We start from the raw sequence: 66,714 nt of genomic DNA on the forward strand, positions 1-66,714 counted from the left end.
AGAAAACATCCTTTCTGTCATTGTATTAGGGTTTCAGAAGGAAGCAGTGAAGTCATGTTCAAGCCATCGATTTCATAAAAAGCCCAGCGTGTGGCCTCTGCATGTCATTTACCCATCATGAACACTCTGTAACTCTATCCTCATGTTTTAGATGACGAAATCGAGGCACGGAGAGTTGACTAATTTGCCCCAGTCCACACAGCTGGGAGGTGGAGGTGAACAAGACTCTGTTTCCAGATCCCTTCTCTTCATCACCCATGGGGTCACTTTGCCCCTCTCCTGTTCCCTGGACCCACAATTTCTTCCTTCTTGATTTACTCATTATCTTGCTGGAGCACTCTGTAGCTTCCTGAGAAAGAGTACTTGGGAAGTAACATTTCGGGGACTTTGAACATCTAAAAATATCTTTTGTCTACCCTCAAACTTGATTGTTTGGCTGAGGATGGAATTCTAAGTTTGAAATATGTTTTTCCTCAGGATTTTTATCCCATGGGTAAAGTTAACAGTTTTGCAAAAAGGAAAGAGAAATCAGTTTACTACATGGATCAGCTGTTACTAACATTGATATAATCATGTTAGTAAAAATATGGAAGACTGGTCTAACTAAATTTGTGGTGTAATTCTGTAGTTTAGTGAGGGGATTGACAGCATAGATGCTGAAGCCCTGGGGCATCCCCCTCCCCATTAACTGTGCGGTGGGGCCACGTGCTTGACTGCTCTGACTCAATTTCCTTATCTGTAAAATGGGAATTATAATAGGACCTAGGGCTTGGAAGAGTATTAAATGAATTAATACATGTGAAATGCTTAGAACAATGCCTGCTGTGTAGTAAGTTCTACATAAGAGCAACCTAGTACTGTTATTTTATAACCATTCCATTTAGGAGAATGGAATGAGAAGCGTGTGTGTGTGTGTGTGTGTGTGTGTGTGTGTGTGTGTGTCTTAATCTTCATATTCCATAGGGGAAAATCAATAGAAAATGCCTAAAATGGAAAAGTCAGAAAGCAGCACTAGAAGAGTGTTATTTAGAGATGTGTAGGAACATGCCCCTCAAAATAAAAGCTAAGATGAATGTAAAATGGTTGCTAATGGAGAACAAGAAATTGGAGGGGTGGGGGCAGGGCAAGGCAGAGGTGTGTTGTTTTCGTAATATTCCTTATGAAATGATGTGACTCTTGGTGCCTCAGAAGTAGACCCTGAGACATGGAGTTGTGTGCAGGATTTATCAAATGCTCCCAGAGGAAAAAAGGAGGGGTGCTGGCCAGGGCAGGGGACACAGAGCCCAATTCAGCCTGACCCCACCGTGGGCAAGATTGATGGGCCTGCCTGTCCTGCACCCACACCCATGGCTAAGGGCCAAGCACTCCCTGCCCACAGGTGGAGGAGGCTGCTGCAGCTCGCAGGTGCACCTCTGGGGATAGTTCTGGGTGCTGGCGCCCAGAAGGCTGGTGATAGGTCTCAGAAATGTGAAGGAATCTTGGCGGTGGTCTTTAAAGAGTTAAAGTCCTAAAAATATAGTTCAGAACTATCCAATTTGTATCCATAGCCAGATCCTCCCAGACTTGTATATCCAATGGGACAGCAATAAACCTAACTCGTCCTGCCACAGGGGACTGTGGCTGGAGGCTGTTGACATATTCTTCCCAAGCATGTTTGTTAGAGTTTTCCAGGTAATACTTCAGTGCAAACTTCGCAGCATAAAGTAGAGGAACCACCGTGGGGTGAGGTTCTTTCTTGGACTCTGAAATCGCTCACGTAGAAAGCCACTCCTTCTGCGTTGGTCTCACGCCATGAGTGGGCTGCAGCTCTAAATATTTATCCTCATTTATTGTCACCGCCACATCCCCACCATGTACTTGACATAAAAACAATAGTGTTGGAGGCCAGCGGAGTGGCTCAGTTGGTTAAGAGTCCAAGTTCTGAGCAACAGGGTCGCCAGTTCGATTCCCACATGGGCCAGTGAGCTCCGCCCAAGCTCAGCTGCCGCTGAGCTGATGAGAGCGTGTCCCTTTAGTAGCAAGGTTGCCGGTTCCACACCCATATGGGATGGTGGGCTGTGCACCCCTGCAACTAAGATTTAACACAGCACCTTGAGCTGAGCAGCTGCGAGCTGCCGACGGGCAGCTGGATGGCTCAGTGTCCAACAAGGTTGCCGGTTGGACTCCCGTATGGGACGGTGGACTATGCCTCCCCCGCGCCCCACAACTAGACTGAAAGCGGTGACCGGACTTGGAGCTGAGCTGCACCCTCCACAACTAAGATCGAAGGACAACAACTTGAGTTGGAGCTGATGGGTCCTGGAGAAACACAATGTTCCCCTTGCCCAATTCCCCAACATTGTTCCCCTCTCCAATTCCCCAATAAAAATTAAAAAAAAAAACCCCCAAAAACAAAAAACAATAGAGTTGAAGTAAATTTTAGTACTGTTATAATATTCAAATCAGCTTTTTTTTTTCAAATGCAACCAGCAACAAAAGATTCTTTATTGCTCAAAATAACTTGGGGAGAGGAAAACTGACCCCTCAATTTTCTCCAGAGGACACTGCCCTGCCTTTCTCCCACACGTACATACTTATATTTATTGATAAATAGAAGCTTAGTAAAAAGTTCGTATATGACGTCCTGATTAAAACTCATAATGTCTTTCTTCACCAACCCTGCTATCAGCAAGGGGCAGTTTCATGCTTAAGTTTTTAACACTTTTTACCACTAAAATGGCACTGGCCCAGGTGTCAGCTGGAAGGTTCTGTGGTACAACCCCCTGAGGGTCACGTGAGGCTGACACAGGATCTCACACAGGGAGCCCTGATAAATATCTGAAAGAGCCAACCTGAAGCCATTATACGCAGGTTCACTCCTGTTACCATGGCCACCATAAACACATCTGTCTCTCTGTGGCACTCGCTGATAGCACAGTACATGGTAGATCTCTGTGGGAGGTAAATAAGTAAGTCACTTGTTATGGAGAAGATTTATTGTCATGAACCATCCCACGGGAAGACATGCTTCTTTCTCGATGACAGACCTGCCTCTCCTGGGCAGCCCACCCTTTGGGAAGCTGGAGGAGCCGATTGAGCGGCAGTCAAGCCCCGTTGGAAATAGTCACTAACTCCAGGACTTAAAATTGTGACAACAAAAAGCAACTGAAGGATCTAAAATTTCAAACCAAGTTGCCCACTTTATTTAGTCTCAGCTGCTTAGGCATTACTTTTGAAAAATCTTTTTTTACTCACTTTCTGGAGCGGGAATTTTTACCCCAGAGTCCAAACTCCATGAAGCCGGGTGTAATATTTTGTGCTTAGATGTGTGTGGGTATTTTCTGAGGACAGGACTCCGGGTATGACTGCCCAGCTGTAGTGATGGTGTCAAGGTGACAAAGGGGGAGCTTTGAGATGCAGTGGAGTATTTATTTTTACTACATTTGGTAGAGGAAATACCCATATAAATCAGTTTGTTTAACCCTATCTCTACCGGGGAAAAGAATGACAAAAGACCTAGAAAAGAGGAAAAACCAAACAGAAGCATGTCATCCTGCTCCAGGTACAAACGGATGAAGGCACTGGCCCTTTCTACAGGGACCTAGACAGGGGATGCAGCAACTGTCCTACGTGTGATCAAATCTCCATTTTTAGAAGGTTAGCATTTGAGACCAGCTAGTTTTGCTTTTCCATAGATTACTGAATATTAATAGAGGTCCGTTTGAGATTCTGGGGCAAGTTTGTATCATCAAAGACATTAGAAATGCAGTTTTCCAGGATTCGCCCTGAAAGTACTCAAATATGGCCCCAGATGTCTCAAGGAGCACAGAGACCCCGCCTTCCCAGCCCCTCTCCACACAACCTTTCACCTGTAGAGAGATGGTTCCTATCTCAGAAGCTGGCCCTGGAGACCAGCAAGAAAGGACTGGACCAGGCGGACCCCATGCGTTCATCATCTTCTGGGTCTCGCGCTGCTGGTCAGATCAACATAGAGGCTGGGAATCCCCTAAGCATTGACTTTGGAATAAGACAAACCCAATAGTCTGAAAGCGCCAAGAGGGAGAGAACCTGCCTGGAGTTTAAAACCCTACCCGGGCTTCCCCATCCTCTCTAGGAGGGCTGATTTCTTGTCATGTCATCTTTCTGTTCCTGAGGGGCCGCTGGAGATGTCCTGTGTCTGCAGAATTGGGGGCTTTATGATTAGGGCTCCTCCAGGTGAAGCGCCTGCATCCAGCCATGGACTCCAGTTATCCATCTGTTCTCCATCCGTCTTCCCTCATGAATTCACCCAATCATTTAGCAGCTATTCAGCAAAGGCTATAGAAGAGGCCTTGCTCAATGTTTTTTTTAGCAACTGGATGACAGAATTTCCCTTTGCCAATTTCTGGAAGGAAGGAAGAAAACAGTGGTGTTGACAAGAAGAGAGTAAAGAGAGAAGAGAGGCCATCAGAGTTGTGTGTGACTCATGGGGCCGGGGATGAAGAGGTGGTAGGGGTTGTGAGAGGTCACATTGGCTGCTGGTGGTCACCGCTATCGTACCCTAGTGAGTCCAAGGTGACAGTCATGACCAGACAATGGAGGAAATAAAAGCACAAGGTCCCAATTTCAGAAACGAGAGAGAACCTGGAGTGCTGCCCCCAGACAGAGCAGAGCACTGTGCCCACAGGTGTGCCCACCTGTCTCACTGGTCACCATCTTGGTCACAGAGTCACTGTAGCCTCTGAAACCTCGCTTTCTAAGGATCCTTAATACATATTTTTTGTGTGAATGGATGTTGCAAAGAATATTTAAAAAGTTGCCATGCCCTGCTTTGTGCTGTGAGGTAAGCAGTACATGTGGTTTTCTAGCCTCAGAAAGGGTGCAGGTTTCACTCTAAAATGTAGCTGATAAATAAACACCTCCACTTTTTAGTAAAGGGACTCCTCCATAGGATTGTATGGAACCCATAGATATGGGGACAAGAAGGGGACATGGAAGGTGGGAGCCTTCTTAGGGATGAATGTGCAGGCATGTGACCTTTAGACAGTCAGCTGACACAGACGCCCTGCCCAAGGACACAGGGCTTCCTTACCTATGAGTGGGAATAAGAATGTCTGAAATGAAATGGTACATTTAAAGGACTTAGTACAGACATTGGCCAAAAATTGACCTAAAATAATTGAGAAGAAAAGGGTGGGGGGTGTTTCTAAAAGCCAATTTATAGAATACAGGAAACTTGTGAAGCATGAGAAGAAATTTTTTAAAAAATCATAGGCATACTAGAAAGCAATAATTAAGTTTCTTGTTCAAGCCAAAAATTAATGTTTCATATGAAATGTTATCTAGACTAGTAAATGTCTGATCAAGGGAAATGCCATAGAAGTTTCCACTGTTATTTCTGCTGCTTCATAGCAGTGGTGGGAAAGGTATTGATTCAGTTAAGAAATGTTTATCGGTACCCGCCATGTGCCAGGCCCTGTGCTCAGTGCTGGGGGTGCAAGGGTGACAAAGAGACATGAAGCCTGCCCCAGAGCTTACAAAGAGCTGCCCAGGGAGATCAGTTAGGCAATTGTGGTGAGGTGTGAGAAGAGCTGTAAGGACGGAAGGGCAAGGTACTGTGGGGCATGGTGTGGGCCACCTGACCCTCTGGGGTGGGTCTGGGAAGCTTTTTGGAAGAATTGACCCCTAGGCTGCCACCTGATGAGCTAACATTTGTTAGTTGTGAGGGACAGCAGGGAGCAAGAAGGAGAGAGTGATACAAAGCAGGTGAAGATGATGTGGGAGGTCTGAAGGGAAGCGAGAGGGAGAAGGTGAAGGTGTGAACAGTGAAGGGAGCTCAGAGGCTTGGACAGAGAGGAAGTAAGAAAGGAGGCTGGGACAAAATGCTGGCTTCTTTGGGGCATTGCAAGGGCACCTGTAAGGCGGTGGGGCTTTATTCTAAGGGGTATGGGACACCCCTGAAATCCCTGACTTTGGATAGGATTCCTTAGCCATAGTGTGCAGGATTGAAAAGGGTGAGCCTGGTTGCAGGATGCACCTGGAGATCAGGTGAGACGAAGGCAGACTGGACCAAGATGGTGGCAGTGAGACTGAAGAGGGATGGGTGAATTCTACCCCTAAAGTAAACCAAGAAGCCATCTATAAATGGGGCAAATATTCCCTAACGATGTTTGCTCAGCTCTGCCAGTGTGTCTGATGGCTAAGTGACAAAAGCTGGCAGAGGAAACTATCAAACACAAAAGTCTTGCATAGGACGTGACTAGAAAGGTAGCATTCCAGCCCCTGACCTTGTTGGTAATCAGAGAGCAATCAGGCCTGGCTACTAGATGGAATCTGGCTGCTCCAGACTAAATGGGTTTGAAGCAGGTGGGAGTGACTAAGCACAGGCCTGTGGCAGTCCCCTGGTGGGGCCATTATAACTCAGGAAAATGTGATAATCAGACGGAAGTGAGAGGAGGGCCAATTAGAGAAGCCAGGCCAAATTGCACGATGAGTGGACAACCAAGAACAGTGGTAGTGGGTCTAGGCACTGTCCACTGGGTGATTCCAAAGGTCCACATGGGGGACATTCAAAGAACAGATGCTGAGAGAAGGCGAGAAATCTTCCTACAGAGTACAGCTGGGAGCAAGGACAGAGATACAGGGGACAGCCTGGGGGACCTCTCCAACTGGGCAATTAGACAATCGGTAACTCCTGGAGGCTCCCCAAGGGGTGGGGTGGGGGTTCTGTGGAGAATGTAGCCGAGGGGTGGAATCTCTCTTGCTCAATCCTGAGGCGAAGTGCAGGGAACTTTTCTTAACTGTTGTTTTCCAGCCCCTTTTGGGCTGATCTTGACCAATGTAATAGTGCTCATCCATTCATTCACTTTGTGTTTGAGCCAATATTTGAGAACCTAGTGTCAGTCACAGTTTACAGACGTAAAACACTTGTGGTTGGCGAAGGTGTTCCCACAGGTCAGAGTAACCATGGTGACGAGAGCTGACATCTGCAGGCAATTCCTTGGAGCCACGCATTTGCAGCTATGTGCTTTACATGTGCTTTCTCATTTAATCCTCACAACCTGTACTCTTGTCCTCAGTTAAGTGATGAAGAAACTGAGGCACAGAGAGGTTAACATGCCGATCATACATGATCCCCATAGAAACTCTGTGAGGGAGGAAGAGTTGTCTCCTATTTTACAGATGAAACAAAGCCGGGCTGGGAAGAGTTGCCCAAAGTCATACTTAAGTAGTTAGTGGCAATTGGGGCCCAACCCAAAGATCTTTCTATTGCACATCTGTAAAATAAGAGCACGTGGTTCTCCGTTTCTTTAAGTTATAGGTGTGTTTCATGGATGATGTCCTGGTTTCTTGCTGACCCACAAGGACAACTGCCTTAGCTAACCACCTTGGCTGTGGTGGACCCATCTGGGAGAAGTAGACATTGGGAGATAAATTTGGGATTAAAGTGGCCACTTTGAAGATCTCCCAGGGCTGTCCACATTTGAGCTATTATGTCCTGTTATCACCATAACCACACTCATTCTAGTCACACTATGTACCTGATTTTTTGGTTAGAAAGAAGCTTGTATAATGGTCGGACGCTGTGTCAGAGTCCCCCATCCCATCAGTATCCTCTTTGTTCAGATGCTCTCTCCTTCGTGTGAGTTCAGGACCACGAGGTCTAGTTATTTTGTGTAGTGAAAGACTGACTTTATGTGTTGGTTATGTTGCATAACAAATTACCCCTAATCTTAGTGGCTTAAACCAACACACATTTGTTCTCTTACAGTTTTTGTGGGTCAGGTATCTGGGTATAGTTTAATGGGTTCTCGGCTTTAGGGTTGAACTAAAAAAGAAGACTCTGGAGGAGGGGAGGAGAAGAGGAGAGCAGTTTTTGTGTTGTTTGTTTTTTTTAAAAGATTTTATTGGAGAATTGAGGGAGGGAACAGCGTTGGGGAATCGGGGAAGGGGAACAGACAAGTTGCTGTCCTTTTGTTCTTCAGTCTAGTTGTGGAGGACATCGCTTCACTGGCCCATGTTGGTATTGTGATCACTGCGCTCTTCCTGGCTGAGGCAGATCGGTAGCCGGCTATTGGACAGCCTCTCAAGAAGGCTTTTTGGCAGTTAACACTGGCTGCCAGCCGCTCATGGTAGCTTATGGCAGCCCACTGCAGACCCACTGCAGCCTATGCCACCGCCTGCAACTCAAGGCAGCCCAGCTCCAGGTGAAGCTGTTGTTCACCGCCTTAGCTGTAGAGGGCGCAGTGTCACTGGCCCATGTGGGATCCGAACCGGTGGCCCTGCTGCTCAGAGCTCTCGGTCCCAAGCCAACTCTTAATCAATGAGCCACTCAGCCTGCTCAAGAGCAGTTTTGAATATGCTGAGTTTGAGGGTCTGTGGGTTTTAGATGATTTTAAGGAATAATTGTTCATTTTGCTGGGTATGATAATAAATTGAAGATTATATAGCATTCTCTGTGTGTGTGTGTGTGTGTGTGTGTGTGTATATATATATATATATAAAATCTGTTAGAGCTAATTATCAAAATGAGATAATCCAACAAAATAAGATCCTGCAGGAAACTGCTTTAAAATACTCCAGCAAAGAAAAAGGTGGGAAAAGTTGGGAATGGAGGCAGTCAGATGAAACAAAACAAAATTGATGGTTGTTGAAGCAGGGTGAGGGGGTCTCCACTATTTGCTCTGTTTTTGTGGATGCTTACCTAAGTGATGAAGATGAGAGTGATGATGAAAGCGTGAATAGGCAGAGAGGAAGAAGAACACTCACTATTCTCTTCAGTTACCTGGCTGTGAAGAGAAAAAGTGGAATCATGCCAAGGAGAGGAGAAGCACAGGGACATAAGGGAGTCTGTTTGGAAGATGAGATTCTTAAGCATGTTTGTTGGCTGAGGGGAAGTGCCAGCGAAGCTACTACTCGTTAGCTATTGCCACAAAATTGCTGCATAACAAACCATCCTACAACTCAATGGCTTCCAATCTTTGATTGTCACAGATGTGTGGACTAGCTGAGAGTCAGCTGATGGCAGGCTGACTGATCTGTGCTGGGCTTAGCCAGGATGAGTCAGCTTTGCTCCTCATGTCTCTCTCCTTCCTTGGACAAGCTATAGCAGAATTGTCCTCCTCATGGCAATGGCAGGGAGCAACATACAAGTTCTCTTGTGTAGGCTTGGAACTGGCATGCTGTCACTTCCAACTTAGAGGATCAAAGCAAGTCACATAGCTGAATTTAGAGTCCAGGAAAGAGAAAAGATCTTCAGCTCCCTTTATGGGAGGAATGAAGTCGCATGGCAAAGGGCAGATGCAAAGCTGAGGTGAATGGATGCAATTTGCTAGCTAGAACAAGCATACCAGAGTACTGTCTAGGTCAAACCACAGGACCCACAGTCCTATCCCTTCCAGGCTGAAGCTGCTTGAGCTTGGGGAGTAGCCTGAACCCCAAGTGAGCTGAAGACTCTCTTTCAGGAGTCATTAGCCATGGGGAGTTAAGGGGCCAGATTATGTAAGGTCAGGGCTGCTTGGGTTGATCCAAAACCCTTGGAAAAACAGTCATGGGGAGAAACTCTGAGACGTATAGAAGAAGCTGATCTGCAGAGACAAGAGGGGATGGAGAGACAAGCAAGGATGATCAGAGGCCTGGGACTGTGAGGGACTGGAACCTGGGAGAGAAAGGAGAAGCGGAGGAGAGTGAGGAGAGAGAGAGAGAGAGAGAGAGAGAGAGAGAGACAGAGAGAGAGAGAGAGAGAGAGAGAGAGAGAGAGAGAGAGGGAGAAGAGTGCTAGCAAGCAAGCATGCATGAGTTAGTAAGACACACAACCCCATGCAGGCACACGTGCACACATACATATATGCACACACACACACACACACAGGTGCACACTTACACAGGAAATGAATGGAATAGTCTAAGAGATGCCTGGAGAGCAAAGGACTGAGGCTAAGGAGGACAGCTGACCCAAATAGGGAGAAACAGACTGTGCAGACAACGCTGATCCTCTGAGCCCTTTGTGCAATAAGTACAATGAGATTCCCCTGAATCTTTACACTAAATCCTTTTGCACGTGGATTAGTTTGAGTGAGATTATGTTCCTTGCACAGAAAGATTCCTTGATGAAGACATTTGTGTAAAACCTTTAATATTTCACACAATGGCTCGTGGTTATGTTCATTTAACTAACAAATAATGTTAGCTCCTGATGTGTGCAAATCACCTTGCTACTAAGGATGCAAAAAGAATATGATCTAGTCTATGCCCTTAGGGAGATTAAACCAAGATCAGGGGAATTATATATTAAATTATATTCCTGACTAGTTAAAAACAACCCAACACATTTGAGGACTGTCTACTCAGTGCTACAGAAAGAAAGGGCCAGAAAAACTCAAAGGCAGAAAAGATGGGTGGGGACTGCAGTAGTCAGGTAAGGCTTATTATTTGGAGGAAGAACGGCTTGATCTGGGCTGGAATTGTGCCCAGGGTAGAAAGGAGCCTGGAGGGGGCCTGAGCCTAGGGACCCCATTTACTGTCTGAGTGCTATTACCTGAATTGTAGGAATCGTGGCTAAGAGGAATAAAAATGCTTTGCAAATACCAGTCTTACAAACTTGAATCTAGAAAGTCTCAGATGTTTTAGGGAAATGATGCTGGCAGCCATACGTGGGAGAGATGAGAGGCAGAAGAATGCAAAGATAGGAAACCTTGTTGAGAGGCTGTTGTTTTTTTTTTGTTGTTTTTTTAAACATTAAGCCTCTGTCAAAAATGTATTTCTTATTTTAGGATACAGGATTGAAGGACAAGATGATACTTACAAGTAAAGAAAATTTACAAGAAAAAACTTGACAAAAGTTTTTCAATTAAAGTATTGTAACATTCAAACTTGACTTAAGACATAATGAAAGAAACAAAATTGCAAACAAAAATGTGTATGGGTTTTCCAAACATAAATAAATGAAACAGTGTTTAGGCAGTAGCTTTCATGCTGATGGCTAGTGGGAAGTAACAGAGTGGGGTCTACTCGGAAAAATCGCTAATGTACAAACAACAAGGCCAAATTATGGACTGCAGCAGTTTAATCATCACTGCCATTTTTCTTACTTCCAAAATAAAGCCTTGATTAAACCATTCATACCCTATATTACTCATACCTTTGCTTCAGAGACTGAGGAACTATATACAACCGAAGAATGTATTTTCACCATAGGGATTGTACCTTTCTGCCAATGTTACTTGAAAATCTTCCATGTCAAACAATTTGACAGCAGATATATACAATTCGATAAATACGCAATGATCTTTCTTTACAGTCCTTTTAAAGATGCATGTTAATTCATGCTGTTACCCTCAGGATCACAGTGCATAGAATCCAAATATAAACAGTTGGGGTGACTTTGCAAAGTAATGCTGGATCCCTCACTTTATTATAATCCCACTATAACAGGTAAGTTCATTTCATAGGCCCTATCATGCATTAATCACGGGGTGGCAGGAGTTAATGAGAATTTTTCCTGTTACAACGTTCATTGCCGGCAATGAACATGCCTGAACCACCAAGGAAGTCATTGTTATTGCACAAAACATGAGGACCTGGAACTTTTCCAAAAACTTAAAAAAATAAAAATAAAAAATGGAATTATATTTGACACTTCCTGACACCTGTATTAATACTGTATGACTAATAAAAGCATGTCAGTTGCCTGGATTGAACCAGCGATCAACATGCGCCCAGAATGCACACGAGTAAAAATGCAGTAAAAGGAAGTAGTCTTCATTGCCTATACGTCACTTCCAGTCAAAGGTTAAAGTTCAAAGACTGAATGATCAAAGTGCTTGTTTCTCAGTAGGACTATCTTCTGCTAGGAGGAGAACAGTGGCATCAACAAGTATCATCATGATACCACCATTTTGTTTTCTTTGGATTCTTGTTACATGTTCGAACATAAAAAGAATTATCTGGTGGTTGTCTCTTTTCTTTGCAGCTGGAAAGCATGCTAATAATGCTAAGACAGACTGATTGGACTGAGAGCGCTGGGGACCAGTCTTCTGTTAGAATGGATAAACAGATATGATCATTGCTATAAACATGAGGATGAACAGGAATATTTTCACCAGTAAACATGACCTGAGGAGAGTCAAAAGGATATTGACTACTAAACTTAAATAGAACTTGAAAATGTTCCCCTTCATATAAGGTACCTGGTGCACCTTCCATGTCTACAATCCACTGTGTAATTGAATTTTGAACACTCTTTTCATTTAAAGTCGCCCTGGGAGGTGGGTCATTTTGCAAAGCCAACAGTTTTTTCTGCAGTCGTTTCTGCATTGACGCCATGATGGAACCATGCCCCCCCTCTCCCCCCTCAAGGCTTGCTGAGAGGCTGTTTGAGGTGTCTAGGCCCAGAGCAAAAAAAAGGTAGACAGAGGGTGGGAGGGGAATGGACGGGTCAGGTGTACAATTTAGCCAGGCCAGGCATGGGCAGAGCAAGGAAAAGGATGAAGGACTTTGATTTCACTGGTGTGGGTGGGGACCCAGGCATCATCATTTTCAAAAGCTCCTGGGTGATCTAATGTGTAGCCAGGGTTGAGAACCACTGTTCTACGTTTTCACAACTGGGAGCCAGAATTATGCAACTGTCGACAGGGAGGAAGGGGGAAAAAGATATAGCCAGATGGAAATGGTGACATTGCTACAAATAATGTTGAGTTTGAGGTCATTGCTTGATGTTCAAGTGAAAAAATATCTACTCATCATATAGAAATGTGAGCCATTGGAAAAACACATTGAGGAGTAAACTGCAGAGAGGAAAGGGGTGGGGCAATGGATCAGTACACAGGAAAAAACCAGAAAGAAGAAAAAAGGCCTGGCCTAGATCCTATTAGCAGCTTTACACGCAGAGTTGTTGGGAGAACTAAAAGTTGGTGGTAAATGGGCCTAGCACAGAGGGTGGAGATTAATACAATCTCATTCATTCCAAAAATGACTACAACAGGTGGGTATTGATAGTCATTGTTAAGGTGTGAAAAGATTCTGGAGCTGTAGGAGGGGATGTACGGGGACTTGTACCCTTGGAGAGGGGCTGGAACAGCAAAAGAGGAAAGCAACAGGTAGACACATGTCCCAGACACCCTCTCACAGTGCTCATGTCACCCTGCGAGATAGGTGTTGTTATCATCGTTTCCACTGTAAAGATGAGGAGACTGAGGCTCAGAAGTGAGTACGACGTGAGGATCCCGCTCAGGATTGTTAGGCCCTGTCTTGTTTTCAAAACTGCACTTCTCTGCCAAGACCTGTTCATCAGATTCAGACAAGGGTTTGCTTAATGAATTGTAATGATGCAGGAGGTGAAACATACAAACCTGTTGGAATATCAGACAATCCATCCTTTCATTGTTATCCTCTGTCCAGGGACATCCTTTAATCACGTGGTCCTTATAAATAAAATTATGCACCACTGTTTTTTCAAGCCTCTGAACAGTGCTTTTCAAATTTTAATGTCTGTCAAATCACCTGGCACTCTCTCTGATTCAAGTAGGTCTGAGGTTGTGCTTCAATGCTGCTGGTCCACAGAGCACACTTTAGGCAGCAAGGCCTAACCGGAGGGGTTTTTCCAAACTTTTCTGTACGTTGGAATCCTGGGGGGAGTTTCCAAACTACTGACACCTGTTTCATACCCCCCAAAATTGTGATTTAGTTGGCCCGGGGTATGCTCTGGGCTTGGGATTTTAAAAAGATCTCCATGTGATTCTAATGAGCAGCCAAGTTTAGGAAGCACTGCGCTGGGTCTTGCTGAGGAAGCATGCAGCGGCTCATGCAAGGAAATGAAGCCATAAAGAAGACAAACCAACAACACGGTAAGAACGAGATAGTTTAAATTTTGCAAGATTAGTACTTTGAATAGGGTGGTGGTGGTCGGGAAATATGTCACATTTAATTAGTACCTGGGGAATCTGTCGAGGAACCTTTTGCAGGGGTGCAGGAAGACCCGGTCTTTCATTCGTTACGTCCACTCCCCACCCGGGGTGGGAGGGGCGCAGGCCTGTCAGGGGCTTTCCGGAGCATGCGCAAACGCGGGCCTGGGCGGTGCTTCCGGGAGCTTGAACGAAGCGGCGCCCGCGCGGGGCGTGGCCTGCTACTGCGCGCCGGCGCCCCAGTCCCGCTCCTCCGTGGCCGCAATCCCGGAAGTGCGGCGACTGGACAGTAAGTTAAGTCCGGGCGTGTCACCGCCTGGCTGGGCGTGGGCCGCGCGCACCGGTTCCCCGCACGTGGCTCGGCACGTGGCTGAGCTCCTGGCCCCCGGCGCCCTGGAGCCGCCGGCCTCGGTCTCTGAGGCGGTGTCATCCCTGACCGTCGTCGATGCGTTTATCGCTGCCGGCGAGAGCCCTGCCCCGCCGCCCCTCACGCTCCCTACCAGGTTCATCTGCTCCTTTCCCGACTGCAACGCCAGTTACAACAAGGCCTGGAAGCTAGACGCGCACCTCTGCAAGCACACAGGGGAGGTAACGAGGCCCAAGGCATGGCAGCGGAGGGGCCTGACGTCCAGGCCCAGGGACTAGTGATTCGGCGGCCCGCCAGCTGGGCTCCGCCGGAGCGGCCTGGGGACGGCAGGGAGCGCAGGACCGCAGGCCTGGCTTTGCAAAACATGTTCGGTTTTGGCACCTTGGACCACAGAGGCGAACCAGCCATGCCCTAGGTTAGGGAAGGAGCCGAAAAGGTAGACAAATTTTAGGACCGAGATATCCCTGCCACGGACTCGGGGTTTACTGAGCAACTTTTCCCCCTTCTTTTATCTTGAGTCTTGGCCAGTCACCACCTCCCCAAAATCTGTAAATAGGCACGGTTGGACGTCCCCCTTCCAAAAGACAGCTGCCTCCTGGAACTGGTACGGAGGATAACTTCTAAGTACTGGTGTTTTTTGCAAGCGGCGTGCATTCATTCTTTCATAACTTAATGCCATTCTAGCCCTGAAGAGAGAGCAGTGAACAAATCAGGCAAGACTTCTGTTGTCACCGTCCTTATGCTTTAAGCAGGACAGACAAAGAAATAGGTAGGAATGAGATGCAGTAAACCGAGGGCTGCTGGAGGGTGTTCAGGAAAGGCCTGTCTCTTGACCTGAATGAAAAGGAAAGGATCCAGTCATGCAGACATTTGAGAGGAAAACAGTCCCGGCAGAGAGAACTGCAGGGAGAACCTGTGGTCCTGGGGGTGGGAGGCAGAGGGGTGTGATTGGGTGGGACCATACAGGAGGAGCTCTGGAGAAGCAGGCCTGGGGGATCATTTGTAGGCCAGAGTACAAATGGGTTTGGAGTTTGGGTTTTATTTTGAAGGCAATAGGTAGACTGGAGGATGACAGTTGAGGCCAAGGAATTGACCCAATTTCTCAGTTTTGGGCAGAGCCAGGCCTTGCACTGCCTCAGCTGGAGGCCCTTAATTTCTTAAGCCAGAGGCCTGCAGTCCCTGCCTTTGTTCCTAGCACCGACCTAACTGGGGCCACGCCTCCTCCATGTGGCCTCATAGCTCCCATTTTCTTACCCTCTCCAGCATTTGAAGGCTGACTGTCCTTGGGACCTTCTTCTCGAGCTCTTTTCCTCTTTTTCATGGACCTTTTTCACTTGCTTCTCTTCTGCCCTCTACTTTATTCACTGCGCAGCTCTCTCTCGGCAGTCCTACCGAGTTGTATCCGTTATGCTATGCCTCCCTGTCCTGCCTCTTGCCCATCCTATCGCCCAGATTCTAGGCTCTATAATCAGTATGTGCAAATTAGAGTTTTTAGATGTGTGCCATATTTTGCATGTCGGCACTACCAGTTTCCTTCATACAGGTTGAAAGACTTGGCATTATCTTTGTTGTCCCAAATCTCACACGTTGATTAATTTGACAAATATTGATTAAGCCCCATGACAGGAGTTGTGCAAAGTTCGGTGGATCTGCCTGTAGTAATACAGCTCATCTGTGTTCCTGTCCACTTGCTTTGTTACTAGCACTGCCATTTAGGGCCTTGGTACCTCCTTCTTGGACTGTCGTGGTGGTACATTTTCCATATTAAATACACAAAACTGGCTACTTGGGGGGCGTGTTTGGCTTTTCCTCTAGGTTCAGAATGAACCCAACCATTGGGTCCCAAGTGGTAGTTGCAGGTGGGGCTGTGAGCTTTTTCAGGAGTGACACATTTTCCTGTAGCTGTGCCAGGCATTCTCTTAGCAGGGCCTGTCCAGGATGAGGGAGAACCTGCATGTCCTCTTCCCTAGGCTTGGGATGGGGGGCTCCTCACATGCTGTGGGGATCTGTGCACATAGGCCATGCTGATAGCAGATGAGTCATCTTTAAGACAGGGTTGCAGTTGAAGTGGCGTGTCAGGTTGGGAGCAGCTTGGCAATGCTGTGCTGTCCGCTTCTTACAGATGCTATTCACAGAACCAAATGTGCTGCGGGGACTTTGTTGAGAAGCTGTGACCTTCATGTTATGTGGCTTCGTGCAGGACAACCTTGTCTGGCTTTGGTGTAGCAGGTGCCCAACACTTAGTGGAAGCCAGCTCTGGAGACAGAGCCCATGGCTCTGCCTGCTAGACATTTTAGGCCTTTAAATAATACTAGAGTTACTAATGTGGGCAGAATTGATGCGTTTTCTTCTTTTCTTCCTGCCAGAGACCTTTTGTTTGTGACCACGAGGGGTGTGGCAAAGCGTTTGTCAGAGACTACCACCTGAGCCGCCATGCCCTGATTCACACCGGAGAGAAGCCCTTTGTGTAAGTAGGGGACTGTTTGGAGGCCTCTGAAGTGGCTGTGTTTGGCACATGGACCTGGTAAGAAAATTGATTGATTGTTACCTCAAACTCAGGAATGGGAAGCGTCTTCATTTGCATCTCCTAATATAAAAGACTAGGTTTTGAACGTGTGGAAGAGAGTAGGGGTTTTGTGGGTCATTTTTTTCCTCTAATAACTTCAGGAATAAGTTAATCTGAAGTCCTCTTGCATCTGCGTCCTCTCATCTACTTTTAAAATATATACTAAATGGGAAATCAACCTTGAAACACACACACTTCAGACTAGATGGAAAATGATTCCCTGGCAGGTTCTTGGTATCACATTGTCACGGTCTTTCTGGACTGATAAGCTGCTGGGGTAAGAGATACAAGCGAGAAGAAGTAGAGCTTTTAATAGTTTATGTTCTATTTTTTTGGAATAAGGCCCTGCAACTCTACCATACCAGTTTTAAGTTTATTCTTCTTGGAGTTGCTGTTTAGTTCTGAAAAGGGTGGAGATACAGCCTTTTTTTTTTTTTTTTTAAATCAGCTACTTCTTTAAAGCAGTGGGCCTCAAATATAGGGTGCATCACAGTCACCCAGAGAGCTTGTTAAGAGCTTCCTGGACCCCTCCCCAGAGTGTCTGATGCAGGTCTAGGGTGGGGCCTGAGACTTTGCGTTTCTAGCAAGTTCACAGGTGATATTGATGCTACTGGACTGGCATCCACACTTAGAACCTCTAAACAGACAGTTCCAGGAAGACATTAAGTTTTCCTTGAAAAAGAACAAAATTAATAGATTCCAGAGCTATATGCCGGAGACCATATCACAAAATATGCATGGCAGGCCTGGCAGATGTTAAGGTTTACTATTGTAATGTTCTGTGAGACAGTTCTTTGTGTAGTAGGGTTTTCGGAAGACCTAAGTTGGTTTCTTTTAGTTTTAAGATGATGAATCTGAAGGGTCCCATGTCTCATTAAAGTCCACACAGTCTGAGGAAGGTTCACTGTCTTTTTCCATATGGACTAGTGTGCCTGCCAGTGGGAAAGGGGCAAAGTACCGAGGACAGCAGATGTCTATTTCAGTCCCTGTTCAAGCACACAGTGTGTCATTAAAATCAGTGACCCAAAGTAAAGCTTAATTTATTTCAAAATATATTTCAGCTAGACCAATAAAAAGTAACTAAGGTGGTCTAGAAAATATAGCTGGGGTAGAGTCTTTGACCTAGAAGTTTCATGTCGGGGAATTTATTCTACACATATACTTATTCCTGTATTAAAGGCATGTACAAAGTCAAGTAACAAAGCATTGGAATCAACACACTTGCTCATTAGGTGGGACTGGTTAAAGCATAGCAACATCATGGAATACTATACAGCTAGGAAAAATGAATGCAGATCATCCCTGAAATGATAGGAAAATCTCCAGGGCATATTAATTGAAAAACCAAGGTTCAGAAAAGTGTATATAGAGGGCTACCATTTTTGTGTGTAAAAGGGGAGGGTGGTAGACAGAAAGAACTTACACTTGCTTCTATTTGTATCAAGAAACCCTAAAAGTTACATGAAACTAGAAGTGTTATCCCCTGTCTTAGGAGCGGTCGGGAGTACTGGATGGATAGGGGCAGGGGTGGAAGGAAGCATTATGCATCTGTACCCCTTTTCATGCTTTTTGGTTCGTGAACTAAGTTTTTTTTAAGTATACTATTTAAAAATAACCCCTAAGAAAAAAATGGGACTGAGTACAGAGGCACAAGATGAATTCTTCCCGCTGGAACAAGACAACTGTGTGGGGATATCTTTGAACCCTTTCTTCAGCCCTCTCTATTTTTTTTTTTCTGTTAAGAGTTGCTTTATTAATGCATACACACAAGCTGTAAAGCACTAAGAAACTTAAACATCTAAGTCATAACAAATGGGTGGCAATTCAACATCCCGAGTCGACAGAATGCTTGAGGGAGACAGCAACGGATTGGACCCCCACAGTGGAAAGGGCATCTTCAGAGGCAAAGGGGGGCCCACATGTAACAGCTTTTCAAATTCCCTCTCCTCCTCGAGCAGCATGAGAGGCACTCCATTCAAGGGGAGCTGTGCAATCTGGTGCTCTTCCGGCAGGTTGAAACTCTCAAAATCGAGAGGATTGAAGGGAAAGAATTTTTCTATTTCTGGATAGGTGTCATCCGAGGCAGGAGCAGAGCTTTTTGCTTTAACGGTCTTTTCCGTCACCTTTTTGGCAGAGAAGATTGTCTGTTTCTGTTTGAGAGATCCATTCGTCTTTACTGACTTTTCTGTAGCTCTGTTGACAGTTCCCAAAGCCTTTCTGGCAGCTTTAGGTAAGGCTGGTGGAGTATCAAACATTTTGCCAACGCATGGTGTTGAATCCTGAGATCTCCCATCTTAAAGCTTTGACTGAAGTCCCAGACCCCAGCTTCAGCTGGTCCTTAGGAGCCACACGGGTGCTGGGTTCTCCATTTTCCTTATCCACAAAGATTGCAGTAGCCATTCTGGATTAACCCCGTTAGGACCAACAGCCAAAATCAACCACTATTCAGCCTCCAGACCTCTCTCTTTAGTGCCAGATCCCCGTGTCCAGGTGCTCGCTGGACAGTGTTACCCAGCTGTCTCTGTGTCTTCAAGTCCACATGGCTGAGATCTCCCAGTCCAGTCTGAGCTCGGCTTTCTCTTTGACCCTCTCGTCCCTTGTTCTTGTCGGGTGGCATCACTGTCTATTTGGTGACCCACAGCAAAGATGAGGCAGCTCCGGGACACCTCATTCTGCTCCCCATGCTCTCCAGCATGTGGGTCATCACGTCCTGAGCCTGACCCTGTATGTCCCTCTCCCTGGCTCCAGCTGCCACTGTCTCATTGCAGGCCCTACTCCTCACCTGAGTGACTGCTCTCTGTGTCCCCAGACTGGCCCCCCCACATTATCCTCCAGGTTGCTTCTCTTCTTACAGCAGTGCAGTAGTTTTAAAGCACTGCTTATGGAATGAAGTCCAGCTTCTCAGTGTGTCATATAAATGACGTACTTTGTGATTTGGCCTTTTTCTGCGTATCTTGCCCCATTTGCTTGACTCTTAGACATGAAATTGTGGTCCAGCTGTGTTTAACTGACCACAGCCTCCCTCCACCCCTTCTTCCCAAACTTTGTCAGGGTCTTCAGTGCACCTGTGGCTGTTATTCAGGTCCCGCCCCACACCTGTGTTAGGTTAGTTGCCAGTGTCAGGATTAAAGTCAAGAGTGACAGCAAACCCAGCACCTTAGAGGCTTAACCAAGATAGCCTCCTTTTTTCTTGCATAACTGAAATGCAGAGATACACAGTCAAGGGCTGTTCCACAGTCATCAGGACCTGGGCTCCTTCTAATGTCTCCACCACCCTCTAGCTGTCACATAAGCATTCCAGCCACCAGGACGGCGGAAGGGGCACAGAGGTGTGCCCCTCTTTTAGACACTTTGTGGGAGTTGAACAGATGGACCACTTAGCCATGTGGCCACCCCTAATTGCAAGGGAGGCTGGAAAGCGCTCATTTCCATTGGCCATTCTCCCAGCTAAGCCTTAGCATTCTGTTCCTGAGGTCAGGAACACCTGTTGGAACTTCCAAAGGTTCCTGCCCCAGTGCCCCTCCCATGTGCTTCCGGTGGGCCTCTCGGAATATCTCCCACTGTCACTGTGCAGTTAAGTCTGTGTCTTCCTCCGCCTGGCCCTGTGGATAGCACAGTCTTCGTATGAGTATTATTCAGTGTTTATCAGCGATGATAGCTAAGGTGAGGGCTTCTAAAGGTAGTCCTGCCTCATCCTCAGGCTGATGAAAACTCATCACAAACAGCATGTTTAAAAAAAAAAAACACAACTTCACAAAGAATTTAGATAATTCAAGGCCAAGATATAGAAACCCTCATTAAGGGGAACTAGAATGGCTTGGAGATATGCCAGAGGGCATAATGGTTTATGATTTTGTGTTTACCTCAAAAGGTAAGTTGAAACCAGTATTTTTTTTTTTTTTAAATTTTAGGTCTTTTTGGAAAGACATTTTATAGTGACATTGCAAGCAAAATTAAGTTTATCAGATTCTAAACTGAAAACAGTTAAACATGATGTAAGCCTAATCAGGGTTTGGGCTTTTGGAACTAGTGTTTTTTACCTTCCCTCTGCCCCAGGCACAAAGGATGTCTGATGCCGAATGCTTAATTTCAGAGGCCTGACATGAAATGCATCTTGTTCCATGATAATCACATCAAAGCTGAGAGGCTTGATAGTATGGCTTCACACTCTGGAATTGGTTAAAGACTGTTTTATATAATACTATATTTGGAATAATTAGCTTTCATAAAGCCTTAAAACTTCGATTCCCTTGGATAATATTTTGGTTTATATAATTTCTCATAGTTGTGCTGCTAGTGGCTGTGATCAAAAATTCAACACAAAATCAAACTTGAAGAAACATTTTGAACGCAAACATGAAAATCAGCAAAAACAATATGTAGTAAGTATGAATGATTTTATAGGCTTAAATTCTCTGAACATTTTTGTCTATGTTTTTAAATTTTCATCAATCAGCTTTTGTCTGTTGAAGATCTGAAGGTAGTCTGACACTAGCTTTCATAATAATGGTGTTATTTTGAAAGCAAACATTATTGTACTAACTATATTGGTAGATTACCCAGAATGAAATATTGTGCTCTTTCAACAGACATTTCTCTGTAAAGCTTCTTGACATAGAATTTTACAGTAAATGGGTGAAAGTAGCAAGTCCATAATCTCCACAATATTTTTATCTTGAGAGGATTCTGTTGTGAACTGTTCTTTGATTTTTCTCAAGACTAACAAACCTTTACTAAACAGTGCTGTTTTGAAGGTTGTAAGAAGACCTTTAAGAAACATCAGCAGCTGAAAATCCATCAGTGCCAGCATACCAATGAACCACTATTCAAGTAGGTACTTTATGTGGGTGAAATCAAATTGAAAATGCAAAGATTGGGTACAAATTGTTCTGAAACAGTTTCTTAAGCAACGCTTTTCTGTTAACGTGTATAGCGTACACCCATTTGTATATGGGGACATTTCAGAAGTTAAATTTGGCTTTTGTTTCTCTAAAAGAGATATTTAATGTGTTTCACGATAATTTGTGAGATTAGTACAGTTGCAGTTAAACTTGAAGGGAAGGCTTAGAAATGACTTAACTCTCCAAACACAGCCGACTCAATGACACAAAATGTCATTATGATGACACTGTTCTTTTCCTGTAGAACAGAATCCGTTGGGCGTATCCTGCTCTAGAGAGGGTTTCATGAGGAACACGAAAGGATGATAGGAGACAGTGGGATAGACTCCAAAGGGCATCGAGGCATGCTGACCGCCTGCTCGGGGGGTCAGCCTGGCACCGGCTGGCCTCTGCTCACACAGGCAGCCCTTCGCCTGGGAGCTGCTTCCGTGACAGTGCCAGTCCTTGCTCACAGGTCCACTTACTCTTGTGCTGCTGGTGGCATTAGCACAGAGGTGGCACGCACTTTTCATTGCTTACCAGAGGCTGGCTGGTGTGTCTGCTGCTGTGTTCTCTTCATGCTGTCCCAGCGTGGCATCATTAGAAAAACTAGACACGCACAATTCGGAATGGTTTAGGAGTTTACCGGAGCCATCTTTTTGTAGCCATGAAAACAATATATTTTCAGAAGTATAAAGATGAAAACAGTGATTTGATCACATAAGCAAAAAAATAATAATATAATGGACTTTTTCCTCTGTTTTAGCCCAAGGCTGGTCAAGTAACTTGAATTTCACCTGTGATTAGGTCCAAATTTTAAATCCCATTTTTATATGAGTGGTTTGGTTGTGGGAAGCAGAGGCTTTGGTAGAACTAGGACAAAGTCTTATTTACGCTGAGTGGCGTTCTCTTTGAAAGTGGACGGGCTGATAGTTCATGTCTCGTTAACCTAGGTGCACCCACGAAGGCTGTGGAAGACACTTTGCTTCACCCAGCAGGCTGAAACGGCATGCGAAGGTCCATGATGGTGCGTATGGGCGGTGTGTGTGCTCACTTTGGCCAACACGCCAACAGGGTGTGTGTTTAATTCTTGGACTGCTTGGTGCTTTCTACTCGATTGGTGGTCTTACTGAGAAACTCAGAATTTGGTAGGGGCACCATTCAGGTTTTGTACTCTTGACCAAAGAGGCACTGTGTGTTGCTCTGTTCTTCACTCCACTGTCGTTGTCAGTCAGAGTTAATGTTTTATTGTTCACGACAACTGTCCGGTTCCTCTGTGGCCTTGTGACAATGCCGGTGCTCCAGCCAAGGCCCTGCTTCTTCCTAATTGCTTTCAACTCCTGTACTTACTACCTCTGCCACCTTGTCCTTATGAGCATTCACAGAGCTTAGGTAATAGTTTGGAGTTTTTGGAGCAATCAGATTGTAAATTTATTTTTCCAAAGAGACTTGATTAAACTAACTGCTTGACTCTGTTATGTTTCTATGAAGGATTTTTAATATATATATTCCAATTACCTAAGCCCTAGAATTGATGGGATTTAAAAAAAAAAAAAGAGAGACTAAATTCCACCAAAAAACTATTAGAACTGATAAATAAATTTAGTAAAGTAGCAGGATACAAAATTACTAATATTCAGAAATTGGTTACATTTTTATACACCAATAATGAAATATCAGAAAGAGAAATTAAGAAAACAACCCATTTATAATTGCATCAAAAAAACATAACAAAACAAAAGAAAACTTAGGAACAAATTTAACCAAGAAAAAGAGCTGTACTCAGAAAATTGATAGACATTGAAGAGCGAAATTTAAAAAGATAGATATAAATGGAAGCATACACTATGTTCAAGTATAGGAAGAATTAATATAAAGTGTCCATGATACCTAAAGCAATCTTTAGATTCAATGCAATCTCTATCAAAATACCAATGGCAGTCTTCACAGATTGAGAACAAATAATCCTAAAATTTATATGGAACCCAAAATTTATAAAAGACCCCAAATAGCCATGGCAATCCTGAGAAAGAACAAAGCGGGAGGCATCATGCTACCTGACATCAAACTATACTACATAAACTATACTAGTAATAAAAAAAGCATGGGACTGGCTTAACAACACACATAGATCAAGGGAACAGAACAGAGAGCCCAGAAATAAATGCATGTCTATATGGTCAGTTAATCTACGGCAAAGGAAGCAAGAATATACAATGAGGTAAAGACAGTCTATTCAATATACGGTGCTGGGAAAACTGGACCACCTTCTTATGCCATATACAAGAATAAACTCATAATGGATTAAAGACTTAAATGTAAGACCTGAAACCATAAAACTCCTAGAAGAAAACATAGGCATTAAAGTCTCAGACATTACCCTTTGTAATATTTTTACTGATATATCTATTCGGACAAGGGAAACAAAAAATATAAACAAATAGGACTATATCAGACTAAAAAGTTTTTCACAGCAAAGGAAACCATGAACAAAATGAAAAGAAAACCTACTGAATGGGAGAAGATCATCGCCAATGGTACATCTGATAAGATGTTAATATCAAAAATTTATAAAGAACTCATAAAACACCAAAAAACCAAACAATCCAATTAACAAATGGACAGAGGACCTGAATAGACATCTCTCCAGAGGACATACAGATGGCCAATATACATGAAAGGATGCTCAGTGTGACTAATCATCAGAGAAATGCAAATAAAAACCACAATTATATATTACCTCATACCTGTCAGAATGACTATCATCAATAAATCAACAAGTGCTGGCGAGGATGTGGAGAAAAGGGAACCCTCATGCGCTGTTGGTGGGATTGCAGATTGGTGCAGCCATTATGGAAAACAGTATGGAGTTTCCTCAAAAAATTAAAAATAGAACTACTTATGACCCAGCAATTCCACTCCTGTGTATTTATCCAAAGAAATCCAAAATACTAATTCTAAAAGATATATGCATCCCTATGTTCATTGCACTATTTACAATTGCCAAGATATGGAAACAATGTGAGTGCCCACCAATAGATGACTGGAAACAAAAGAGGTGGTACATATATACAATGAAATATTATTCTGCCATAAAAAATGAAATCTTACCATTTGCAACAACATGGATGGATCTAGAGAGTATCATGTTAAGTGAAATAAGTCAGACAAATACCATATGATCTCCTGTGGACTCTAAAGAACAAAATAAATGAACAAACAGAACAGACTCATAGATACAGAGAACTGATGGTTACTAGATAAGAGGGAGGTTTGGAGGATGACTGGAAAAGGCGAAGGGATTAGGAAGTACAAATTGGTAGTTACAACATAGTCATGGGGGTGTAAAGTATAGTATGGGGAATAGTCAATGAAATAACTATGTACAGTGTCAGATGGGTAATAGACTTACTGGGGTTTTTACTTTGTGAGGTCTATAGATGTCTAATCACTACTTGTTTTGTACACGTGACACTAAACTGCCCCCTGCCACCCCCTTCCCCCCCCAAAAAAAAAAACCACAAGAGACTAGTAGCTGAGTGTGAGAGGTAGCCTCCTCCTTTTTAGTTTCTACCTGGTGTTTAATTAGGTGAAACTCAGGCCGGCTCATATACTGACTGATTAATCCAATTCTAGTGCTTTGCGCAATGCCCATTCTTATTCATAGTGCTTTTCTCTGGGCTCTTCTAGTTTATTTTCTCTCATAGCTGTACCCTACTTCTCTTTTGCCATATGAAATTTACATGATGGTAAGACTAGAAGAATCCAGGAGGTGGGCACACAGCTGCTGAGATTTAGTGTTGGTGGTTTGCCAAGGAGAAAGGACCACCTAAACTCTTGCTGAGGAAAACAAGAGGCAAGCATAAAGCAGAGAGGGGAAAGGGGCCATGAGCCATGGAGGCGGGGGGCCTTAAAGCGTGCAGTACCCAGCTCACCAAGGACAGCAGGGAAGGGAAAGGCAGTCTTGCGAAGTCCGCAAAGGTAAAATCTTTACAAAGTACCTTGCTAAATACACTCTCCTTACGTTTCACTCCTACCTCTTGGGACTAACAGAATAGAATACTATTGGAAAGTAGGAGAAAAATTATATAGATGTAAGTTTCTAATTATGATTGGTGTTTACACTGAATATTCACAAAAGGCAATGCACCAATCTTTTTTATTTTTTTAAAATAGGATATATATGTCAAAAAGGATGTTCCTTTGTGGCAAAAACATGGACAGAACTTCTGAAACATGTAAGAGAAGCCCATAAAGGTAAGGCAGACACGAATGGCTTGGTATAAATGTTTGCCCCTGTAGAACTGATTTAGTGCTTTTAAAGAGTAAAATATTAAATGTATGCTTTAAAGTCATGGTTGTTTTGTGAAGTGCTGGGCACTTCAGCTGTTAGACAAATGAATAGATACACCAGTGGTCCCACCTGTGGGAAGAGCTATGCCAGGTCTCTTAGAGCTAATGTGTGCACTTAGCATTTTTAAAGGCTCTGGCACGTAAAGGATGTCGGGAGGCACTGGTGTTCTGTGGGACAGTTGGGGAACCCCTGCTCCTTAGCAAGGGAGACTTATGTAACCTAAGAACTTGACAAGCAATAAAAACTGGAGTTAGTTGCCTCTGAAATTTCTGACTTACGTATAATCATAGGGTTTTAGGCACCGAATACGTTACTTACATATTGAATATTAATGTTTTCTATGTGGTAATACCTGGGGAAATTGGTTAAACATTTTTGTCTGCTTCACCAGAGGAAACAATATGTGAAGTGTGCCAGAAAACATTTAAGCGCAAAGATTACCTGAAGCAGCATATGAAAACTCACGCCCCAGAAAGGGATGTGTGTCGGTGTCCCAGAGAAGGCTGTGGCAGAACCTACACCACCCTGTTCAATCTCCAGAGCCACATTCTCTCTTTCCATGAGGAGAGGCGCCCGTTTGTGTGTGAGCATGCTGGCTGTGGCAAAACCTTTGCAATGAAAGTAAGTACCCGCCTCACACAGGGGCCTGTGGCCTCCCAGCTGGGTCCCTGGGAGCCCTCGAAGCAGGTGGGAAGGCTGGCTGAGCAGGGCTCCAAGGCCTCCACTCTTGCTTCAGCCAGATGGTTCTGAACCCAAGTCCCAAAACAGCCGTATGGGCCTATGTCAAGTGGTTCAAAGTATGGTCCCTGACCAGGAGCACTGACATCACCTGGGAACTTGCTAGAAACGCATATCCACATGTCCTACTCTAGACCTCCCAAATCAAGAACTCTGCGAATTGGTTGGGGCCCAGAGACGTAGCAAACCCTCCAGGTGATATGTACATGGGCCGTATTGAGAACCAGTGGCCTGTGGTACCGTATGCTTCTTACTCATAAGAGGTGTTTTGTGTGTCCTTTTAGACTGCCATTACCTGGGAGCCATCCTTTTAGACCGTCATGTAGGGATGGGGAAGGGAGGTGGGCAACAAGGACGTGAGGGACTGCAGAACTTTGGGAATCTAGTCTAGATCTTGAGGTGATTTGAATAGGGGAGGGACGTGACACTAAACGGAGGGGTCTGTGCAGTTGGATTCGCTGGTTGGTGCTTAAAGCACTTACCGTGAGTAATGAAGACTGGAGAGAGAGAGGAGGCTGGCTGAGCGTAGGTCTGAACCCTCAGCAAGCCACGTGGAGCTGGCGGTGGCCAGCACTGTCAGGGACGGCAGGACTGGGAAGATACTCCACTGGTTTGGGGATGCTGCCCATAGCTTCAGTTAAAAGAACCTCCTACGGCTGGGATTAGTTCATTCAGAATTCATTTCCCTGACCTCTTACTTAGGGAAGCTAAGAAGCCACAGGTGGGCGAGACTAAATTCCTAACCTGGGTCATGGGAAGAGGCAGTGATTTCAGTCCAGGATGTGAGGGAGAGTCCTGTCTGGTGGGAACCCTGGTAGGTAGAGGTCCCATCACTTCAGAATGTTACAGAAAAAAAGGCTGACCATTTAAATAACAGTATTCACTTTAATAGACACCAAATGGCAATGTTTTAAAAATCTGTTTCTGTTCCTTCATTGCAGCAGAGTCTCAGTAGGCATGCCATCGTGCATGACCCCGACAGGAAGAAAATGAAGCTCAAAGTAAGTTGAGACGACTTAGGCAAGCTGCTGTCTTTAAAACACAAGTTGCTTAATTAAGCTAGATGCGATCTACTTAGAATATGTCCAGCTCCTTCTTACTGTGTGAGTCCGCCCCACTATTGAAAGCGATTGCATGGACTTGTTTCTTATTCAGGAGTGTGGTGCACCTATCAGGGTGTACATACAGCTATTGTAAACTTAGTTCTGGTAGTTTTGATCTTGAATTCTAATCGTCTCTTTTCCTTATTTCCAAAGGTGAAACGAGCTCGTGAAAAGCGGAGTTTGGCCTCTCACCTCAGTGGCTATATCCCTCCTAAAAGGAAACAAGAACAGGGCATATCTCTGCGGACAACCTGCGAGTCGCTGAGCTGCGCTGAGGACAACGTGCTCTCCACAGTTGCAGCGCTTGCTCTCAGCTAAGCATCCAGTTGCTTTTTTTATAGGACTATAGACCAGCCAGCTCAGCTACAGGCTGACTTCAGAGACATTGGGGGTGGGTTCCAGACCACCGCAGTAAAGTGAATATGCAGTAAAGTGAGTTGTAATGCTTTTTCTGGTGGAGGGTCTTGCCTTTAATTTGTAGAAAACCCTGCAACCTCTGTGAAGCACAGTGACGCGCAATAAAAGGAGGTATGTCTGCCTTTTGTCTCAGAGGCACTTTTTTTTTTTTAATTAAAATCACTGATGCAGGACATCTGATTTGCTACTGTTTCCATTTTCTTTGTTTAAAGGATCTCCTTTCTGGGTCCCTTGAGTTTCTCTATATGCCATCTCTTCCTTTTTGCTCAAAGGACGAAGAACACACAACACAGCTTTTCCTCCTTTAACAGGTCTTGGACTGGATGAGAAGGTGGCTATTCCAGGCATAGCCTGGAGGATTTGATTAAATATCTCCTCCTAAGAATGGAGAACAGCCAAAGATTAATATAAAACCAGTGTCTTTCAGTCTTTCTAGTGTTAATACTCTACAAACCATAAACTCCAGCATTCTTGAATTGCTATTGTAAGTGATTAGCTAAATCAAATGCTACAAATCCAGCTGACTGAAAAACCTGTCCACTGACCAGGCAGTTCTACAAACTCCATGTAACTAACCTAAGGCACGAAAAGCCTGCTAGTTTTAAATCCCTACTCTGCCATTGCATGGAGGGGCCACGATGGGCCCCAGGCTGCCCTCTTGCAACAACAGGTATAAAGCAGTGGGTTCAGGCATTGGCAGAGTCCTGCTTATCCCCCAAACTGTTAGCCCAGTGCGCTTCCCAACACTCACACTGTCACTTGGGGGTGATTAGAAAAATACACCTGGTTCAAGAGGTTCTGGGTCAGCTGGGCAGGGACCTAGGCCTAAGTAATTCCAGTATGGAACTAGAGTTGAAAACCACTGGACTGGTGCTGCCTTTTATCTGCTGATCAGTTATGTAACTCTAAAAGCGACACAGATATTCCATGAACTTATCCTGGGATTGTAAACTCACACTTTCTTGAAGATACTTTGACTTTATATATGATGCCTTACAGGCATTTATAGAGGAAACAAACTTTAAAACAATGAATCTATAAAGTTTCTAGTTTTCCTATTTAAATGTTAGATAATCTACAATTTGTAAAACAGAATTGTATATAGCCTTTTAAATATGAAGTAGAATGTTTTCACATGGCAGAATATTTATTACAATGGAAAAAGTAACGTATATACAGTATGCTTGCATTTTGAAAAACAAATTGGAAAGCTGTGATCATCATTGGGTGGAACTATTGTCACTTTTCTTTGCCTTTACAGTTCCCAGATTTTCTACAATTGTATTTTAGTTAGATCAGAAAACAACACAATTACTCATACCTGCTTCTACTTACCACTTTATTTTCTGGCTCTTCTACATTCTTCCCTTTCTTTACAGTAATTTGAACTTTGTATTTTTTTTCAATCCACTGCCGAATCTGTTTATTCTTTGTGTCCAAATCATGTTGTCCAATATTTGAAGAAAAAGTTAGTTCCTTTGTCAGAGTCGGTCCTAGTTTGAAACAGGGAGACTTGGTGCTAGGACTATTTACTATCCTGTTTGTGAGCCCTGAACAGCGCGCTCATGGACTTCCTAAAATCTTGGGTTGCCACTGGGCCTAACGGTCCTCTCCCCTGACCTTGGTTTCACAGACCAGTAAATACTTGTTTAAACAGGGGAGACAAACACAAAGGTACCAATATTTTGCCTGCCAAGCAAGGGTATTTAAATATGAAATACCTCCATTTATTGTTACCATCATTTGATGAAAGAACACCAAAAGAATGGTCCTTTTAAAAGGAACACGTTTAGCTTTGATAAACTTGATTATCCTTATTTTTCTTTGTGATGTGATAAGTGTTGGGGAAGTACTCTTCTCTGCTCATCCTTTTATGATTCCCTCCGAGCTCCAGTGGGGTTATCCAGACCACAGACGAGGGGGAGCCCCCTACATCCTGCACTCATTCTGTCTGGAAATCCTGACGATTAGAAAATAATTTCACAGGGAAGGAACAGATTATGCATTAAAGGCACTAGGACAATTGAGAAGCTTCATATGGAGGGAAGTTAGATTTCAACCCACACAAAAATCTTCCCATTGATGTAGAGGCCTGACCACCGCATTGTATTTCTGAAACTGATGTTGAATAATACTGTATGTCAACTATAATTATATATACATATAACCTCGGGACATGGAGTAGAGTGCGGGAACGGATTCAATGGAATTGTAATAGATAAGCATGATATGGGGGTGGGAGGGCAGTGGATGGGGGGACGGGGGTTGTTACTTTGTGAGGGTGATAAGGGTAACTATTGCATTGTTCTGTACACCTGAAACTAACAATAAAAAAAAATTTAAAAAAAATCTTCCCAGATGGACTGTCTAAATGTGAAAAAATACAACTTTTAAACAAATAGAAGAAAGGAAAGGACATGTTTATGACCTCAGGATAAGGGAAAAACTAGAGTGAGAAATCTAAGATAAGGTTTTGCATCATACAGAATAAAGACCCCTATAAATCTGGAAGAAAAAGAAACCATTGATGTAAGAAAAAAAGGAATATGAATAGGAAATTTCCTAAGAAAAAATAATATGAAGAGGAAAGGCAAATGATGAAAGGAAATACAAATTAAAACACTAAGATATGGTTTCTCACCCATTAACATGACAAAAATTAGAGTCTGACAGCACCAAGTGTGGGTAAGGATGCAAAGAAATTTAGAAATTTCACACAGTGCTGCCGATTTGCCCCATGGAATCGAGCACACACAAAGAGACACTGATGCATATGCTCATTGTTCATAATAATGAAAACTGGAAATACGCCCAAGGGCCATGGAAATGCACTAACAAAGCTATGGTATATGCTTACGATGAAATGTCATCTGGTAATTATAAGTTAGCTACAGCTGTTATAGAAACATCTTGAAAACAAAATGTGCCATTTACAATTTGATACAAAATCATTCTATTATACTTTGTGGCTGTGCCTGTAATGAGTTTAACAGCATGGACAGGATCTACACACTGAATCTGCAAGAGTGAGCGAGGGCCTCTGGGGAGGGAAGGAGGCTGGAACAGAAGGGAGCACAGGGGACCTCAACTTTTCTGTATTTTCTTTAAAGAAACCTGAAGTATGATAATGGTTGTTCATTTTGGATGGTAACAGTTTATTATATTTTTTTGTATGCTTTTAATTTCCAAAATAAGTAATTTTTCTAAGAAGAGTTCTTTTATCAACACTTTCTTGCTTTCTACCAGTTGGTCCTAGTTTCCCTATGAGGACAAAGTAAATCGTCTTCTCCAGTGTGTTCAGCAATTTTGTTGTGTCATAGTTTGGGGCCCTTACCACCCTCGTTGGCCTCTTTGGAAAATATTGTGTTTTCCAGTCAACATCCTTGTTAAGTGTGGTGTTACAATCTAAGCCACACAAGGTGTGATTTTCTCAAGAAGCAGCCCCAGCCAGCACGTCTTCCACTGAACAATCTTAATCAACAGCACTTAGGAATCATGAAAAACAAACATCTTCACTTAATATCTAGTTCGGGGCTTCTATAAGGGTTAAATGGCAAGAGCCTTGTAAGGTGACTGACAAAATACGTAAATGAGTGTCACTACCAGTATTTTAACAAAATGGGAGATGCTCTGTGAATCACTTCAGTTTAGAAAGTGCTTCCATGTAATTAACCAAACACCTGCATTTTAGAGACGAGATAAAAAAAGAAAAAAAAGGAGGTTGGATGAGGGGCCCAGGACAGGGATAAGAACTCGACTGCATCTCTCCCAAGTCTCATCTCACAGCCCTCAGTCACTCTGCCTGCCTGGCGTTTGGAGACCACGCAAAGGACAAATGGGCTGCAAGAGCTCCTATTATTTCGGTGTTTATCTCTCATTTTACACAGGTTTAAAGCAAGAAATGATAGACACAGGAGACAAAGGAAAAGGAAAATAAAGGACTAGAAATAAGTGAGGGATGGAAAAAGGCACTAGAAACAGTGGTGAAACTGAATTTCCAGTTTTCCACTCCCCATGTCACAAGGCACCGGGACAACGCCCAATGTGAGCTGCTGAAGTGCGGTTCTAGGGGACTTGGGGCAGAGGGCGAACCACCTACCAGGTGCAGGCCTAGCCTTTTCCCTCTCTCTCAGTCTCAGGCGCTCTTCGTGAATCTGCGTCCCGGTCATGAGCTGGTACTCTGGGGGCTCCGCACTGCTGTTCCTTTTCACAAGTCGCAGGTCTCGCTCGTCCATGAGTCGAATCACGTCAGCTCGGTGCATGCTTCCCAAATCATTGCCCTTCTCATCAAATATATGAATGATCCGCTCACTAATTTTCCTTCCAATGTTACTAAAAGCAGTTTCGTTCTTTTTGCTCTTTTTTCTTTGCTCCTGGGTATCTTCAGTACTAAAAGCTTTTGCATGAATTAGGTTGGACAGTCTTGGGGCAGAAGCAATAAGGGACAACGGTGTCTTCTGCACGATGTATATGCCAATACATCTTCTAATACAATTATTTCCAGTCTTTATGATTTGTAATGTTAACGTCTTTAGAAAAAGAGCAGCCATCCTAAAAAATAGGGAGAAAAGTCCATGAAAATTCAGCCACTTGTTCTTGTGGTTTGATGTTGTGGTACATGGAGGGTGTTGTATGAGGCTGTGGGAACTCTGTCATCTGTGAACATTACAGATCTGTGCACAGGAAATTTATACCAATAACATGGACCATCAGGTGACCATGGTCACACTAATTCATGGTGGTACTGTACCCACTACAAGTTCTTGTTAGAATAAGCCACATTGGCACAGTGCTTCGGTCTTCGTTTTTTTCTTTCCCATATACCTCATTTGATTCTGTTTCCTATGGATCTTACAGTGCCAACTTCAAAAGCAAAGGTCATCCAAAGGTTTATTAAGGAGGATGTAGTCTATAAAATCCTTGGTGACTCATAAAACATCGATTCATAAACTTAACAACTTATCAGTATATCTGATGGCATACAAAAGATAAGAGCACTATTTGGGGAACTCTCTCTCCATAAGGAAAGCTGACCCACTGGAAGAACTAGGTGAGACTATTGGAAAGGACATACCTTGACGTTAATCAAAGTGCTGACCTCAAACATAAAGCTCACTTGCAGGGTAAGTAAGGCTACCAAATACTAATTCAGTACTAAACACAGATGACGATACTGGTTTTCCTTCAGTTGTAGGTGCTGCACTTATAAGCAGTTTTGCTTGTTAAGTTGCTTTTCTGCTATAATAAGTGTCTCTCTCCTTCCATTTACACATTAGGTAAAGCTTAGAAGTGCAGGCGAAGGAGGGATGACAGGACCCATTCATCCCCTAATCTAGGGTTTACTGACAAACACTAGAGCATCAAGAACTCAGAGGTGTGCCTTGTCAAGGATGAAAGAGGAAAGGATGAGGCGCCTTAAGCTGTGCTTCTCAAAGAACGTTTCCAGGGTCACCTGCATGAGCATCACCTGGGCTGTTTGTTAAAATTAGAAATTCCCTCTGGTCCCAAGCTTTGATCCCACCTGTCAACCCACTGATCCTGTCTGCCACCACCACCCATGACCCTTGTTAACAGTATTATGGGGGGGAAAAAAAGCACAGTAAATTGAAAAGGAAGTGATGGGATGTACATCACTTTCCTCCTTATATAGCTTGATAACACCCACATTTACTGCTCTGGCTTCAACCTCTCCCCTGAATTCCAAACATGTAGTTAATTGCCCACCCAACACCTCTACCTAGATACCCCACAGTCATGTCCCAAACTGAATTCACCATCTTCCACCCTACACTCGCTCCTCCCTCAGTCTCCCCTGGCTCATACAGTGACAACACATCCTTCTGGGGGGGCAGGGAGCAGGGGGCAGGCCAAAATGGCAGTTATCCTTGACTCTTCTCTTTCTCTCAGCAATTCATCAGCAAGTCCTGTTCAACCTCTAAAATACAAAGGGTGCCAAAAACATGTATACACATTTTAAGAAAGGAAAAAACTATTAAAATTGTAATAGTCAATACATATCGATAACAAAAGATGAGTACAAGCCATGTTTGACTTCTGCAATTACAAGAGGTTACCATCAGCGTCCAGACACTTCTGATTATGGCGAACTACTGCTTGAGCAACGCAGACCAGTCCACTTGTATACATTTTTTTGGCACCCCTGATATATCCAGGATCTAATCGCTTCCCACTTTTTCCATTGCTACCACCCTGCTCCAAAAGTGCCATCATCTCTCCCTGGGTTGCGGTACAGGCCTCCCGACTCGTCTCCCTGCCCTGCCCTCGCCCTCTGTAATTTATCACCCCCACAGCACTCAGAGTGATCCTTTTATTATAAAATGAGTAAGTCAGATCATATCCCTCCACTGGCTCCCATGCCAGGGCAAAAGCCAAGCCCACATAGGGCCTACAATGCCCTCTGTGACCTGGCCCCCACCTCCCTCTGCCCAAAGCACTGACCCCTTCCTCCGGGTTCTTGCGTCCAGGAGTTCTTTCCTTCACAGTGCAGCTCATTTACTTCAGGTCTCGCTCAAATGTTACCACTCCGCGAGGCCATCCCTGTCCACTCTTTCTACCATGGCACTCCATCACTTTCAAACCCATTACCTAGCCTTTTAACAGAATTCACTGCCTGACATATTACATATTTATTTACACGTAAGTTTATAATCTCTCCTCACTAGAATGTAAGCTTCGTGAAAAAATGTAACTTGTCCATTCTGTTCACTGCTGTGTTCCTAGCACTGGTACTTAGAACCTGGGTCAGTACGTCCATGCTGAATGAATATATGAGCCAAGGGGACCAGCCAGGAGGGATGGCAGTGTCTGCTGGCATCTAGCCTCTAGGTCTTCAGATGTGTCATGTCCCACCAACCACACCAATGTTGGCCGGCTGCACTCTTCACATTTCTAGCTGGTATGTCAGATGCCACCTCTCAGTGACATCGATGGCCAGATCACAGTGAGTGAGATGAATTGACTGGTCCTTAACTGAATTCTAGCTGTAGATGTTGTAAAGGCTCTAAGGTGGGGCAAACTGCATTTTAAATAGCTGAGATAGTGTTTAATAAAACAGTCAGATATTTGTTGGTGGAGGAAGTGAAGTCCTCCAAACCAAAAAAGCAGAAAAGTTGAAGCGATCAGAGAAGACTTTTTTTCCATTTAGCATCAGAAAAATAGCAGGAGTATCAAGTTGCAAATTTCACTATGAGTTAGGATGAAACTACCAGTAACAGATGAAAGCTAATGTGCCCTGTGAACTATCAACGTATTAAAACAGAAAATATTATTTTGAAATGTAGGACTTTTAAGAACAAGTAAGCAAATAAACTAGGCATAGGAAAAAGATGAAATTTATAAAAACCCTGGTTATTTGAGGTTGAAGATATACTGATTTTTTTTCCCTATTCTTCCTAAATAATTATTTCTCAAAAATTTGTATAAGAAGGAAGTATTTTTATACTTGTAAATAAATTACTACATTTACTTACCAAATATTTCAGAAAAATGATGTAAAATCTTTTTAAACTTTAAAAACACTTCCCAGGAAGAGAAAAAGGTAAAATGGAAAAATACTGTAACTACAGTATATGCTTTTTTAAAAAGTTCTTTACCATTATTCAAATTTTAAAAAGCTTTACATTTTCTTGACTTACACAGCAATTAAGCTTCAATACTAGTTAAATTTGGCTTTTAAGCAGCCAAGTTGAAGATGTGCACGCTTCTTCAAAATAAGCTTTTCAGAGATAAAATTATAAATACAAAGTTAAGAAAAAAATGTGTTATTAAATTTGAAGCGCAATATCCACATAAATTCAAATAATTACAATAGTTTTTATTAGAAAAATTTTCAAACCTATACAGAAAGAACAGTGTAATAAAGCCCTCAGCATCCTAATTAATTAGCAGCACGTGGCTACACTTGCTTCACCTCTATCCCTCAACTATTCCTACCCCCATCCATCCATGAACTATTTCAAAGGACATCTTATCTCATCAGAATACGTCAGTTATGTCACCTCCAAGAGTAAGGACTCTTCTATTTTTTTAATAACCACAATAACATTATCCCAACTAATAATCATTCCTTTGTGTCATCAGATATCAAGTTTTCAGATTTCCCGGACAGTGTTAAAATTTTGTGTGCATTTCATTTACAGTTTGGTAACATGAAGGACCACCCACTGGCCAGATGTGTGATAATTTAAACATTAATGACTAAAATTCATTTCAACACACTGAATATGCAAAAATCTATAAAAAAAAGAGATTATTTGCCACAACTATACATGACTGTTATCCTGACCCCTTACTTTGAAAATTAGTAATTAAATAAGAACTAAGCATTTATCCTACCTTTTTAGGAAGAACTGGAGTCATCCCCAGCTGATGAAGAAAAGCTCTTCTTCAGAGAATGCCAGCTAATAAATGGAGAATAAAAGTAAAAGTAATTTAAAAATTGCCACTTTGCCACCTCCAATCAAAACACTGATTCGGGCAAGGATGGATACAAAAAGCATTAGGTAAAAAGCTGATGAGGAAGAGGGCCGGCTGAGTGGCTCAGTTGGTTAAGAGCTCGCTCAAGAGTTTGAGCTCTGAGCAACAGCGGTTCGAGTCAGCCCGAGCTGAGCAGCCGTGAGCTGCCAACAGGTGGCGGGATGGCTCAGCTAAAAAAAAAAAAAAAGCTGATGAGGAAATAAGGTATTCAAGTGGTGCCAAAGGGTGACCCAAAGATGATTTCCAAACTGAAACAGGAAAAACACTCTGGCTGTCACTCTCCTAACCAAGGGTCAGTCTCAGCATCCCGATGGTGGACAACTTGACATCCCAGTGCATATGTCATTGTGTGACACGGCTTGTGGAGGCACCTTCTATGAAGCTATCCTGCCAGCAGGTTAACCTGACCTGGTCCAGCCTCCAGACGTACCTTCCAGATTCCAAGGAATACAAGATTTAGTAGATATCATCACCAGGGGTGGGTCCCATCCTGTAAGAAATGAAATTGCTTACATGTATTTTGAAACTATGCAGACTGAGGAGTGAAAATAACTTTTATTATTTGTTTAGTCACTGCTTTTCTTTCTTATATTTCTGATATTCACAAGCTCATATTGACATCTGTTCTTTCCAGGGAGGTTGGATCAAAGTGACATAGATTCTAGTGGTTTAAGTATTTGTGAAATTAATTTTGCCAATTCCTATGACTTTAAATCTGTTTCACACTTTCCAAAGGAGTTTCACAAAGTCCTTGCTTCTGTCTGCAGACCTGCAAACTGTCCCACCTGCCCCCTTCCAGCCCCCGTTGTGTAGCGTCAATGTGAGAGGACTGCACTTGTGGTCACCAAGACCTCACATCACTGTCCCTTGGTTCTGGTTTTGCTCTTCCATAAGGAGCACGAAGTACTCTCCACACCTATGTTAGCTGTTTAAGAGCTAATACACTGATTTACAACACTGGAAAAAGCCAATAATATCTTTGGCTAATTACTTAACCACCATTTTTTAGCTATAAAAATTTTAATTTATTTTTTTTTGGTTATTTTATTGAAATAACCTAACAACAACCCAGGAAATGTTTCTTAAAAAGCTTTTACATTCAGAACCAAAGGCTCAAAATTACAAGTTGGATTTATTCCTGTCAATCTTCTAAATGGTCATTTCTGTCTCCCATAACTCCCTCAGTGGCCAGCATTCTGGTCCATTCAGAACCATGTGTGGTCTTTTCCACTTCTACTCTCCCTCACTCTCATAGCTAACCCAACACCAAGTCTCATCAGATTTACTTCCTAATACCACTCAAATCCATCCACTTCTTTCCATATCTATTGCCACCACCCTAGTTTAACTTACCATCCATCTCCTTTGGATTCCCATCAGTCTGCTGACTAAGCTCTTAGACCACACTGGAATTCGGCAGTCAGCTCTCCCCTCTGCACTGCTGTCACCATACCCAATACCCTCCCCACCTTAAGATTGCCCCTCACTAGGCCAAAAGGCCCTTCCCACTTCTCCAGCCTCCTCCTATACAAACTCTTTTGCCTAAACCATACTGGCTGTTCAGATTCTTGAAATGCTCTTCCCTTGGTTTAGGAAACATCAGATCACTGCCTAGTGCCATCTTTCTCAGAGTATTCTGATTACCTCCCAGATCTCCCGCTACTCACTTCGCTCCCATTTGTTTGAGCTCAACATTAAATGCTTCCACAGTATAGTTTATCTTTCCCTTCTATCATTTACCACAATTATAATTTAGAAATTATCTTATTAGTTTCTCTCCTTCGGTAAACAGTAAGTTCTATGAAGCAGGGACAGAATCTGATTTATTCTTTGTTGTATTGTGCCTTGCACAATAAATAGTAGTTGATTTTCCTCCACTCTGCTTTCTTAGACTGAGGCCTTTTATAACATGTACTTGACACCGCAGCTTTTCAGTAAAAACACTTCTTTCAGAAGTCTTATGCTACTGAGCCTACTAAATGATAAATGGGGGAAAAGAAGAAATCCCAATCACTTCTCAACATTCCCCACTACGGATCCACCAGCAGCTTTTGCTTGGCCAGCCTTTCCTGCCCAGACGCAGAGCACCGGTACGCAGGCCGGGCACGCTTCCCAGCAGCGCGGACTCGGTCACCTGCAACAGCGGTGGCCACGCCCACCCCAAGATGGGGCGTAGGACGCTCGGTGTGCGTGCATGCGGGCGCGTACGTGGATCAGAATGACCGGGTGGGATGTCCAAGGGACTGAAGGGCAGGCACCGCGTGTGGGTCCTGCGACTCACGGATGCCCGGGCAGCAGCGTGGCCCCAAAGACGGATTTACAGCCCGGCCGATTCCCCGACCCCACGGCAGGGCCTGCGGGGCCTCTCCGCGCTGCGCCTGGCAGCATGGGTGGCACTGACCTTCCAGGGACGCGGCCGAATGCAATGCCGCTTCCTCTGCAGGCACGTTCCTAAGACCACGTTCTCCCACGGCAGGTCCCCTCACCCACGCAGCGTCCCTCGCCTTTAGCGTTCCCGTGCCGGGGCGGCAATTGGTAAGGTTAGGCGAGGGAGCAGCAAACGGGCTACGCGCCTAGACCCCTTCGCTCTCCGTAGTGGGCGGGCCGAAGGCCCGCCTCTTAAAGGAAAGGTGACCTGGGGAAGGGTGCTTTGCCGGCGCAACAGATAAATCCCTCCGACAAAAATAAAATAAAATTTTAAAAAATGCAGAGGGCGAGGGGCTGTTCCTGCGGAGAAATTGCACTGACCTGGCTCCTGTGTCTCCAGAGGTGAGAATAAGACCGGTGTGTCAAGTTTGTGTGGCAATCAGAGCTTCCCTTCCCCTAGTTACATTACGTCGACTCCCACCTCTCTGTGGCTACATTCCCACTATGGCTAGTAAAGAACTTTCAGAAACGTCATTTGTATTTAATAAAATATGTCATAAATGTCTTCCTAATTATCCTGAGTCGGGAGTACTGCCCCTGTGTTGCAGGCGAGCAAACAGACTCAGGAAGTAAAAGGCCCCCCTTGGTTCCCAGGTAACGCGCGGCATGCTGGCCCCACCTGAGCGCTGAATCACCGCAGACAGGACGCAGATGGGGCCGGGACGTGTGACATTCGAGAAATGTAATTGAAGAGCTTCAAATAGGTCGGCAGTTATACTAAGGGCAGAACTCAGTAGAGCAGCACTCAACCTTGGGTGCATCCCAGTGCTCTGGTTTCTCGCCTGCCTGTCTTTTGGAGGCCACCACTGGTTTCCGAGGCTGCTGACTGCTGTGTCCTCCGTTGGACTACTGATGTCAACCTCCTGCCCCGCTCACCTCTTTTTCAATAGGAAACTCCTCAGTGGCAGACTGAGAATTTCCAGTCCTGACTTAGTGGAGTCACCTAATTAGGGAATCCTTTCATTTATCATATGAGAGGAAATTACATTTATTGGGTACTTGTAGTCCAGTGGAACACATTGTTTTTATTTATTCTCTCTAAATAAGTTTAATCAGGTATTCTTTTATTACAGATGAGAAAACTATTTTAGCTTTAAATCGTTCCTTGAGGGAAAAAAAAAAAAAAGACCAAGTCTAAGTTTCCTCACCAGGTCCACTCTGTTTCCACATCAAGTCCCAGGCCTATCACATTAGACACAATATTTATTGAAATAGTGAAAACCCAGAAACAGTCATTTCTGTGACCCAAAGTCCAAAGTTAGTTATTTGCATTTTGGCCATTTCCAAGTTAAACAAGAAGAATTAGAGGTTCATTTTATTCTACCCAAGTTATTCCTTAATACCAAGATACAAGTTTGTTTAGTGGAGATACAGGGATAGAGTGACTACTAGCACAATACCTTGCAAATGTTAGGTTCTAAATAGGTGCTACACCTCTAGCATTTACCTGTGCATCTATCTGCCAGGCACTGTTCTCAGCGCTTTACTTCTATCAAGTCATTTCTTTTTCAGGACAAACTTATTACCCCATTTCACAGAGGAGGGAACTGAAGCATAAAGAAGAAAAATTTGTCCAAGATCACACAGCTAGCAGCAGAATCAAGAATAAAAAACCCAGGTGGCCCGGTGCCAGAGTTGGTGCTCTGACTGCTAAGTGTTCTTTATGCTGCTAAAGTGGTGAGTGAAGCAGTGGAGTGACAAATCTGTGAAGATTTTAAGTGGAGTGTGTCACATTAATTGAGTTTAATATCCAAACTAAGGACTTGAAATTTGGTAAGATTATTATTTGAATAAATCCACACTGAGTAATCCCTGGTAACTGGAGGTACCTGCCAGCATTCCTTTTGTAGCCCCTCTTTGAAAGCATATGTGTCCAGAGTAAATGACTTGGGAAATTTTCTAGACAGGCCATTGTCAGATGTCTCAACAAAAGGAGGTACTTTAGTGTTCCTGCAAGGAGATGAGCAGAAAAGGGTAGTGTTAACAGACATGTCCTCAGATAGAAGCCATTTTTTTTTTAATCTCTTGAACTCTGATCAGCTGCAATGAGACATGGCAGCTTTTAAAGAGTCACTGAGAGCCTTACTTTGAAGACCCTTGAATAAAGAGTAAAGCAGGCCACTGGCTCTTCCAGGACTCCTTCCTGTATTTATGACCTCTACTTGCTAAGGCACACATCTGGGTTTGGGAGAGTAATGTTAACTATACCACAAATCCTCTGTAAACTGTCTGCTTTCATATATGTATAAAAGGGGACTCTCAGAAGTGTATAGAGCTTTACCAATTGTTACTGTTTCTACCCATAATTTACGAAAAACACAAAAACAAACCCAAACTCCCAAATCCTCAAATCCTGGTGACTCTAAAACTTCAAAATTTCCCACCACAGAGTAATTTCCATGTTAACATCCATGGTTGGTCCCTGAACACATTTTTCCCCACAATGCATATATTGGTGTTTTGCTCTGATGAAGGATTAAAGGCTATATTCTGTCCCTCTCCTTGACTGTTAGCTTTCGAAGCCGCCCCTCTCTCCACTGTCATGAAGGGAACCTTTGAAATAGGGAGGCGTGGGAGACAGTTGCTTAGCCTGAGGTCATTGAGGTTCAATATATGTGTTCCATAAAGTACCCAATGGGTGATTTCTTTGAAAAGTTTTTAACACGCTAAGCTGTGTCTTCGTGATGCCACAATAACCGTAAGAGGCTAATCTTAAAATAGTCAAAATCTTGTGTTTATTTTGAAGTTAAGTAGATGTGACAAAGTGTGTATGGGTTCAAATATTAAACACACTCTTACACAGTTGTTAATGGATTATAGTTAGTTTATATACCCCGTCCTTCATTCGATTGTAAGCTGGTATCAGGGTAGTTTAGCTGAAGCGGGAATTGAAGCCTATTATGTGTAAGATCTTATGTAGTACCAACTAAATCTAGCTAAGAGAACTTGTCTTAAATGGCAGTACTTTCTCTTTAGTGCCAGTTTAATATTTGGTTGGTGCAAAAGTAATTGCGATTTTGGATCATGAATTTTAAATCATTACAGCTAGGCTCAAACACATCTTTTTTTTTAATTTGTAATTTTTTTTTAATTTTTAATTTTTTTTAAAGATTTTATTGGGGAATCAGGGAAGGGGAACAGATAAGTTGCTGTCCTTTTGTTCTTCAGTCTAGTTAAGGACGCCGCTTCACTGGCCCATGTTGGTATTATGATCATTAAGCTCTTCTCGGCTGGGACAATCGGTCGCTGGCCATTGGACAGCTGCTCATGGTAGCTCATGGCAGCCCACTGTAGCCCCACTGTAGCCTACGCTGTTGCCGGCCACTCTCGGCAGCCCAGCTCCAGGTTGAGCTGTTGTTCACCATCTTAGCTGTAGAGGGCGCAGTGTCACTGGCCCATGTGGGAACCTAACCCGCGGCCCTGCTGGTCAGAGCTCTCACTCCCAAGCCAATTCTTAAAAACGAGCTGCTTGGCCAGCCCCTGGAACACATTTTTATTAATCAAAATAGGAACCATTGCAATCAACACATTTTTGCCAATGAAAAATAAGTTTGTTTATTCCTGTAGCATAAAAATTCATGCTTTGGGATTTGATGAACTCTTGGAAAGCATTTTCTGCATCCTGCTGGTTGTAGAAGCATTTTCTCTGCAAAAAGTTGTCGAGATGCTTCAAGAAGTGGTGGTCAGTTGGTGAGAGGTCAGGTATGAATATGATGGATGAGGCAAAACTTTATAGCCCAATTCGTTCAATTTTTGAAGTGTTAGTTGTGTGACGTGCAGTCTGGCATTGTTATAGAGAAGAATTGGGTCCTTTCTGTTGACCAATGCCAGCTGCAGGCATTGCAGTTTTCGGTGCATCTCATGGATTTGCTGAGCATACTTCTTAGATGTAATGGTTTCACCAGGATTCAGAAAGCTATAGTGGATCAGACTGGCAGCAGACCACCAAACAGTGACCATGACTTATTTTTGGTGCAAGTTTGGCTTTGGGAAGTGCCTTGGAGCTTCTTCTAGGTCCAACCAGTGAGTTGCTTGTCACGGGTTGTCATATAAAATCCACTTTCCGTTGCACATCACAATCTGATTGAGAAATGATTTGTTGTTGTTGCATAGAATAAGAGAAGACGACACTTCAAAATGACAGGTTTTTTTTATTTGCGGTCAGCTCATGAGGCACCCATTTATCGATCTTTTTCACCTTTCCAATTTGCTTCAAATGCCGAATGACTGTAGAATGATCCATGTTGAGTTCTTCGGCAACTTCTTGTGTAGTTGTAAGAGGATCAGCTTCGATGATTGCTCTCAATTGGTTGTTGTCAACTTCGGATGGCTGGCCACTACGCTCCTCATATTCAAGGCTCTCGTCTCCTTTGCAAAACTTCTTGAACCATCACTGTACTGTACGTTCGTTAGCAGTTCATGGGCCAAATGCATTGTTGATGTTGCGAGTTGTCTCTACTGCTTTACGACTCATTTTGAACTAGAATAAGAAAATGGCTCACATTTGCTTTTTGTCTAACATAATTTCCATAGTCTAAAATACATATACAATAAACAGCAAGTAATAAGTCATTAGCAAAAAAGCATAAAGTGAGAAATGCGCATTAAAATGATGTATAACATAAACACATTTATTTAAGAATGTATTCCAATATCAAAGGCAAATTTCAACAATGCAAAAATTTCAACAATGTTTGCACCAACCTAATTTAAACTGAAGGTCCACACTCTCCTGAGTGTGTTTACAAACTTGTCAAAAGGGATGTAAAAAGCAAGGTGTACAGGGGCTTTGAGTGTGAAGCAATTCATCAAAAACCTAAATTGTTCTCAGCACAATACTGTGTGTCTATTCTCATGACATCTGCAAGCTGCAAGCCTTCTTACAGAATCTCTATCCTCAGGCAGAACTGTGATTAATCCATTCCAATCCTAAGCATCCATAGGCTTAAAAAAAAAGAAAACCCCTGGCAAGGAGATTCAGGTCATTTCAGTGTTTGTAAGGACTTAGGGAATTTTTCCTTTAAGTAACCTAGACCATCATATGGCTACTTAATGCTGCTTCCACAGAACAGCTGGAGAATAGGTGATGACCACACCTGAGTTAAAACCCTACATGAACTCTCAAGCCGTTCTTAGATTCAGAATAAATTTATCATGTGTAAGATTTCCCATCACACAAGATTTAATCATTTCTCTTGCCAAAAAGTGATGGCACCAATTATTAAAATGTGGTAGTTGTGAGTTAGCAAACTAAATTTGTCTAAAATGAAGGATATATTGTAATGAATTTTTTAAGATGCTTTATGACTGCTAAATAAAAGCATACATGAAGATAAAAGAGTGTTTATCTGTGAAAAATCTGGTGCAACTGAATAAAGCAGAAAATAGGTTCAAAAAAACAGCAGAGCCATGTGTTTCCATTTCAAAGGTACCAAGTATTGGGGTGATTCAGTTAACTTTGGTCATTTTGAAACTCTTAGTGAAAGTGATTTCCATTACCATCATAAGACATCATGCAGAAATATAAAAAGCTAGTGCAGGAAACCTTGCAAAATATACAATGTTTACTACTGTGCAAATCAAAGCAAAACAAGACCAAGTTATCAGCATTTTACATTTTAAATAAAATCCAGTAATGTTTTTAAATACCCATATGAGATCTTTGAGTCACAAGGATATTTAAGGAAGGCAGGACTGACAACAAAATATAATGTCAGTGATAAAACAAATTTGTACTTTCACTGTTTTCCATCTTTGAGGGAAATGGAATTAAAGGCAAATTATTCCATTTCGGAAAGTCCCTCAATGTGGAGTTTTACAAGCTTACTGTATAGGGAAGACTTTCCACTGTACGTTTTAGTCATCATTTGATTGCTTTCCCTCCATCCCCGAAAGTTGCTACAAAGATTTTAAAGACTATTTTGTTGGCAGCCTAGGATGCATCCATGACCTTACCAAAGTGGAAGTGAAAGCTCTCAGTTTTCTTTCTTTCTTTTTTTTTTGCAACAGTAAATCTACTAATTTTACAGTCAGTTGAACAGCAATAGATTGATTTGTTTAAAGACTGCCTTCACAAAGAAAACCTGAACTTCAGTGGCTTGAATGCCTGAAACAGCAGCATGATGGTTGAAGAGTAGACACCCTAACAACTTGCTCTAGGAGGCAGGCCGTCCACTGTCACCTGCTCCTCTGTACAGGTGCTGACCCCTCGGGTAGCAGGAAGGCTGGGCCTTTGTGTGCCACAGAGAAGGCTTTTCCAAGGACTGGGCCAGTTGTCTGCAGCAGCCACAGGAAGCAGAAGAAAGAAAAGGTCAAGGGCCACCGCGAAGGTCAGAATAGGTTAAATTTAGTTAACATCAGAGGTTATAGCTTTTAACAAGAGCTTAAAGAAAACTGATTCGAAGATGCAATTTGTTTCTTCTTTGTCAACCATTATTATTATTTTTTTTTACGCTATTGATAGTGACAGCTTAACAAAGTTTTTATAGGCTAGAGGTTTTCATCCTTTAGAGAATAAAGGACTGTGCTCCTAAAAAGAGGTGCAGGTGGGGGACTTTATAAAGCTTCCATGATTTTCAAATTGGGAGCTTTAAAATAGACTCCCTGCTTGGCTAAGTAAAAAATAAGCTGTGAGAGATGTTGAAAAAAATCCCCCATGCAGGGGTTCAAATTTCCAGAAGCTTCTTTTGTGTAGTTCACTTTCAACCATTCTAGCATAGCTTTCCCATTTGTTATTCAAAATTACCAAAGAGGCCTTCTCTTAAGCTTCCCCTATGTGTATTTCTTTAAATTTAGAGTACAATACAGGACAGAACCGGTTGTTTCTTGCATTTCTATGTAAGCAAAGAAGATGGTCACAGATTTCTGCATATGTCCTTTATGTTCTTTTTTTTTTTTTTAAGATTTTTATTGGGGAATTGGGGGATGGGAACAGAGCTGGGGAATTGGGGGTAGGGGAACAGACAAGTTGCTGTCCTTTTGTTCCTCAGTCTAGTTGTGGAGGACGCTGCTTCACTGGCCCAAGTTGGCACCATCATTGTGCTCTACCTGGGCGAGGCAGATCAGTCGCCGGCTTCTGGACGTCTGCTCACAGCGGCTGCTGGCTGCTCACGCTGGCTGCTGGCTACACACGGTAGCCCATGGCAACCCACTGCCACAGGGGCTGCAGCCTACCCCATCGCCAGCGACTCAAGGCAACCCAGCTCCAGGTCGAGATGTTGTTCAGCATCTTAGCTGTAGAGGGCAGTGTCACTGGCCCTCATATGTGGGATCCGAACCGGGGCCCTCTGGCGTCCCAAGCCAGCTCTTAACCAATGTGCCACTCGGCCGGCCCTCCTTTATGGTCTTATCATTATGTTAGTTACTACCCCACATTTTCTGTTCAAGGACTAAACTGTTATGGAAATTGTCCTTTCAAAAGAGAGCCATGTAAACCCTAGCTTAACAATTGAACATTCACCCCTTCCGATAGGTATGATTACATAGGACAATGTCAAGTGTTTTGCATCATACGAAGTCCTCATGTATCATTTAGCTGCATTTCTACAATAAATAAGAGGCTCACCTTTTTTTGAATGAGTTTATACATTCATTTAGCTGAGGTTTTAGATGCTAAACTTATATTTCCATGAGGCATGTTTTCTATCTGGTCAGCAAGGTCAACGTAATCTACACATTTAAGTGCTGTGCTATGATACACATTTGACATGTTTGTTTCAGGGATAGTGAAGACTCATTTCATTATTATTTGGGAAATAAGATGTTTTGTATAAGAGAATGTTTTGGGTACCTAAGCCTACCTCTCAAATGAACACAAAACATCTTACCATGTTGAATACACATATTTTATATACTGTATTACAAACTTTATTGCTTTCTGAAACATAGTATAATGAATATTTTTTAGAGAACAAGAGTATCATTATGACTGTACAATATTATATGGCGGTATATAATACAGTCACACCTGTATTAAATGCCACTTATACTATATGACCCAAACTATCATAGTTTTTGAATTTGTAATTCTACTTTTTATAGATTTTCTTACTCCTCTTTTGCCATTATACCATAAACTACTCTTTCTTTTTGCAATAATTGTCTACCTAGCTTTAAGAGTTATCCCAGGTTTCTAAATTTCAAGGGGACTTTTAGCTCTCCATCTCACCTTATTCCAAATCAGTCAACACACCATGACCAGGATAACCTTGTTTCAATAGAGTTCCATTCATACCATTTCCTTGCTAAAACAAACTTTTAGCAGTTTCCATGGCCTGCTGAATTGAATTGGTTGTGATTTTTCCATACTAGCATTTATCGCCCTCTGCAACCTATCTATAGCCTATTGTTCTTGACAAGTCCGTCAGTTTGTTCTGCCCAGACCCCTTTCTCGGCCTCTGCTCCTGTACACGGTCCCTGAAAGGGGAGCCCTACAGCCCCAAAGCCCTGCCCCCATGCCCTCTTCTTGTTCACAGCTGATTGGACCAGGGTAGAAGCCTGACCTTCAGGAAACCAGTCCACAGATGATGACAACTTGCAAATTCAAAGTGGGAGGTTTTCTGGGTGTCAGAAAGCACTTGTGGCAGATGTATTAATTGGTTATCCATCCTCTTCTTTGCCAGGTTTTAGCTGGGCACATAGCTGTCCAGAATGAAGACTGTGTGTATAGCCTCCCTAACAGGTGGGTGGCCATAAATCCACATTCTGGTCAATTGAATATATATATATATAAAATAATCTCTTTCACTCTCACACTTTAGATGACATATGACATGGTCACCTGAAATAAGCAGATATGTGCAACTTCCAGAAAGTTCTCTCAGGAGAGTGTGCTCTTCTCCACTTTCTCCTTTCTGCTGGCTGAAAGGTGGATGGATAGCTGGAGCTTGGATGGCACCCTGGAGCATGAGGGAGTCATGGAATGAAAACCATTCATGATAGAGCAACGAGATAGAAGGAGCTGGGTCCTAACACCATGACACTCCATGCCTGAATGTCTTGACTGTGACAGAGAAACAAGCTTGTATACTGCAGCCGGACCTGCTGCTAATCAACCCAGGACTTGACCTAGACAGTCTTATAAATTTATTGCATGACGCAAACCGATGCCACATACATGCTGGAGTTCTTCACTCAGATGAATTGGTTCAGCAGGGAGGAGAATGAAATAGACATGCAGAGAGAACCAGGCAGAAAGACACGGGACTGTGGGCCCTGTGAGAAGTGGGGGTAGGGGCCTTCATTTCTAACTTTCTCATTCCAGTCCCCACAGGTCCACTGGTCTTCATTTTTGTCTTGATATAACTCTAGGGTGAATTTTCTTATGGTAACTTTCTGTTCATTGCAACCAGCTATTTTTATAGCTTTAACCCTCTCTTCACTTACTACGGCCAAGAAGCTAAATGACAACTTGCTGTTCCCTAAACATATTTTGTGCTTCTCTGCCTCTGTGCCTGCTTGTGCCTTACATTCTACCTGAAATTCGGAACCATCTTTCAAGCCCAAGTAGCACCTCTTCTGTGAAGTCTTCCCTTAGCCCAACTGGATGAATTCCTCTCTTCTTTCGACCCCTGTCATTTTACATATGCCTATTCTGTGGCATTTCCTTTTATGTTGCCTAATATAGTGACTTGAGTGTTTGGCATATCCTGTCCTCTGCACCGTGAGCTCCTTAAAGGCAGGAATTGAACCATTCCCCCTTTTTCTGGTTTGTGTCATCTATAGCAGCCTGTCTAAGGTCTGCATCTTTAATGTACATTAAGTGTTTGTTGAACAGTTTGTGGGCTGTAAAATGCACAGCTAAGCCTTTTCAGATGGTCTGAAATAAGAGAAACAGACTGTCTTTGAATAAAGTGTATGAGCTTTGGGAAAGGACTTCGTGTGTTAGAGGCCTCCCTTGCCCTTTCTGGCTTTGAGCTAAGAGTACTTAATAAGAGAGCATTAGGCATTTTATTACAGTTTTAGGAGGAACTTTTCTCAATCACTGGGGAGCTCTGCTGAGGTCGGCATATTTTGTTGAAACAAACATCTATGCTAAGTAGCATGCTTAATGCTATAGTCGTTTACGATTACTGAATTTGAAGTACAGAAAGTCTAAACAATTTATGAAAAAAATCACAGAGAAAGTCTGTCTCATACAAGAGTTAACAACGAGGTCTTTGGATTTCCTTGGATTAATTACTACATTATGGACTCTAATTGCAATTTACATTCTATATCATCATCATCATCATCATCATCATCATCATCATTGTCAAAAGGATTATTAAGTGATCACACATGTAATATTGAGTTGACCTCATCACCTCTAAAACAGAAAGTACACACAATACAGTAGAAAACCCAGTCTAACCACTTCTTTCATTTTCGGTACATAATTGATTGATTTTTATGACTGCTTTTGTCAAATGTTTTGGTATTAACACTCACCATGAAAAATAGACATCGTAAAATGTAAAACGAATCTATGTGTAATTATAACTGTAAATTTAAATTATTGCTCTGAGAGCATGTGATAGAATCATGTGGACTAATGAAGAAAAAGTATGTGTGACTCATGTTTATGATGCATTATTTATAGACCAAAATTGGTAGCCTTTGGCAATTCATAGTGCCTCCATTCACACTCCGCCATCGTGCTGTGACACACTACTAGTGTGGGTAGGTTTTTATATTAACAATAGTTTAAGACATAAAAGTTGGCACTGGTTTTACTTATTTAATTTTATTTGTTACAAATTAGAATGGGTTTGAAGCTATTCTTATAATCCGCCTCTTGCTCACTTGCTTTCTTAGACGGGAGAGAGCTGCCAAGTAACGGGAATGCGTTTTGCCCCAGACCTGGTCGCTGGGCCACCGCCTGCTTCCTGGACACCCGCGTGTGGCCAGGGGGCTCTCACCTGTGCTTCATCACACATGTGGGGAGCTGCCCCCAAAGGGTGACAACTGATATCCTGAGCAAAGACGATGGCATGGATGAGAGGACAAAACCGGGGCTGAGAAACACATTCATACACATAATGTAAAAAGCAAGAGAAGGAGACACAAGACAGTGAAGAGTTGTACAAGTGGGATGGGGTCTGGAGAGCCACGTGGCTGGTTGCCAATAAGGCTTAGCAACGGGAGTGCAGCCCTGCAGCCCGTGATGGGTCAGCTGGTTTGGCTGCTGTGTGACTTTGGTCAAGTCACTTACTCTCTGTAAACCTGTTTCATCATCTGTTGCATGGGGATTACGAAAGTTTATTCCACATGGACTTGTTAACATTTAAAAAATGCACACACACACACACACACACACACACACACACACACACACAGAGTTCCTGGCACATAGTGCTCCACAAAAGTAATCTAAAGTAATCAACAGAAGGCATGCCTATGAAAAGTAAGTATGTCATTCGCAGAAAGACATGGACAAGCCTCGTAGGAACAACAGTACATTCAATTATATTGGCTGAATTTTCCCTGATTCCAAACCAATCTTTTTCTATTACCTTTTTATTTCCTTATTCGTAATGAGATTTAAAACTGGGTTATAAAACTAATCTTCCTTATTTCATTTTAATTTATTTTTCTTAGTACCTGTAGCCTGTGATAGCATGGCTTAATATTCCTAGGCTTCTTTGATTGAGTGAATCTTTTGTTTACAAGTAGCCTATTGATATGTATACATTTTTTTAGTTACTACCATTTCAAGGAAACTGAGTAGTTGAATTTACAATGGAAGTGCGATGACAAAAAAGCATTAATAAGTTTTAAATGTTGACAATGGATGAATTTAAGGATTTAAAAATTGAAAGAGAAATACAAATCAAAACCACAATGAGATACCTATTGGGGGTGGCTAGAATAAAAAAGAATAGCAATACCAAGTGTTGGCAAGGATGTGGAGAAACTGGTGCCTTCCTAAATTTCTGATGGAATGTAAAATGGTACAACTTTTCAGAAACAGTTTGGTAGTTTCTTAAAAAGCCAAACACAGACTTATCATATGACCTAGAAATTTCATTCTTAGGTATTCAAACAAAAGAAATGAAAACATATGTACACACAAAAACTTGTACATGAATGTTCATAGCAGTATTATTTACAATAGCCAAAAAGTGGAGATCACCCAAATGCTCATCAATTGATGAATGGGTAAACAAAATGTGGCACATCCATACAATAATGAAGCACAGATACAAGCTACAACATGGATGAATCTCACAAATATTATGGTCAGTGAAATAAGTGAGTCACAAAGAACATTTACTGTTTTTTTATATATGTGAAATATTCAAATTAGGCAAATTATATATAGAGACAGGAAGTAGATTAATGGTTGCCTAGAACAAGGAGTGGGAATAAAGAGTGATTATAAATAGAAAAGAGGTTTTCTTAGAGCGATGGAAGTGTTCCAAAATTAGATTGTAGTGATGGTTGCACAGCTCTATAAATTCACAAAAACTTGTTGAACTGTACACTTACAATGGGTTGACTTTATGGTATATAAATTTTATTTTTATCAATAAGGCTAATTTTAAAAAGCCAAGGGAAACATTATATTATAAGAAAGTAGTTAAAACATTTCAGGAACAATCTCATTGTATAAGATCATCATTTTACCAAATTTCTATTCTTAGTATTGCATCTATTTTACCCCAATGACATGTAAGATAGTGATTGGTATGTTAAATATGAACAGCATTTTTATTTCCCTAAAATTATTATTATGCAAAAAAGCGGTTTGTATTTATTTCAGTTTATGTGGTATTAGACGGGAATGTATTTATTTTCCTCAGTGAGTCAGTATCCTGTGGAATTGAGGGTACTCAGATCTCAGACTTTTGTCTTAGCAATTTAAAAATATAGTTTTAGCAGAATTTTCATGGAGTTTATGTTTAAAAATTATCATAATCTTAAAGTATCATTTTGGTTAATATTCTGATAGAATATTATAGAAGTGAAAATTAGAACACAGCTAAAATTTGTATTATGTTGTATATGAGTCAGTTTTAGATATTTTATAAATTCAGGCTGTGTGTCAATGAGATTTCTTTTATAAATTTACCTATATAAACAGTGCAGCTTATCCTTCCACCAGAGTACCTATTTCTTGTGTTCTTTTCAATAATTGACTAAAATAGTCTCGTGAGAGGAGGCTGGACTAGAGCGGGCCCTTCATATTCCAAGTGTTTGTGTGTCTCATGCCGCGTAGAAGCTGGGTCTAGAAATTATTCCTACAGATGCCACGAGATTTCTATTCTATCGATAGGTTCTTTGGTGGGAGTCTGGTCTCCCCGGTTTAAGAGGTTCTGTTGCCGTGTTACTGCTGAATTGTTCTCACGCCGTGATCTTAAGATGTATTACTGAACCAAGTCGGGCTTCTGAGGAGAGGAACTCATGGTTTGGTAAATTGTGTCCCTAGTTCTATGACTGATGAGCCATGGGTTTCCTGAGGGGGGCAGCACACACAACCATTAGGAAAGCCACGAATGAGAAACCTGTGCTGGAGAGGCACTGACAACAGAAAGGTTTTGCGAATCAGGCACCGTCAGAAAAAGTCCCCAGGACAAAGCGAGTGCACGGGGTCAGATAACCCGGGGAAGGAACTTCCATAACCCGGGGAAGGAACTTCCAAAACCCGGCACCCTGGCGTTGATGCCACACACGCCTCAGCCCTTGGTGGCAGCATCGGTCACAGTGCTGCGTTCTCCAGCTGTCTAACCTTTATCTCCGGTGCCTTCTTGGGAATGATACTGTAACCCAGTCATAAACCTGGATGACCCAGCCATGTGTGCCTATCAGGGAGGGGTGCGAGTGGCAGCAAATCGCGGTGCTCCCCGGCAGGAACTACAATACCTGGGATTTCCCAGCTTGCTCCTTCTGGCTCCCCCGGATCTGCTCCCCGAGGGGCCTCTGGGCTTTTCCTGCCTCCAAGACAAGGGCTGGGTCTGAGATGCTCTGTGAATTCGTCCCTGACCTTCCTTTTGAGGACACTTGGTCTCCCATCTCCCCACCGGAGGGATTCTATCTTGTTTTCGAGAAAGAATTCTAGATCAGAAAACTGATTCTCCTTACCCAGGACTCCTGGTCTGAATTAAGGCCTCCAAAGATCCCACCTGGCCCCAGCCTGAAGGCTGCATGTTTCCAGGGCACATGATAATAATAATGATATAAAATATAATATGCATATATATACACGTACATATGTATACAGCTTACTAAGTGTGCCACACACTCTTCAAAGCACTTTAGGTATATCGATTCATTTACTTCTTATAAAAATTCTATGATTAAATACTATTTTTCTTTTTATATATCCTTTCATAGTTAAAGAAATTGAATCAAGAGAGGTTACGTAACGTGTCAAAGATCATATAGCTAATAGACGGCAGAACTGGGGTTAGAACGTAGGTCAGTCTCCAGAGTTCATGCTCTTACGTGCTGTATAATACATGATCGTTCAAATAATATTGTGGTGTGCTCTTTACTTAATAATAGTAATAATGATTTATTATTATTATCAAACCAAGTATATACCTACGTTTTACTTAAAGTGAATTATAATCCCAGAACTTTCTTCATTTCTCAAAAACACTGCTAGGAAGATGACACTGAAAATTACCTGCCATGAAGGAATAGTTATCTTAGTATTTACTTTATTCTCAAAATTCTTTGTGTTCAGTGTGGAAGACAGAGCTCCACAGAGTCAGAGGACCTGGATTTATTCCCCAACTCCATATTTTACCCTCTGTGGTTTCTTGAGAAATTAATTTTTATTTCAGGGGTAATAGCATCATATAATTGCAAGGATCAAATCAGATAAATTAAAATATTTTGGAAACTATAAAACAATATACACATGTAAGATAATATTAATCTCCTGGTCCCGGGTCTCCTCAAAATATTTACATCTCAGTATTTTCTGACTTCTGTGCATGACACTGGAAACCAGTCCTACTTTAGGTGTGGCCTGTGGACCCCCAGCATCAGCAGCTCCCGGAAGCTTGTTAGAGATGCAGTTTCATAGGCCCATTCTCAGATCTACTGATTCAGCAATCTTGTTTTGAAAAGCTCTCCAGGTGATTCTGATATGCACTAAAGTTTGAGAAGTACTGAGGTGAGCAGTTCATTCATTCACTCAATAAATATTTATGGAATATCTCTAGAAGGGGCCAGTTGCTGGGTTAGGAGGATAAGATACAGGTACTGATCTCAAGCAGAGTATATCCGTCTTAATTAACTCCTTCTTGTTCTTCAAGATTCTGTTCAAATGCCCACCGCTCCCAGGACCCCATTGCCTGCAGACTGCAGTGTGACTCCTTCTAGCGCACTCAGGTGCCCACCTACATTTTCAGCTGTGCTCCCAAACCCTTCCTCCCACCTACAGTCCAGTCCACTCAAATTGCTCTCTGGCTTTCATGCTTTTGTACCCACTGGTCTCTCTGCCTGTGAGTCTCCCTCCTCCTTCTCAATTCATCCCCCAAGGGCACTCCCGCGAAAACTTTCCCCACCTCTCTACATGGCAAGCCACTTCTCCGTTCCCTCAGCATTTGTGTACAGCTACTATACACCTCTTAGGCTGCATGGGAAAATGTTTTCTCTCTGGTTTGCCCGCTAAGCCAGAAGCCTGTAGTTTTTATTTCTATATCTTTAGAGCTTGATACTTGAGTAGGAGCCCCTGAACGTTCGCTGATGGAAGACAGGAAGGAAGTGAGGGGGAGAGAGAGAGAGAGAGAGAGAGCAGAGAGAATGGGTAAGTTCTTACAAAATGTCGTGGTGGGCTAACACTTGCCTTTTTCCCTTTGTAGTCATCTGTTATGCAAACAGGATGGTTTTGTCTTTGGTGTGGAAAGGGCTTTTTTTCAGAGCATGATTATTGAAATGATCTGCAAATGCTACACTTGGTAACTATTTATTTGGCACCTACTACATAAGGCCCTGTGTAGATGGGGTGAACCATCCCACCCTCAGATGACTCCGATTCTAGCAGAGAGAAAGACAGCAGCTCTTAGCTACTCTAAGTAATGGTGACTGTGGCTTTACCAGGGTGGCAAGTCTCAGGGGGCAGGGGCAGGGAGAGCAGTGGCCCAGAAGAGGCAGCAGAACTTGGTGGTGAAAGAAAGCGAGGGCCCCATAGAAGGGTGGTTCCCCTAGTCCGGATCAGGAAGAATTTCCACCCAGCCCTCCTGAGAAGAGACATGAAAATGAAGATCAAAGCTCCTGTCACTGAAGCTTGTTGTATACAGTTATATTTGAATACAGTGAACAGTACAAACTTCCCATCTATAGTACAGATTCAATCACGCTCAACCAACCCTTTGGTTATCCTAGTAACAGTGAGGGCTAAGGCCCCCTGCTGAGTACTGGTCATGGATGACAAGTGAAATGGATGTCCCGACTCTGGTAATTGCTGTCCAGAATCTGGGGTTCAGAGTCAGGAAAATGAGGCGAGCAACTTTCCTTTTGGGATGTTGCTTCAAGAAAGCTCAGTTTTGACCCCACCCCTCAGTAGGCTCTGTGCCACACCTACGTGCAGTGTCTTCTAAAGTGTCTGCTGCTGTCCTTTGGGAACACGGGGAGGGCACAATCATGGCATTCTTAGAAGGGGGACACTGAGCCGTTCTCCTGGATTGGCCTTCCGTTGGCATGTTTCCTGAACAGGGGTCGCCTGGCAAAGTGAAAAAAAGCATGGGCTTTGCTAGTGAGTGAAACTGGGCTTAACCTCTGACCTTGCCATTTGTTAGCTGTCATCTTGGGCAGATTATCAGACTTCTCTGTCTTTGCTTACGCCTCTACCAAATGAGGATGCTAATTTTATTGTGTAGCTGGAATCTCTCATAAATATTAAATACAACAAGCTTCTTCATATTCAGTGCAATCCGTATCAAAATTCCAATGTCTGTTTTCAAATAAATAGAAGAAATAATCCTAAAATTTGTATGGAACCACATACACACAAAAAAACCCCAGATAGCCAAAGCAATCTTGAGGGAAAAAAAACCCCAAAGGTGGAGGCATCATACTCACTGATTTCAAACTATATTACAAAGCTATGGTAATTTAACCATATGCTATTTGCATAAAAACAGACACATAGATCAATGCAACAGAATTGAGAGCCCGGAAATAAATCCATGCATATATGGTCAATTAATGTATGGCAAAGGATCCAAGATTACACGATGGGGAAAGGCAAGTCTCTTCAATAAATGATGTTGGGAAAACTGGACAGCCACATGCAAAAAAATAAAACTTGACCCCTATCTTATACCATACACAAAAATTAACTCAAAATAAATGAAAGAGGGCCGGCCGAGTGGCTCAGTTGGTTAAGAGCTCTCTCAAGAGTTTAAGCTCTGAGCAACAAGTTTGCCTATTCGATTCCCGGCCTGAGCTGAGCTGCCGCTGAGCTGCCAACAGGTGGCAGTGTGGCTCAGCTAAAAAAAAAAATGATTGAAAGACTTGAACATAAGACCAGAAACAATAAGACTCCTAGAAGAAAACATAGGCAATAAACTTGACATAGGTCTTGGCAATGAGTTTTTGAATCTGAAACCAAAAACAAAAGCAATGAAAACAAATAGGTGGAACTACATTAAAGTAGGTGGTTTCTGTACAGCAAAGGAATCCATTAGCAAAATGAAAAGGCAACCTACTGAAAGGGAGAAAAGATTTGCAAATCATATATCTGATAAGGGACTAGTATGCAAAATATATAAAAAACTCATACAACTCAATAGCAAAAAATAAAAAAAATTGACTAAAAAATTGGAGAGAAGCTCTGAATAGACTTTTTCCCAAAGAAGACATACAGACCACCAATGGGTACATGAAAAGGTGGTAAACATCACTAATCATCAGAGAAATGCAAATTAAAACCACAATGAGATATAACCTCACACCTGTTAGAATAGCTATTATCAAAAAGACAAGAAATAAGAAGTGTTGTGGAAGATGTGAAGAAAAGGGAAACCTTGTGCACTGTTGGTGGGAACGTAAATTGGTGCAGCCACTATGGAAAACAGTATATAGGTACCTCAAAGAATTAAAAATAGAACTAGTGTATGACTCAGCAATTCTATTTCTGGGTATTTATCTGAAGAAAATGAAAACACTAATTCCAAAAGATACATGCATCCCATGTTCATTGCTGCATTTTTTTGGGGGGGTGGAACAGCGTTGAGGAATCAGGAAAGGGGAACAGACAAGTTGCTGTCCTTTTGCTCTTCAGTCTAGTTGTGGAGGATGCCGCTTCACTGGCCCATGTTGGTATTATGATCATTGCACTCTTCCCAGCTGAGCTGAGGCAGCCGGTCACCGGCCATTGGACGGCCGCTCACGGCAGCTCACACGGTAGCTTATGGCAGCCCCACTGCGGCCACACTGCAGCCTGTGCCGTCACCAGCCACTCACAGAGCCCAGCTCCAAGTCGAACTGTTGTTCACCATCTTAGCTGTACAGGGCGCAACGTCACTGGCTCATGTGGGAATGGAACCGGCAGCCCTGCTGCTCAGAGCTCGCACTCCCAAGCCAACTGCTACACTCAGCTGGCCCCCCATTGCTGCATTTTTTTACAATTGCTAAAATGTGGAAACAATCAAAGTGTCCATTGATGGATGGATGGATGAATAAAGAAATTCTGATATGTAGATAAATATACCGGGGGTGTAAAAAAATGTATACAAGTGGACAGTTTGGTCAACGTTGCTCAAGTAGTCATTCGCCATAATCAGATGTATCTGGACGCTGATGGTAACCACTTTGAGCACCTCTTGTAATTGCAGAAGTCAAATGTGACTTGTATTCATCTTTTCTTATTAGTATATATTGAGTATTACAAATTTAATATAGTTTTCCTTTCTTAAAATGTGTATACATTTTTTTGGCATCCTCTGTATGTGTATTTGAAATGGAATATTACTGAGCCATAAAAAAGAATGAAATTCTGCCACTTGTGATAACATAAATGAGTCTTGAGGGTATTATGCTAAGTGAAATAAGTCAGACAGAGAAAGACAGATATAGCATGTTCTCACTTACATGTGAAAACTTAAAAGAGATACATAGATACATAAAACAGATTGGTAGAGGTATGGGGATGGTGGAGTGAGAGATATAGGTGAAGGGGATCAAAAGATAAAAACAATAAATAATAATTACAGTGCCTTACAGAGCAACAACAACAAATGAAGCAATTGTTTTTCTCTGAATACACAAACCTAAAAGTGGGATGGAAGTCCTGAAATGATCAATTCTACTTTGAGTTATTTTCCTCTTTAACCATAATATTCCAAGAAAACTTACATTAAAATGTAAACCACATTTTAAGAAATGTTCTTGCTCACATTTTTCACTTTGGCAAACAACTTATGTCTGCCCATTTCCTGCATTTGCACCTGGTAATAAAATATTTCTCTTCAAGACCAAGTCAAGGCCTTGAAACTATGTTCCTGGTGAGACCTCATCTGTGTGCCAAAAGGCCCCAGAATGACTTGGGTTGGACCTAAGCTGGTACAGAAGAAGGTCGCCCCGGAAAAGTAAACCTCCAATGGATGCAAACCTCACCTCAGAAAGCTACGCTTTGTAAACGCACGATAAAATAGGTTTGCAGTTTCATGGTGAGGCCACTAGGTTTTTATACAAGAACACTGTCCATCCAAGTTGATAAGTCGTTGGGGCCCCCCCAGATCTTCGGATTTGAGCTGGTAGTGGGGTTGCAGAGGGAGGCAGGATTAGAGGGGCGGGGCCCTGGCTGAAGAACAAGGTGGCCTTTCTGTCAATAGGGTAGAAACTCAAGATTGCCAGTCATTTAGTCAACCCATGCCTTCCTCAGAACAGGGGGGTCTTGTGGGGGAGGCGGTCAGCAGGGGCCATGTCTCTCTGTCTAGAATGCCTCCAGGCTCTCATGTCTGTTCTCTCTCTGGGGTTCTGAACTGCTGTGTTCACTAGGGGGGAAAAAAAACCATAAGTTGGTAATACCTGGTGTTGGTGGAATGAAGGGGTATCCAGTGGGATACTCACATACATGGTTGATGCCAAATGGGCATATCCATTTTCTGAGGCCTATATTATTACAGCTTAATAATTTGAATGGCCTTTGATCTAGAAGCCCTCTATCCATCAACATGGAAGTTTCAGGCGAGGTTTTGGAAAAGGATCCCAAGTTGATTCTGACCTGCACCCAGGTTAAGGAGCTATGGCTGAGGGGATAGTTCAAGGAGCCACATGAGTTTTCTGCTCCAGGCAGGAAAGACAGCCATTATTTATGGCCCAGATGGTTGAGCTGGGCACAGCTCCACGTTCTCCACTTGGTGGCTGGACTTAGTCCTCACGACAACCCAGGTGGTGAGGTGCCACCATTCTCTCTGCATGGATGGATGTCAGTCAGTACACAGCACCTGAGCTCCTGAGCACAGAAATGATGACACAGAGGCTGCTCCCCGTACCCACTTCCAGAGCAGGATGGAACCTGGGAGCCTGGGGACCTTTCGTTGCTGGTGGCAGAGGTATCAGGACACATACTGCTGAGGTGGTTAGTTTTTTAAAAATTAGATACACCAATATTATTGCAATTATTGTTTTAGGGTAAAACGTTACTTGAAGTGCTACAGGACAGGCAGGTTCAAGGTTTCCATAAAGTGGTGATCGGAACCACTACTGAAGAACCATAACTATTGGGTCTGCCCAATAAAAAAGCCTTCATCCAGCCAGGAGGGTGGTGCCTTCACATCTGATGGGCCCTGACGTCACCATCACCTCACTGCTCCCTGGTCTCACCTCATTTATCCTCTTCCTATCTTAATGCTGTCTTCCCACTCATGACTTATCTCCACCTTCTTCTCCTCCATCTACCCCCAGGGAGAATTTCAGGTCAGCATGGGAAGAGATGGTTTTTTGATTGGTAGATCATTTGGAACTCTTCCCATTATATTCTTAAGCCATTGCTGACTTTCTAAACATAGGGCTGATGCCACAGCCCTCTGCCAAGTCCCACATTCCCTCCAGAAGTTCTCAGCTGAGCCCGGACACGGTTGCTGCTGGAGAACCTATGCAATTATATTTGAGCTTTTCATACTGCTCTTTTGTTTAGAGGTGAGTGGGAGGAAGTTGGTGAAGAAGAGGCATGGAATGTGAGGATACAGGGCTGAGGAGGGTACGGGTGGGGCCAGTGATCAGATAGAATTATGTTTCCAGAGGCAGTGAGGCTCATTTGAAATATTGACTCCTCCATGGAGGTCACAGCCCAGCCTTTTTGAGCTTTCAGGGGAGCTATTTATACACTTTGGTTTCTGTTTCAGAGTTGTCTCCTATACTGGTGACACTCCAGCTTTGCAGAAGTAATGTTTAAAAAAGAAAGTAGTAATCACTAACTGCACGCCCAGATGTGGGGAACAGAAGGAATTCAGGACAGAAGTCCACATGAGCATTCTACTCCCGCTGCTTCGGGGGGAAATGGGAACCTCTTATTTTCTAGCTGAAGCAAGGTTCTTGGAATAAATTAAGTAAGGGCTTTCATGCTCTTGAAATCCATTCTTATCTTGGGTTTTCACATCCCTATTCTGACTTTTGCAGTGTGATGCTTTTATCCCTCAGCCTTCACACACATGACTGGGGTGGGAGGCAAGGGAGTGAGGGAGAAGACAGATTGAAATGTGTAATCTTAACAGCAACCTTTCCTTCTCACACGTCTGAATTCTCTGCCTTCCTCCTCATGCCTGGCTCAGCAGTTCATTTTCCAGAAGCCTGGAAATTTAACACCACATTCTCAGGACATGCCCAGTTGCTCTCTGAGTGCAGCTGAATGAGAGACCCCAAGTGAGACCAGCATAAGTACTGTCCAGCTGAGCCCTGATCAATTCTCAGAACCATGAGAAATAATGAGATGCTGGTCATTTTAAGCCACTAAGTTATGGAGTGTTTGTTATGCAGTCATAAATAACCAAACGTAATCTATTAGACTAATATTAAGGAAGAGGAAATAGAACTCATTTGGGAAGCAAAATGGTAATACTTATCAAAATCTAGAAAGGTATTTACATCCTTTGAAGCAGAAACCCTACTCCTCTAACATTATCCTAAACAATGTATTCAATGAGCAAAAAACTGTGTGCCTGAAAAGTGTTCATTGTAGCATTATCTAAAAAAAAACCCCCAAAAACTTACAAATAATATAATGGGGCAAAAATTAATGACAGGTTTTACTAAATTATGACACATCAATACATGGGACTGTTAATCTGCTCTTTAAAATGACACAACAGAATCTGTCTTGTGTGACTCAGCTGCACGACCTGGGCCGGGGGCTGAGGCAGCATGGACCATGGTGGTCTCCCGACCTCCCGGAGCACCTGTCTCTGTAGGGCCTGATGACCAGATGGCATTAGCCAGCAGGCATCCCCGCCCCTGTGGCTGCCCGCACTGTGGCGGGGAGGCCCCTGATTTTAGCGCTGCCTTGTTTACTGGAGAAAATGTACTCCTTCCGAAGGGGCCACTCTAAAGCTTACCCTGGGAGACTGGCTTTGTAGGCACAAGCAATGATCTCCACAGAGGAGACACTGAGGCTGTTGGGTGAAGGGCGCTTTTGATCGTATCTGAAGGAGGTTTGTCTGCATAAAATGGCTATGAGTGGACATATCTGCTCCTTTAGATTAAGTTTCCTGGGCCTTATTTTTGCAACTCAGAGCTCTGTTGTGCATTGTGATTCATGACCACCGTCCTCAAACTCGCTTGGAAACAAGAAGCCCCTCTTAACCTACACACACAGCTAATATCCCTCCCTCAATAAGAGCTAATAATAATAATAATAATAATAATAATAATAATAATAACTCTTATGTGGTGCTTGCCAGTGATCTCACAGCTAGAAATGATGGAAATGGAACTCTTCCAGTTTAAATCCAAGTCTACCTGATCCAGGAGACTAAGCTTTTAGCCATCATGCTACCGTGCCACTGGGTATGTGTGTCTGGCACTGTGCTAGGTGCTTGCCATATTATTTCTTATTCTTACTATGGCCTGGAAGATAGTCTTGTGTCCCTGTTTTCCAGATGAGGAATTAGGGCTCAGAGAGCCCAATGTCACAAAGCTAAAAGCCATGGGCTAAGAATTCGAAACCCAACTCTGTCTGATTCCCACACCAGCTCTTGCCCACTGCCCCAAGCAGCCCTTCTGGCAAAATCAGCATCAGTGTGAAGGCAGGAATCCACCCTACATGTGTGGGAAATGAAGTCATTTTGGAGACGGATTCGGGATGTCACAGCTGGGTGAAATGATTCAATTGCAGGTTTTCCAGTGCCGGGGTCTGTGGACAACAAGCTGAGTTGGGGTGGGTAGTGCATGACCCCTGGATTTGAGGGTGCTGTGTGACCCTTTGGATTTGTATGAGGCCCAGATGGCTACTTGACCTGCCCACGGTCACAGAACCAGGTGGCGAGGGACACAAACCCTCAGGCGCTCCTTTCCCCTCAGCAAAATAAATACTTCTCTCCTCTGGAGCCTGGAAGACTGGTTCTGACTGCTCGCTTTTCTTCCATGTCTGGTGATAAAGCCCTGTGTTCTTCATGACCTTGGCACTTGCTCCACATGCTCTGGCTTCTGAAATGGAAAGGCAGGCACAGGTGAGGTAAGGAGCACAGAGGAGGGAAAAGAGAGGTTACCTTCAGGGTGCCTGCCTCCTGGAACTAGACCCAGAAGGCCTGGTGACACGTGGAGAGCCAAATCTCGCACATGCCCACTGTGCATCAGTCACTTTTATATGTAAACAACTAAAGCCTGAATACTGGAGCAGAGATTTGCCCCGGGTGATGCACTGGGGATGGTAGTCAGCCTTGAGTTTTCATCCTCTAGGGTCTGTGAAGATGGCCACAGGCGGGCCCAGATCTAGCCCACCTGACATGTGGACAGCCAGCTGCTGCCAAGCCACTGAAGGCTCAAATCCCACTTGTCCCCAAGGCTTCATGCCATAGGCAGCCCTGTGCTGGATCTGCACAGGGGCCCATCGCAGCCTTCATCGGGACAAACACCAATCAGACACTCTGGAAAACAGAGAGCATTCCTTCAGTCATTCTTAGGTGAAGGTATTTCCATCTAGGGGGATCAATGAAGCAACATCTCTCACCTGGACTACTGCAAAGCTTCAGACCTGGTCCTACTACTCCCTGTCTATCCTCTTTCTAATCTGTTCTCCCCTGGCAGCTAGAATGTTCTTTTGCATGTGTGTGGTTAAATATACATCACCTATAATTTACCATTTTAACCACTTCCACGTGTACAGCTCAGTGGCATTAAGTACATTCACACTGTAGTGCAACCATCACCACCATCCATCTCCAGAACTTCTCTTCCCAAAATGAAACTCCATCCCCATTAAACGAACTCCTCTGTCCCCTCACCCAGCCTGTTGATCACCCTTCTACTTTCTGTCTCTGTGGATGTGCTGCTCTGGGTACCTCAGGTACATGGACTCATCCAGGATCTGTCCTTTTGTGACTGGCTTATTTCACTTAGCACAGTGCTTTCAGGGCTCACCCACATTGCAGCATATGTCAGAACTTCCTTTTATTTAAGGCTGAATCGTATTCCATTGTCTGGACAGACCGCATTTTGTTTATCCATTCACGCATCAGTAGACATTTGGGTTGTTTTAGAATGTTCTTTTTAAAACTGCTAATCTGAATGTATCCCTGCAGTGAGACCCGCCCGCATCTTTAACAAGCTGGCGCGGCTGTGCCCCTTCCCCAGGCTTGTCTCACTATCCTCCGTCCCTGGGGCATCACCCCTATCCCTTCAGGTGCTGGCTGGGTGTTGGCCTGGGAAGCTGTTCCCACCTCATTACCTGGATAACTCACCCTGCAGGTCTCTGCTTCGCTGTCACTGCCTCCGGGGTCCTATCCACATCAGAAGGACCGGTCAGTCTCTCTCAGGGCCATCTTGTGTTTCCTCCTAGTACCGTTCACACCTGTCACTATGCCTCCAGTTCTGTGAGTGAGACCTGCTTCTGCACCAGACTCTAAGCTGAGTTTTGTTCACTCTGTATTCCTAGCAGACAGTAGGTACTCATGTAAACACTCATGTAAAGAATGAATGTTACATAGAGTACAGGGATGGAAGCAACTGACTCAGATTTGATCCTTAGCTTCGATGACCTTGAGAGAGGCTCTTAGCTTTTCTGAGTTTTCGTTTCCTCATCTGCACCAGGGCCAGTTGCATCAATCTTGCATATTTGTTGGGAGAAGGAAGGGACTAGAGCACCAGCACAGTGCCTCACATAGTAGGTGCTCAGCAAAATCACTGCCCTTCTTTCCTGTTAGCACAAATGCAGCCAGAAGGGGACTAAGGGTCAGAATGTGTTTGCTCCCATAAGCGCCCCAAATTGTACTGGCTCACGTGTGAGGCAGCATGTCCTGCGGAGAGAAGGATGTGGGAAGGTCCTTGTGAGGTCCATGGACCCTCTTTGCGAGTCCTGAACCCCCTACCTTGTCTCCATCAGCAATTTCACTGCCTGACCTTATTCTGAGCTATAGACACGAGTGTCGGGGGGGGGTGAAAGGCAGAGGGTGGGGAGCAGCTGGGGATCCTCCCCCAAATTTCATCACTTGGCCATTGAACTCTCCTGCCAAGAGGAATGCTCCACGCGACGTGTCAAGTAACCAGTGGCTAGGGACATCCTTTCCTTTCCTCCCCCGCACTGTTCTCAGCAGGATGAGCTGAGGGCAACGTGTCAGAGCAGGGCCCTGGGGTGCCCCCTGGGCATCACTAGAGCAAACATTAGTGCCAACATTCAGGCGGCTGCAGAATGCTGGAACGAAGCCTTGGAGCATCGGCTGGGTGAGAGAAACCGTGAACTTGTTTTTCTAGATTCAGACACTTCTTTTTGGATGCAGGGCTGACAATGGCCCTCCCATTATGTGGGACACCTCCACTGGGACTTCCTTTGAAATATCAGCTGGGTCAGGTTCTGTCTATGCAAATCATTTGCAGCGTTTATTCTGCTGTTCATTAACATAATAGCTCGTGGGCCTTCACACTAGCCTCTCTCCTCTGAAACATTTCACAGGCAAGAGAGGATCAATGGGGGACAGGAAATGCCTGCTTCCCTGTGAAGGGCATAGAGTTTTATTCTCAGCTCTTCAGCTGCTGTGTTATTGTATGCAACACCCACATCTCAGGAGCTTTATTTTTCCAATTAAGAACAAAGTGAAGCTGCAATTAAGTCCTGGATTAAGAAGCCCAGAATCTCAAGGGAGTTCTGAATTCTACCTGCAGCACTCTTTCCACAATGCTATGCTTGTTATCTAGGAAATGGGCCAGATTCCAGGTAGAACAGAAAAATAAACAGTGCACTGATGTGCTCATTGCACGAGACACTACTGAGGACCATCTCCTCCAGATGCAGGATTTACTCTGAGGGAGAGGACTGGAGGGGCGGTTCCCACCACCTCCTTCTCTTCTGGGAGAGCTTGGTTTATTTCTCTGCCAAGTAAGGGGGCGGGCCTCATCTGCTGCCCATTTCCCCCAAATGTCACCTTTTCAGGTTGTCACTTGATTTGCATACATACACGGACCACTTTTTCAGATTCTATGTGTGGTGCTATCAGCCTGTCTCTAAATCCACTCTCCCGTTGTACCAACACCTTCCCAGCACTTAGTATGGAGACACAGGAGAGCACGCAAACAATGCTTGGGAAGCTTTATTAATGTCATGCTATGGGTGGCAGGCAGGAATTCTGGCTTTGAGGAGCCTTTGTTTCTGAAGTGCTAAAAGCAAGGATACAGAACCACATATAAGATATAATCTCAGCTATGCACACACACACATACACACACACACATGCACACGTGCAAGACCAAAAAAGTCTGCACACTATCACTACAGTGTTCAAAGAGGTTATCTCTGAGTAGTTGGAATTATAATTGGTTTTTAGTTTTTTGTATTTTTTCGAAATGTCTGTAGGAGCTTACACTACTTCTGTCATCAGAAAAAAATAAACATTGTATTTCCTCTATAAAAGTATGCTTGAAATTGATTAATTTGTAAGTAGTCCTTAGGCAGCATTTTCAGAGGAATTAATGAACAGCCAGCTCAGGGCAGGGCCTTGGAGAAATGGACATGATGTCCATATCTGAGGTTGTGGGAGAGGCAGGGAAGTGGTGACAGGAAGAAGAAAGGGCCGTGGTCCAGCGGACAGTATCCCCCAACGTCACAGCTTTCTTACTGGTGGTTTTATGGGTCTCTCACGTATTGTCCTCTGCCACCTCCCAGAGCTGACACAGAGCTCTGGGCAGCCCAGCAGCTGGAATAGCTCCACTCCGAAGCTTTAAGGTGACAATCAAACCTGCATTATCAGTCAAGGCCCAACCAGGAAAGCAGAAACAGCTCCATATATTGAAAACAGAGGAAACTGGTTTCACTGGTGAGCGGCCAGTAGGGGACTGTGAAGCCATGGAGAGATTAGCACTAGCAGGAAGCCACCAGCACCTCTAGGCTGCAGGAACAAAGGAGTGGATGGTGAGTGACTGCGG

General features: G+C 43.3%; 2 protein-coding genes, 1 long non-coding RNA gene and 2 pseudogenes across 7 annotated transcripts; 2 read left to right on the forward strand and 3 right to left on the reverse strand.

Annotated features, from left to right (window-relative positions):
- Positions 1 to 11,016: 11,016 nt before the first annotated feature.
- LOC109395224 (ubiquitin-conjugating enzyme E2 W pseudogene) lies at positions 11,017 to 12,304 on the reverse strand (annotated as a pseudogene). The gene has a single exon (XR_002126593.1). The product of XR_002126593.1 is annotated as a ubiquitin-conjugating enzyme E2 W pseudogene (transcript).
- A 1,443-nt stretch (positions 12,305 to 13,747) lies between these two features.
- Positions 13,748 to 28,410, forward strand: GTF3A (general transcription factor IIIA). Its single transcript, XM_019666046.1, has 10 exons — positions 13,748 to 13,802; positions 13,978 to 14,447; positions 16,593 to 16,693; positions 21,078 to 21,174; positions 21,534 to 21,622; positions 22,626 to 22,699; positions 25,849 to 25,929; positions 26,418 to 26,647; positions 27,706 to 27,765; positions 28,021 to 28,410. The coding sequence occupies exons 1-10, from the start codon at positions 13,748 to 13,750 to the stop codon at positions 28,183 to 28,185; spliced, it is 1,422 nt and encodes a 473-aa protein (XP_019521591.1). The 3' UTR covers positions 28,186 to 28,410.
- Positions 16,758 to 21,067, reverse strand: LOC109395223 (securin-like; annotated as a pseudogene).
- An 18-nt stretch (positions 28,411 to 28,428) lies between the features above and the next one.
- MTIF3 (mitochondrial translational initiation factor 3) lies at positions 28,429 to 40,136 on the reverse strand. Of its 4 annotated transcripts, none has more exons than XM_019666058.1 (6): positions 39,827 to 40,136; positions 37,211 to 37,270; positions 36,640 to 36,704; positions 32,384 to 32,835; positions 29,620 to 29,777; positions 28,429 to 28,662 (listed from the first exon to the last, which is right to left on the reverse strand). In XM_019666058.1, the coding sequence occupies exons 4-6, from the start codon at positions 32,832 to 32,834 to the stop codon at positions 28,444 to 28,446; spliced, it is 828 nt and encodes a 275-aa protein (XP_019521603.1). In that variant the 5' UTR covers position 32,835; positions 36,640 to 36,704; positions 37,211 to 37,270; positions 39,827 to 40,136; the 3' UTR covers positions 28,429 to 28,443. The 4 variants fall into 4 exon arrangements, with proteins under 4 accessions (XP_019521603.1, XP_019521604.1, XP_019521602.1 ...); XM_019666059.1 differs by lacking the exon at positions 39,827 to 40,136 and adding an exon at positions 39,529 to 39,636; XM_019666057.1 differs by lacking the exon at positions 39,827 to 40,136 and adding an exon at positions 39,182 to 39,362.
- Positions 39,466 to 51,002, forward strand: LOC109395226 (uncharacterized). Its single transcript, XR_002126594.1, has 4 exons — positions 39,466 to 39,549; positions 40,720 to 40,884; positions 47,829 to 47,887; positions 50,002 to 51,002. It is a non-coding gene; the product is annotated as an uncharacterized LOC109395226 (long non-coding RNA).
- The last annotated feature ends 15,712 nt before the right edge of the window (positions 51,003 to 66,714 follow it).

The sequence above is a fragment of the Hipposideros armiger genome, unplaced genomic scaffold, assembly GCF_001890085.2.
Source record: "Hipposideros armiger isolate ML-2016 unplaced genomic scaffold, ASM189008v1 scaffold_459, whole genome shotgun sequence".
Classification (NCBI taxonomy): domain Eukaryota; kingdom Metazoa; phylum Chordata; class Mammalia; order Chiroptera; family Hipposideridae; genus Hipposideros; species Hipposideros armiger.

Bases quoted from the DNA above. Each gene is read 5' to 3' on its own strand.
- GTF3A (XM_019666046.1), top strand. From the start codon at position 13,748: ATGCAGCGGCTCATGCAAGGAAATGAAGCCATAAAGAAGACAAACCAA. The intron at 13,803-13,977 runs GTAAGAACGAGA...CCGGGGTGGGAG, and splicing joins GAAGACAAACCAACAACACG to GGGCGCAGGCCTGTCAGGGG. The intron at 27,766-28,020 runs GTAAGTTGAGAC...TTATTTCCAAAG, and splicing joins GGAAGAAAATGAAGCTCAAA to GTGAAACGAGCTCGTGAAAA.
- MTIF3 (XM_019666058.1), bottom strand. From the start codon at position 32,834: ATGGCTGCTCTTTTTCTAAAGACGTTAACATTACAAATCATAAAGACT. The intron at 29,778-32,383 runs GTAGGTGGTTCG...GTTTCAAACTAG, and splicing joins AAAGGCTAGGCCTGCACCTG to GACCGACTCTGACAAAGGAA. The intron at 28,663-29,619 runs GTAAGTAGAAGC...CTCCATTCTTAG, and splicing joins AAGAGCCAGAAAATAAAGTG to GAGGAGATATTTAATCAAAT.